This window comes from Podarcis vaucheri, assembly GCF_965113315.1.
Source record: "Podarcis vaucheri genome assembly, chromosome: 13".
In the NCBI taxonomy this organism is placed as follows: Eukaryota; Metazoa; Chordata; class Lepidosauria; order Squamata; family Lacertidae; genus Podarcis; species Podarcis vaucheri.
The window spans coordinates 13,766,736-13,838,824 of NC_138751.1; the positions used below are offsets into that span (position 1 = coordinate 13,766,736).

General features: G+C 43.6%; 6 protein-coding genes across 6 annotated transcripts; all 6 read right to left on the minus strand.

Moving 5' to 3' along the window:
- Positions 1-11,134: 11,134 nt before the first annotated feature.
- LOC309516485 (olfactory receptor 4Q3-like) lies at positions 11,135-14,677 on the minus strand (the record flags this gene model as incomplete). The annotated part of the gene is made up of 2 exons (XM_082195251.1): positions 11,135-12,090; positions 14,641-14,677. 2 exons carry the CDS (start codon positions 14,675-14,677, stop codon positions 11,135-11,137), a joined length of 993 nt encoding a protein of 330 aa, XP_082051377.1.
- A 3,455-nt stretch (positions 14,678-18,132) lies between these two features.
- LOC309516486 (olfactory receptor 4Q3-like) lies at positions 18,133-19,077 on the minus strand (the record flags this gene model as incomplete). Its single annotated transcript, XM_082195252.1, has 1 exon — positions 18,133-19,077. One exon carries the CDS (start codon positions 19,075-19,077, stop codon positions 18,133-18,135), a length of 945 nt encoding a protein of 314 aa, XP_082051378.1.
- Positions 19,078-23,377: 4,300 nt separating this feature from the next.
- Positions 23,378-24,301, minus strand: LOC309516895 (olfactory receptor 4Q3-like; the record flags this gene model as incomplete). Its single annotated transcript, XM_082195850.1, has 1 exon — positions 23,378-24,301. One exon carries the CDS (start codon positions 24,299-24,301, stop codon positions 23,378-23,380), a length of 924 nt encoding a protein of 307 aa, XP_082051976.1.
- Positions 24,302-28,417: 4,116 nt separating this feature from the next.
- LOC309516487 (olfactory receptor 11H6-like) lies at positions 28,418-29,362 on the minus strand (the record flags this gene model as incomplete). Its single annotated transcript, XM_082195253.1, has 1 exon — positions 28,418-29,362. Exon 1 carries the CDS (start codon positions 29,270-29,272, stop codon positions 28,418-28,420), a length of 855 nt encoding a protein of 284 aa, XP_082051379.1. The 5' UTR covers positions 29,273-29,362.
- Positions 29,363-33,402: 4,040 nt separating this feature from the next.
- Positions 33,403-34,362, minus strand: LOC309516881 (olfactory receptor 11G2-like; the record flags this gene model as incomplete). The annotated part of the gene is made up of 1 exon (XM_082195837.1): positions 33,403-34,362. The coding sequence occupies one exon, from the start codon at positions 34,360-34,362 to the stop codon at positions 33,403-33,405; it is 960 nt and encodes a 319-aa protein (XP_082051963.1).
- A 4,824-nt stretch (positions 34,363-39,186) lies between these two features.
- LOC309516880 (olfactory receptor 11G2-like) lies at positions 39,187-40,146 on the minus strand (the record flags this gene model as incomplete). Its single annotated transcript, XM_082195836.1, has 1 exon — positions 39,187-40,146. The coding sequence occupies one exon, from the start codon at positions 40,144-40,146 to the stop codon at positions 39,187-39,189; it is 960 nt and encodes a 319-aa protein (XP_082051962.1).
- Between the last annotated feature and the right edge of the window lie 31,943 nt (positions 40,147-72,089).

Here is a 72,089-nt window from a genome sequence, read left to right on the forward strand (position 1 = left end):
CTAATACCAAACCAGACCATTGTTCCATCCAGGCCAGCACAATCAATATTGACAGGCAGTGACTCTCCAGCATTGAATGTATGATTTTTTTCCCCTGTCCCCACCTTGAGATGCTGAGGAAAGAACCTTGGATCTTTCTTTTCTGTAATGCCTGATTAAAGCATAGAATCACAGAACTATTCCACTGTCAGACAGTTCTTACTGTCAGCAAGTTCTTCCTGATGTTTAGTTGGAATCTTCTTTCCTGCAACTTGAAGCCATTGGTCTGGGTCCTACCCTTTGAACCAGGAGAAAACAAGCTTGCTCCATCATCCATGTGACAGCCCTTTAGATATTTGAAGATGGCTATCATATCTCCTCTCAGTCATTTCCGTAAGGTTCTACACTTAAGCAGGAAGAACCAGATGTACAAATATAAGATGGGGGACAATTGGCTTGCCGGTAGTACACGGGGGAAGAATTTAGGGGTCTTGGTACACCACAGTCATCACATGAGTCAACAGTCTGATGCAGCACCAAAAAAAGCTAATGCTATTCTTGATTGCATCAAAACAAGTCTAGTGTCCACATAAAGGGAAATAATAGTACTGCTCTATTCTGCCTTGGTCAGACCACACCTGGTGTACTGTGTCCAGTTCTGAACACCACAATATAAGAAGGATAAAGATAAGCGGGAAGAGGTGCAGAAGAAGGCCACCAAGATGGGGAAGGCTATGGAAGTCGAGGCTTCATAAGCAATGGTTGAGGGAGTTGGGCATGTTTAGCCTTGATAAGAGGCGACTGAGAGGAGATATGATAGCCATTTTCAAATATCTAAAGGGCTGAGGCCACAGCAGGAGAGGGGTGGGATGCAGCTGGAGAAATATCTAAGTGGGAGTGGCACCTATAAGTTGGGGGTCAGATCCGCTGCCCGGTGGATTGGGCAAATCCTGACGTAGTCTCCTCACATGGCCTAATGGGCAGGCAAGCCCTGCTTTTAGTCAAACCCTGTTTTAGGGCAGGTAGCCATTCTTTGGGTGCTTCCAAAACATCAGAGACTTTGGATACAGATCTCTGCACCAACAGACAACAGAATTGTTTTGCAACCATGAAGGTCTGGTATATGTTCCTCTGCAGGTCAATGTGTTAATGACATACTTGATCTCTGCCCCATGGATGAATTTATTGGTCAACGGAGGGACATCCCCCAAACCGCAACATACATTTTTCAAAATGTTATAAATCTTAAGCATGAGCCACTCATAAAAAACTAGTTTTGCTACCTTCTGAAATTTTCCTGCTTTTCTTCCCTGCTTTCTTGCAACTGATTTTACAGCTTTTTGCTTTGTCTCTCATTTTCAGATCTGGTCTTTGGCTGGTTTTTCCCCTTTTATTATTGATTAAACCAGTGAAGAACATCAGAAGAGCCCTGTTGGATCAACCACAATAGGTCAGCTTCCTGTTCTCGGAGTGGCCAACAGATGCCTGTCAGTGAATACTGGTGCATAGAACCATAGCCAGGTGACTTGAGATTACTTGAGTTTACGAAAAAGTGAATTAATTATACAATGCATATCTATGTCCCATCCCTGAAGCCAGTGAGTTAAGTCACTAGATGACACAGGACATCTTCCAGCCCTATGTGAAGATCCTGGGTATTGAACCTGGGATGTTCTACATGTAGTGCAGGTTCCCTGCCATTGGGCCATCACCCTTCTGGAAGCAGGAGGCAAGAGAGAATGTATGCTCAACAAGCAGGTCATCTGCAAGGGACCACAGGCAACATTTCCAATGTGACTCGTGGGGAATGCAGAAATATCAAGGGGCAACCCCAGGGATGCTCTGTGGGAGGCTACTCTCAGCATTCCAACTTGGCCTTCAACAGAGGTATGCTTGCTGTGAGAGGGTCCTGTTTGTCTGCCCTCTTGCAATAAAATTCTGCATACCTTTGGATCTGGAAAGCAGCCAGGAAATGCTGCCCATCTGGATCCACAAGACCAGGTGTGTTATGTGTCCATGTGATTAGCCAGGATCTTTCAGGACCCACCTCTACAGCCCCTCACACCAGCTATTTAATAAATGGCTGCAGCGCTTCAGAGCACTAAGTAGAAGAAAGATGGGGCAAATCCTCTTGTTCCTCCTGGTCTGCATATGTCAGCAGGGGCTTTCAGCCCCAGCTCCAAATGGTGAGTATTGAACTGTTTGTGCTTAGTAATGGTTTCTTTTAAACAGAACATTAGTGTCTAGAGCAGGGGTGTGGGAAAGCCTTTAAATTTATATAGGTTTTTTTAATTAAAAAAATTCTAGACTGCTATTCCATAAAAAATATCAAAGCAGTTATGGTATCTCAGAGGTGAATGTCATAGATCCTGTAGCGAAATAGCACAATTTGTGCACAAATAATCAGAAAATATCAAGAGGCTGACAGAATGTCTAAGGATCTCGCAGTACAAATAACAGAAATGTGTGGGTTGGCGTAATTAATTGGGAGGGAAAACAACACAGTGAGACCTAAGCTTGCTGAATTGCCATAGAATTTTGACTGACTGTTGAGGGTGTGGGAAATGGAAAGCACACAGGAGATGGAATAGAATGGCGTGTCCTGCAGGAGGGCGTGTAGAGGATGGCACAGAAATATTATCTTTGCCTAATTTATACCAGGTGAGTCAATTTCTGACCAGCTTTTGCTGTAACTAGATGCAAAAACAGGTTTTTCCCTAAGAAATATGCATTGGGGTATGTTGGTGCAAGGATGCTGAACAACAATTAAGCAAGTGAGAGAACTAACTAGCCATTTCTTTCTTCCTTCTAAAGAGATCCATGGAATACTTCCCAAGAGCAAAACTAAAGGAATTGATTTCTGTGGTGTGGACAAGTATTACTACATTGTCCGTTCAGACCTGGGCTGCTACTTGAGATCTACTGATTTCCATGCAGGGAAAGACCTGGAGATATTTGGTCTGCACAACTCTGTCCGTGGTGGAGACCACTATCTGGCCGATGAGGATGACTTTTTTTACATCATCAAGGGGAACTCTTACCGCCGAGTAACCAACCTGAACACTGACGATGATAGTAAGACCTACACTCTCCATCGCAACTGCCAAAACGGAGACTATTACTTCTCCCATGATAAGTACTTTTACATTATATTCAAGAAGAGGGGGTGGTACCGCCGTGTCACCAATATGCAGACAGACCAAAATGCCATTGAATCTACTATTTATGCAACGCTCAAAGACGGTCTGTATTACTGGGGAATCAGGGACAAAATATACCTTGTGAAACCAAATAGCAATTGGGGAGTTGAGTTTTACCGAGTCGAAGACATGCTGGGTAAAAACCCTTCCACAATTTCCTTCCATGCTAGTGTGCTCAACTTCCTCCCTGGAGGCGTGTCTATAAATCATGGTAAAGCATTTGGTGTATGGCAGTCTGTCAAAACCGTCAGAAATGATGCCAAAATAAGTGTTGCTTGGGAACAGCAAATTACTAAGAAGGTTGGATATGCGAAGAAAGAGATGCACAGCATGGAACGCAACTGGCGTGTATCTTCGAGTGTTAAAGTTGGGGCAGAAGGTCTCACTAAATTACTGTTGACAGCACAATTCTCCCTGTCAGCTCAATATGGCGGGAAAAGTATTGACAGCACAGAAGAAACATGGAGCGATGCAGCTGATGTCTCTGAAAAAGTCAGCTTCACTCTGCCTCCGAATACCAACATTTATTTCTGGCAATACAAGCTGGGTTTGGGCAAGGATGACGTATTGTACTGCCGTGACCTGGCTTTTACCGATAATTCTAACCCACCTACCTATGTCCCATTGCCACCGGCAGCTGCTTAACCCCAAATAACATAGCAATAGGCTGCCAATTCTTTCCTCTGGTTAAGGGTACTTTAAAATTGTCTCTGTCCAGGCTCTTGTACTTCACCATCTGTGTTTCTCTTTACCTGCTTTCCTTACTTTAGGGAAGGACCTAAGCATAATGGTAACACATATAATTCACATTCAGAAGGTCTCAGGTGCAGAGTCTTTCTCTGAAACCCTTGAAAGCAGCTATCAGTCTGTATACGCCCAGTGTAGATTATACTGAGCTGGACGGATCAACAATTTGACTCTGTATAAGACAGTTCCCTATATTCCTAAATTCTGAAGCTCCAAGAATCAGAATGGACTGAACATCCATTACTTTTTAGGTGGGGTATGGCAGAATTGGTTGACAAATGAATGCAAAGAAACCTCTTTTGAGATCCTGGATTCCATGGAAAGATAGCTGCAGTGGTTTTTCTACCAGGGCAGCACTTCAGTTTTGGGGTATGCCAAAAACGAATCACTTCATTTTCCCTAGTATTTTGTGGGTAGTTGGCCTGAAACACAAAGGGGTGCACTTCTGGGACTGCCACTTCCTTAGCCAGTGGTGGGTTATCCTTTAACCCACAAGCCAAATTTGGCTTAAAAGAGGTCCTAATTCAGCCCACAAATCTATTTCCAAAATTTACCTGCCCTATAACTGATGACATATGTGGAAATTTTCAGAAGCCATAAAGCTCCTAGTGGTTGGCTTCTGATATTTTCAATTTACAGAATATTTAGCTGGCTACAGAAGAGTCCTCTTTGTCCTCTCCTGCTGGAAAACAAATGGCTACAAGGGACTGCGCCTTAGTGCAGGCCCAATAGTTACAATTTTTGATCTTACATAGAAATTATGCAGAGTATGATGCAACCCTTTCCTGGCTGTATGCTTATGGTTGCAGAAGTAAACATGTAAAACAGCACCAGTTTTGATTATCTGCTGTTAGGGCTCAACTAAATCTCTCAGCACCTCTCTCCAAGGGCTTTTCTTTTTCATTTTGAAAAATTGTTAAATGCATGCATTTGTTTCTGCATGCATATAATCAGGGAAATGATATGTTTAAGAAAAATGTCAATCATTGTCTTTCTCTTTCAGATTCTAATTCCTTCATTTGATATTTTTCTCTCAATATTTAGTAAAGTCTGGATCTGTTACTTTGTTTTTTGGAAATTCAAATTTGCAACTAGAGTCATCTCCTCTAGTCTGCTATTGGTTTCTTTTAAATTTTAAATCCAAATGGAGCAGAGTTGGCAGGCAGAAGATTCCTGCCTCTGAATACCAAGTCTGCTAGTTTTGAGGGAAATTGGATAGAGGGCTCTCATGACAGAGAAAAATGAATAAAGAAATGACATTGAATATACTTCATTGGTTGTGCAGAAAAGGGAGGAAATATGCTGCCAATCAGGAGAATGTTATCCAGTGTTTGTCAATGGTTGTTGGGCAGATTTTGCTTGGAAAAATCGTCTGGGAATCTTCTCAGCAATACTGACCGAGAATGGGTAATATTCATATGTCTGACAGTAAGAACCACTCAGCAGCTGAACCTCCTCCATTTAGGGTTCGATGGTCATTGGTCACAGATTTTTTTAGCTGTGATTCCTTCATTGCACAGGGTTCAACTAGATGAAGGCTGAAGTCCCTTCCAACTTCACAATTCTGTGATTCTTCTGCTTGGCAGATTACACTTCCTCACTGAGAAATCAAAGGAAATATACTGGAGGGCAGCTTCCTCTTTATTGCAGTGGTGAGGAAACTTTTTCAGCCTGAAGTCCATCTTCCCTTATGAGCACACTTCCATGACCACATGACAGCAATGTGCAAGGCCAGAGCCCAAAGTGGGGCTAGTCAGTGACAAAGGTTGCAAAGCAGCAAATGGGAATGTTACATTTGCATGACAGGATACCATCTAACACCTTCACCCATTCACCTTCACCCAGGGGTTGAATAACACCTGAGGTTTCAACCCATTTCATTATCTCTTAAATTGGGAAACATTACTGATGATGGCTTGATTGATTTCTCCTGGTGGAAGTTTTCCCAAAACTGATGTCATGTATCATGGGATGTATCATACCTCTGCTGTACTTGTTGCTGGGGAAAAATCAATAAAGCAAGGTTGGTGTTTCTGAAGTTCCTGTGTTAAACATCACAGTCTTTCAGCCCAGAGTTTGCTTGCCATTCACTGCAGAAAGGGATTCGAACTGAGGTTGTGTGGTTGTCTGGAACTGAGTAGCTTAAGACTCCCCCATGATGAACTCAATTGCAACAGGCAGTGTAGCCAGAAAATGTAAGAAATAATTGTTGCTGTTGGCATCCACCTGTCTTGAAAGACAATGAAGTGCACTTCCAGGGGTGAAGTAAAACCACTGCATTATCAGCACAGAACTGACCTCTCTGTGGCACAAACCTGGGCAATGTGTATGGAGGTCCTGGGCTGCCCATATGGGAAGACCCACACCCTCGGCCTTGCTGATGTCGTCCAAAGGGAAGCGTACAGAGCACCATCCAAATGTCTTAGGGACTTGACTCAGGATTTGTGCAGGCTTTACTCCTTAGCCTTTTCTTCTCCCAAAGATGTCCTGCAACTCAGCGGGTAAGTGTAAGTGTTGCCATACTAAAATATTGAGTTCTGCAGAAAGGGTCTTAATAGGCACCAGTAATAGCAGCAATAGAGCTGCATTCAGCCCATTCAGCGGAGAAAAAGGTTTGAACTACTTATAACATCCACAGATGTGATCCAAAGGACTCCAACTCCCATCATCCTCAACCACTGACCATCCTGGCCTGGGCTGATGAGAGTTGGAATCTATGAGAATCTCAAAGCACCAGGTTGGGTAAGTTCTTCCTAATGCTGATTATTATCCTGCCATTTGTGTGACTAAAATGTACCCCATCTGACAAAGGCAAGACTCCTGATCTTTGCTCCACCTGCTTTTGCCTGTGGCTATACCCATTACTCAAATATGGTCCCTGGAGGGCTGCTCATGGAGAGATGTGGTTCTCTGCCTGGAAAATGGACCCCATCCCTGTTCTAAGCACCACATTATAAACAAGCTCTCACGCCAGCTCAAATTAAAAGGGTAGCTGTGAGCGTTGCTCAGGTGGTGTTCTTTGGAGAGAGACAAAAACCCCATGACATTACGAGGCTCTTTTGCCAATGCGGGTTTCCAAGGCAAGTGATGGGCCCAGCAGCACCAGTAGAGAAAAACCCCTAGCACCCCTCAAACTGGGACAATCCTGCTAGGGAAGCCAGATACCCATTGGCTTTCTCACCAGCAAACTCTCAAGAGGACGTCTGTAGAAGACCTTTGCATGGCAAGCCATGCCTCCTTATGCGAAAGGAGACACTAAGGAAAAGCTTTCTGAGAGTAAGAGCTGTTTAACAGTGGAACAGAGACCTTGAGAAGTTATTGAACTCTCCTTCCTTGGAGGTTTCCAAGCAGAGGTTGGATGACCATCTGTCATGGATGCTTTAGCTGAGATCCCTGCATTGCAAGGGGCTGGAGCAGATGATCCCTTGATCCCTTCCAACTCTACAATTATGTGATTCTATACAATAACAATAATGAAGATTATAATAGGCACTAATGATGATAACAAATACATTCTCATTTTTATATATATATATATATATTTGCAACCAGCAGAATTAAAATGCAAAAGTTATTCTATGCTGTAACATGGCAAGTTGCCAGGGGATGGAGAAAGCTGCACGTCTGAATGGACAAACCACTGCGAAAAAAGGTACAGGTAAAGGTACCCCTGACCGTTAGGTCCAGTCATGGACGACTCTGGGGTTAGCGCTCATCTCACTCAATAGGCTGGCGACAAAACCTACCAACAAACAAAAGGCTGGACACAAAATAACAGCATAACAAGGAGAAGGGTTTAGTTTCTCAAGTTCCAATAAGCCCTCTTCACAAGCTTCTCCTGTGGAAAAGTTGCAAAGATCTGTCTGTTTACAATGGAATAAAGCATGCCAACAAACACAAACTCACACACACAAATGAATTTTTCACTAACCTATTGCAGCTCCTTAGTGAAGCAAATGCACTCATACATATATACATTTGTATCCCACCTTTCCCAGTTCAAACCATGATGTTTGGCTTACCACATGAAGAATTAGTTGTAATGACAACATAATAAAAATAATCATAAGCAATAAACAAAACACCCAAAAGTGAATAACCAAATTGTACGATTTCAATATAAATCGCAATAAGAGCTTTTTACAGAATTAATACATTGGTACCTTGGTTCTCAAACCTAATCCGTTCTGGAAGTCCATTTCAAAACCAAAGCCTTCCAAAACCAAGGCACACTTTCCCATAGAAAGTAATGCAAAACAGATGAATCTGTACCAGACTTTAAAAACAACCCCTAAAATAGCAGTTTAAAATGAATTTTACTATCTAACGAGACCACTGATCCATCAAATGAAAGCAACAATCAATGTAAGGTAAAGGTAAAGGAACCCCTGACCATTAGGTCCAATCGTAGCCGACTCTGGGGTTGCGGTGCTCATCTCACTTTACTGGCCGACGGAGCCGGCATACAGCTTCCGAGTCATGTGGCCAGCATGACTAAGCTGCTTCTGGCGAACCAGAGCAGTGCACGGAAACACCGTTTACCTTCCCGCTGGAGCGGTATCTACTTGCACTTTGATGTGCTTTTGAACTGCTAGGTTGGCAGGAGCTCACCCCGTTGCGGGGATCCGAACCGCCAACCTTCTGATTGGCAAGTCCTAGGCTCTGTGGTTTAACCCACAGCGCCACCCGCGTCCCTCAGTGGTAATTCCAGAAGTGCAGCTCTTCACACATTTCAGGCTAGCTGCCCACAAAACATTAGAGGAGATGAAGTGATTCATTTTTGACATACCCCAAATCTGGAAATGCGGCTTTTATAAAAATGTTACCCTGCAAAGGACGTATAGAGATACGCTGGTTCTTTTAGCCAAATAAACACTTACAAGCATTGTGGAAAGAGATGAGATTTATTGCAGTCTGCAGAAAGCATAAAATAGTCCCAAGGAATTATTTGCAGATTGTGGACCCAGGGCATAGGTTACAAAGACAATTTATAGCACTTTCCCATGCATGATTCCCTTGCGCCTGACCCTTTCCAAGGCTCTGATTTGACTAATGTCTGCTTTTACCCCAATAGATAGGGATCTTGGGCTACTATCATTCCCTCTAATTCTGAGGCTCTGGGTGTCATTCATTATGTAGCTGCATGTTTTATATATATATATATATATATATATATGCTTTCGTAGATTTTCACGGGTACAGGAATGCAGGTTTTGGTGTCTTCGGGTGTCTTCCCGTGTAAGAGTCGGGGTGTCTGTGCGACGTTTCGACGAGGTCTCACTCGTCATCTTCAGGCTGGTGCTTTCGGCTTCTTGTTACTGGAACAGAGCAGAATCTGGTGTTTGAGTTCCTATAAATACTGTTGTGTCTCTGGCTTGGCTTCGTGTATAGGGGCGAGCTGTGGTTTTGTGCCTTGTGCCAGCCAGATCTGTGTAGGGATTGCAGGGGGGTGCAGCATCTGGAGGTGCCACTATAGTTTGGCTACTGGATGGAGTCTGTAATATGTCTGTGGAGAGGGTCTGGGTTTGGGTCTGGTGTGGTTGATTGGTGACGGCGTTCTGTGTGCCTCTGGTTCTGGTGTCGGTTTTTGTGGGGAGGGCTAATTTCCAGATGTCTGGCAGGCGGGACGTGTCGTCACGCTTGTTCATGTTGTGAGGGTGTTTCTCTATCTCGATGGCTTCCATGATTATTCTCTTGTGGTGATGTTCCATGTTAAAGAGCAATTTGGAATCTGCAAAATTAATTTCGTGTCCTGTTTCTTTCATGTGTTGGAAAAGAGAGCACAACTAAATGCAGCACAGCCATCTTCTCAGAAAAACTCTTCACAAGCTCAAGAGGTCAAGACACGAAAGCTTTAGCAACTAATCTACACTTAATGACCCACCCAGTGGTATTCAGAATATCACTCATGAAATCACCCAAGATATCCCTCAAGTAATTAAGGAACAAAAGAAGAAAAGGCACACTAATCTAGGAACTTCCTCTCTGCCCAGAACGTTGGAGGCTATACACCACACCCCTCAACAGTATTTATAGGAACTCAAACACCAGATTCTGCTCTGTTCCAGTAACAAGAAGCCGAAAGCACCAGCCTGAAGATGACGAGTGAGACCTCGTCGAAACGTCGCACAGACACCCCGACTCTTACACGGGAAGACACCCGAAGACACCAAAACCTGCATATATATATATATATATATATATATATATATATATATATATCACTTGATTGTAAACAAAACAAAAACCTTCAGGGCTCAAGATGGATGTATAGCAGGAATGAGGGGGAAATTTGCAGGAGAAGAAGAAAAAATCCTAAAGGTGGAAATGTTCCAAAGTAAATTCTGGGTACTCGATGGCAATGCATGGAAACTTGAAAGGGGGGGAGGGAGATAAATAAAATTGTGTACCTAATCATCAGCATTCAATACTATTGTTTTGTTGTGGATTCTACTTGTTTAAATAATTTTTCAAAAACACAGGAGCCAACTCCCTTGGCCCCCCTCAGTAAAATATTTGCAGGGGCTGCCCCTCCCACAAAAAGGTTGATGGGCATTGCCATTCAAATGGTGTGCATGCACCACATCTTGTGATTGATCAATATTTTATTCCAGTTGGCACGCCTGCTCAATATGAAGTTCTGCTAAGAAATACATTGTACATTTTCTTCTTAATAAGCAATGAGTGCTTTAAGAATTGTTCTTTGAAGCAAAGATGGCAGGCGACCCTGGAAGGAGACAATCTACTGCATTTCACACACATCCAGTGTTTTGTACATGCCTGAGAAAATGCTGACACACACACACACAGCCACACACTTTTAAACTTCAATTACCTCAATGGTCACAACTCCATTCTCCACAAAATTCTTTTGAAAGTCCCTGCTGATTCAAACCTGGTTTGCCTTACAATACAGGGCTCCCCTTTGAGGACATGGAAGGGAGACAGACCTCATAGGTCCTTATACAATATTCAAACTGCTTTGACATATGCGTTCTCTTCCACTTGGCTCAAGAATGCATTCTTCCCTCCTTCTACTTTCTCTTTCAAATAGGAAATTCTAGGATGACATCTTTTAAAATTTCACCCCATAACATGGCTATGGAAAACTATTAGTAGACTCCAGTCACATGGCTATTCAGAAAGCAGGAAAAGTCTGAGGCACTCTTACAGCTGACTAAATACTCCTGGGGAAAACTACTTGTACATTACCTACTTTTACACAAGAATGGAAGAAAATGCAGTGTTTTTTTCCACCGCCCCATAGCCTCCTTCATTTCTCTGTTTCTTAGTGTATATATGATAGGATTCAGTGCAGGGGTGACAATGGTGAAGAATAAGGAAGCCATTTTGTCCACACTGGAGCTGGAGAAGGGTACAAGATATACAAAGAGGCAGGGCACAAAAATGAGGCTGACTACGGTCAAGTGAGAGCTACAGGTAGACAGAGCCTTCCATCCACTCTCCTTGAAGTGGCCTCGAAGGGTGGCCAGAATGACACCATATGAAAGTAGTAAAATAAGGAAGCAAACCAGGGAGAGGAGGCCACTATTAGCCGCCATGAGTATTTCTGTGATGTAGGTATTGGCACACGCCAGTCTCACCACCTGTGGAACATCACAGTAAAAATTGTCAAGTTCATTTGGTCCACAGAATGGGAGTTGGACAACCAGGATAAACTGAGTGGCAGAGTGGATGATGCCTCCAGCCAAACAGAGTAAGAGGAGCCTAGTGCAACGTGGGCGGTTCATTCTGGTGGTGTATGTCAGTGGGTGGCAGATGGCCACATAGCGATCATAGGCCATGAGGGTGAGGAGGAACATCTCACTGCCCCCAGAGAAGTGAAGGAAGAAGATCTGTGTCATACAGCCACCAAATGAGATCGTCTGGCCAGAACTGGCCAGGTCTGCTACCATCTTGGGGACAACCACGGAACCCACAGAAATATCAAGAATGGATAAACAAGCCAGGAAGAAGTACATGGGGGACTGGAGGAGGCGGGGCTCCGCATGTACAGTCACCACAATGAGGAGGTTGCCCAATAGGATTACAGTGTAACAGGCAAAAACCAGGACAAAGAGAAATATCTGGATGGAACGGGAATTGGAGAGACCCAGGAAGACAAACTCAGTGACACAGGAGATGTTCATGGAGATGGATGGACCTGAATAGGAGAGAGATACAATGGGTGTTACCATGAACAATTTTCATCAACCTATTCTACTATTCAAAGACAAAGAGAAAAACCAACTATTGTGATATTTTCATATGTCAGCTACTACTGCTGCTGCTGCTACTACTACTACTACAACACTAGTAATTGCAACCTTAGATAAGATTCAGTTAAGTTATATCATCTTTTAAACTTTTTAATATGATATTGACTTTATATTTTAGAAGCATACATTGTGATGTTCCAATTATAATCATTGTCAATTATTTGAATATTTTTCTGTTGCTTGATGTAGTTCTAAATCATTCTAAATATAAAATATTAGGAATGTAAGAAGATCCTGAGGACTTTAATTGTTTTTTAAAAATATTTTTTACCCATCAAGTGATAGAAAGAGAGAGAGTTGCATATATGCAAATGTACATCTTTATAATATCCATTCATTATTCATAATTCTCTTTTCTCACCAATAATAAAATATTCGTGAACTGTGGAGGAGGGATCTCCCTGTAATTAAAAAAAACAACAGAAATTGTATTGATGCATTTTTTTGCCAAATCATTTTTTTTGATCTTCCAAATTTTACCAACTCAGCCACAAAGACAAAATGAATACAATTTTTCAAAAAAAAATTGGTTTCCCACACTCCGTTCTTGATGAGTCCAAGTTTTCCTTTTGTTAATTAAAAAAAATGCTTTTTTAAAAAAGGAGATCTCTTAATCTTCATAAGAGATCATATATTTAATATATCCAAGCAATATTATTAGCAGGACATGTTATCACACTGTACAAAAGCAATATTAAATCAACTGCTTGTTTTTGTTTACATAATTATCTTTGTTTAATCTTTCCGCGATTCGTTAGAATAGAACCAAGAGTACCAACTTAACTATCCAGTGGATTCTCAAACTTTCACAAGATATGAATTGGATTATGGAACATAATTAAAGATTCAGTCAGAAATATTCATTCAAATCTTTTGTGCCAAACTAGTAATAAGGAAACTATTACCCCACCTCACCCCAAGAAACAGATGCATTCCTCAGTGCATTGCAGATATTCTGGAGAGAAAGAAAGATGCAGATATCTGTATGATTCAGTTCTTCCAGAGGCTGACTCTTCCATAGTCTATAAGCAGATCGGTTTGTATTTGCCACAATTTGCTTTAAATTTAAAAAGCAAAGGTGTAGACAATGTGTGACTGTCTTAACAGTGCTTAGCATCTGTCTGTCTCCAGAAAGAATGAAGTGTGCCTCTGGGGGTGAAGTCAAGCCACTGAGTTAGCAGCACTGATGTGACCTGGGCAGTGTGTATGGAGGTCCTGGGCAATCTTTGCCATCTCTATGCAAAAGTAAGTCTCATTGGGTAGATTCAGGTAGGTAGCCGTGTTGGTCTGATACAGTCGAAATATATATAAAAATTTTTAAAAAATTGTCCAGCAGCACCTTAGAGATCAACTAAGTTTGTTCTTCGTACAGTGGTACCTCGGGTTAAGTACTTAATTCGTTCCGGAGGTCTGTTCTTAACCTGAAACTGTTCTTAACCTGAAGCACCACTTTAGCTAATGGGGCCTCCCCCTGCCACCGTGCCGCCAGAGCACGATTTCTGTTCTCATCCTGAAGCAAAGTTCTTAACCTGAAGCACTATTTCTGGGTTAGCGGAGTCTGTAACCTGAAGCGTATGTAACCTGAAGCGTATGTAACCCAAGGTACCACTGTATAAGCTTTCGTGTGCATGCACACTTCTTCAGAATATTAGGTAGTACTCATTCGGACGACAAACATACTTAGTAGTATAGAAACCACTACATACCAAGCCAGACCATTGGCCCGTCCAGGCCAGCGTTATCAATACTAACAGGCAGTGACTCACCCAGGCTCCAGGTAGGATTTATTTTCCCCAGCCCCACTTTGAGATGCTGGGGGACGGCACCTTAAACCTTTTCTTATGCAAAGGATGTTTAAAGCATGGACCATAGCACAGTGTTAGAGGATCTGTTTTGTATGCAGAAGCTCCATATTCAATCCCTGGCATCTCGAAGTAGGGATAGCAAAGAAACCTGGTCTGAAACCCTGCAGAGACACAGCCTGTCCATGTAGACAATACTGAGCTGGATGGAACAAGAGACTGATTTGGTAAAAGGCAGCTTCCTATGTACCATTAAGTTACAGCCCTTCCCAACTATAAATCCATTTCAGTGTAACTAACAATGCAACTAGGAACACTTTCCCATATTATCAGATTGAGAGGAATAGGCTCCCACAACAACAACAACAACAACAACAACAACAACAACTAGAACCAGAGATGCAGTGACACTGTCAAAGCAATTCTGCATGCTTGGGACATGGAATATACTCAGATCCAAATGATTTCACCCCCTTTTTAGCATCTACACTGTCTTCACTCAATATCTTCTTCTCATTAAAAGCAAGACGTATATCAATGACTTAGTGTCTCTGAAATAATGAGCCCACCTCATATTTAGCAACTTGAGAAAAACCTGGATTTCCATGACACCTATCTCTGATGCCTACTTACCATTCGTGGATTCAACACTCTGCTCTGTTTCTCGCATACCTTATTTTCAACCAGCATTGATCTGTCTTAATATATTCCCCGGGGTCACTGTTCTCCCAAGATGGCACTGCAAGGATAAAGAAAGATTCAGGGGGGAAGTGTTAAGCACAAAAGGAAAGAGATGGAAAAGTGATAAAGAAATTTGGAAAGTCTTCTCAGATCTCTGTGTAACAAGAGCACCACCAGGGCTTAAGAGCAAGCATTGAAAAACTCACAACAGCATCAAGTAGGAAAGGTTTAGATAGAACTCAGAAATCCTGATGACCAGCTTTTCCTTTCACTCTTAAGTACAAACATAAGACCACTTACGCTTAGACCCAATGTGCATCTAGCCCACCAATAGGCTCAAAATCTCTCAAGCACAGCACCATGTGTTTCTCATCTTTCTCTACACCTACCATCACTTCAGGAAACCCTATTCTCTTTCAAGAGCTCAGGGTGAGAGATCAGCAGTGCTGTCCATGCTATTGGCTCAGTCTATTTCTCATCCAAGGTTAGAGGTTCTTTGGAAAAACATCAGTAGCCATAAATAAATTACTTTGCTCTGCTTCCAATTCCAGGAGATCCAGCAGGATCTGGCAAGGGAACGAGTCCTTCTCCTTCTCTCAATGGTGAGCCAAGAATATATCTAAAATATTTCAGCAACCCATGATTGCATCCTGGGGGGAAAGGGGTCACAAAGGCAAATCCCAGTACCCTGATTAATATACTTTTGCCAAAAGAGATAATTGTTGATTCATAGATGCTGCGCCAGGAGCCAGAACTCTCGTCCCTTTTGTCTCCTGCATGAGAAAGAAAATGTACATATGTGCTCAAAATCCAAAAAGTCCAGTTAGTATGATTGTAACAATGGTACAAACACAAAGTCACAGCCATCACACTGTTGCATACCACCCCAATCTCCAAGATACTAGGGGTTCCAGGTGTCTATCCAGGGATCAGTTTTCTTGGAATAAGGAACAGCAGAGACCACAGACTTTGTGTTATATATGATTTATTTACCCATATATACAACCTGAGCCTACAATGGAGGTGCTCACCACCTCAAAGGTCTTCCTTCTTCCCGCGTCACAACCTTGGATTCAAGCAGAAATCAAAAATAGTAGCTCATGATAATAATAATTATATTTATAATATTTATAACCTGCCCACTCCTGGTGGCTCCCAACAGAATATTAAACAGAATAAAACATCAAACATTGAACATTAAAACAGGGGTGCCTTCAGATGTCTTCTAAAAGTCAGATAGCTATTTATTTCCTTGACATCTAATTGGAGGGCATTCCACATGGTGGGCACCACCACCGAGAAGGCCCTTAGTCAGTAGAGCATGAGACTTAAACACAGGGTTGTGGATTGAAGCCCCATGTTGAGAAAAGATTCCTGCTTTGCAGGGGGTTAGACTAGATTACCTTTGTAGTCCTTTCAAACCCTACAATTCTATGGCTCTGTCTCTCCAGTTGCTGCCTGCTTCTAAGCCAACTGTCTCACAGCACTCTGGCATCTTGTTTCTCATTAGCAGTCAGGTGAGGGAGGGGGACCCACCCAGTTGCCCTCTAGCATGGAGCAGCTTCTTTTATTATACTAATGACCCGTACTTGGGGCCCTTGCCTGGCTAATTCAACAAGGAGATCCTTCATTAGATTTTAACACTGGATCCAGGGATTAGATCCAGGAATTAGAAGGCACTCGGGCATCATATAGCCTAACCTGCTTCCCCTTGCCCACAAAACTTACAACTGTATTTTACTTGGAATTATAGGAAGAATATCAGTGCTTTTCTGTTACACTGGGTGCCTTGGGGTCTGTTTTAGAATTATGAGTCCAACTCCAATCCCATCCCATCCCAAGGAGTGCACTAAGGTATACCCATCCAAGTTGTAAACGGAAAACTTTTCTGACCAGATTTCTCTGCCAGGCATGCCCCTCATTTACAATCATTACTGCCCTTTGTACAAGGGCACAAGGAGAAGGGGACGACAGAGGATGAGAGGGTTGGACAGTGTTCTTGAAGCTACCAACATGAGTTTGACCAAACTGCAGGAGGCAGTGGAAGACAGAAGTGTCTGGCATGCTCTGGTCCATGGGGTCACGAAGAGTCAGACATGACTAAATGACTAAACAACAACCACCACCATAACAACAACAAGGGTGTGAAACTGTGAGAAATGAGGTGAATGTTGGAAGATGGTCTCTCCATGGCAAGTTAGCCAATGGTCCCTTATCTCAATCCTAGCATTGACTAGTTGGGGTAATATGCAGATTTGGGGACCCAGATGTCAAGAGGCAGTCATGGAAGTTAACAAAGTGTGCATTAATAATAATTGGATGGGTATTCAATAATGCAGGTGTCCCCAAATCTGTAATCCAATCACATTGTGTCATTATCAATGTGAGACAGCATACCAATGGATGCCCATAGCCCCATCTCCATCCACATATTCAGCGCCAATGAGCTGTTGCTAAGAAATGCATGTCCTCAGCAGGATATGGAGGAAAGTCTTGCCATGGAGTGCAAGTGTGCAGCTCCCAAAAAGGGGATGTAGCCCTTGGGTTGAAAACTATTCCCCACTGCTTGTGTAAACAGCAGTGTAACCCTGATTGGTCGCAATGATGCAGAAAGGAAGCTTCCCCTCTCCCCACCATTGCACCCAGTGGGTGGGTGGATAACCTGATGTAAAGCCTGAAAAGGCCTAATGAACTCATGACTTGTATCACTTTATGATAGCACAAACACAGTCTCCCTAAATTCCAAGTAATATCCAAACGGGAGATCCTGAAAAGCAGGGATATTGACTGACAGACAACACATTTCCCTATATCTGTGCCAGAGAGGTGACTGAGATTTTGAGATGTGTTCATTTCTGACAATACAGCAGACTGGGTCCATGTGATTTTGTCTCATTCAAAGAAAGCCATTGCTTTAAAAATAAAATAAAATAGTTACTTAAATATTGTCAACCTATTTTGTATACCAACAGTTCAATGTTAATTTTATCTAAACATTTAGGCAGGGGTGGCTAACCTCCACCCTCCAAATCTTGTTGGTCTACAACTCCTTTCAATCCTGACCATTGGTCATGCTGGCCACAGTTGGTGGTAGTTAGCATCCAACAACATATGCAGAGCAACAAATTAACCATCAGTGGTTTAAGCGTTGCCTGTACTTTGTGGTAGGCAAGATAAAATTGTGGAAGGAACCAACATTTACATTCACTTCAAAATTCAGATCTAACCACTACAACCACATGGATTCAAGGAGAACATTTCTTTCTATCTGTGCATATGTGGGCTTTGCACAGCAGCTCCTGGGACACTAGCCATAGAATAGGCACCGCCAAAGACCTCTAATTATACAGAGAGCTAGTTTTCCATTTGCTTCAGTGACAAAGCCATTCATAAATCAGGAGACGAATGTGCGACTGTAGTAGGTATAATATTTTGGGGGAGAACTCATTTTTGTCCATGGACACAAGAACGGAAGAAGATGCAGTGATTCTTCAACCGAACCATAGCCTCCTTCATTTCCCTATTCCTTAGAGTATATATCATAGGGTTGAGTGCAGGGGTGACTACGGTATAGAATATGGAAGCCATTTTGTCCACACCAGAACTGGAGAAGGGTACAAGGTACACAAAGAGGCAGGGCACAAAAAAGAGGCTGACCACGGTCAAGTGAGAGCTGCAGGTGGACAAAGCCTTCCCTCCACTCTCCTTGAAGTGGCCTTGAAGGCTGACCAGGATGACACCATAGGAGACTAGCAAGATAAGGAAGCAAACCAAGGAGAGGAGGCCACTGTTGGCTGCCATGAGTATCTCAGTGCTGTAAGTATCAGCACAAGCCAATCTGACCACCTGTGGGACATCACAGAAGAAATTGTCCAGTTTATTTGGTCCACAGAATGGGAGTCGGAGAACCAGGACCAGCTGGGTTCCGGTGTGGATGAGGCCTCCAATCCAACAGGATGCCAGGAGCCTCCTGCAACGTGGGCGATTCATTCTGGTTGTGTATGTCAGTGGGTGGCAGATGGCCACATAGCGATCGTAGGCCATAACGGTGAGAAGGAGCATCTCGGTACCCCCAAAGAAGTGGAGGAAGAAGACCTGGGCCATACAACCACCGAATGAGATTGTCTGGCCATAATTTGCTCGGCCTGCCAACATCTTGGGGATAACCACAGAGCCCACAGAAGTATCAATGATGGATAAGTTAGCCAGGAAGAAGTACATGGGGGTCTGGAGGAGATGGGAATCTGCATGCACAGTCACCACAATGAGGAGATTGCCCAGTAGGATTGCTGTGTAGGAGACTGAGACCAGGACAAAGAGAAGGAGTTGGATGGAGTGGGAGCGGGAGAGACCTAGGAAGACAAACTCAGTGACACAGGAAGTATTCATAGAGGTGGCTGGATCTGAAGAGAGAAGAGACAAAGACATGTTAAGAGCCAGTAGTTCTTGTCCATCTTTTTCTCACTGTTCAAAGACATCACAGAATACCCTATTGTTGGGATTTACGTATATGTATGACAAGAAAGATTAACCTCAGGTAATGATATTCAGTAGACTTAATATATTTATCACATTACACAGTGATAAAGCATGTTTTTATTGCAATATCTTAGTTTAAATTATTAGCATAGAACGCAGAATACTAACTCAACTAGGCAGTGGATCCTCAAAGTTCCACAATGCATGACTTTATGGAACATATTGTTAGGAAGATTCATTGTAGTCTTTCCTGCCACACCAGCAATAAAGAATTTTTTTAAAAGGAAAGGAAAGAAATCACATGGACCCAACCCCTTTCTGTGTTCTGATAATCTTCCCTTCTCACCCTAAAGCAAGTAACACCTTCACCATGCTTTCAGCCACCCTTCTCTTTCCCTGACAAACCTAATCATGTCTTAGTTCATATTCAGTGTGTTTTCAGGCATAAGTTTAGAGAAATGGGTGTTTAAGTCTTTCTTCTGTTCAAACTATTTTATTAATTTTGCTCAACATCTCTAGTGAATGCACTCAAAGGAGTACCAGAACTGAGTATCAGAGCCATGTTAACATTGCCAGCTCTCATGCAAACCAAACACTGCATAACACTGACAAAGCATTTTTGCCTCTGTAGAGATCCCACAAATCCCACAAATTATATCTTACCCTGCAAAAAAATGCAATCATGGCTTGGACTATCAGCCTCCATAGTGCCTAGTCTTCTGTGCTTCACTTGACCCTGAAGCTATCATCAAAACCTGTTTGCCGCTCAAGGAGCTACTCTTGGCCATCAGACAAAGAGCAAATACAAGAACCAAGAGATTAATGCAATAAATTATTTGACCAAAGTGTCTTGCTGTGTGTATTCCTATCCATTTCTACTTAGAAGTCCTATTCAGTCCAGTACTCCCAGGAAGTTTGGATCAGATTGTAGGCTTAAAAACCTGCAGCCTATACTCAAACTCAAGACGAAAGGGAGAAACATGCTAAGGGAAGGCACGCTTGGAAAACCCTCACCATGATCAACTCCTGCCTGGAAACCTATGTCCACACTGTGGAAGGACGTGTGGATCCAGAATTGGCCTCCACAGTCACTTTCAGACTCACTTTTAAAACCGTGTTCATGAAAGACAATCTTACTCGGCTACCAGTGATCACCAAAGAAGAAGAGAAAGAAGACTGTCAGTATTGACACACATTACACAAAACCCTGTCTATTTATATTCTGCAACTGTTTGGATGGCCAGTGACTATTTTGCCAGTTTAAAAGTTGAGGGGGAGTCTCATTCAGATACTAATACAGTAGATTCATGCACACAGGCAATTGCTTCATGCCATGTCAGTCCATTTGCAATATCGCCAGCACTGACTGGTTTTCATATAGGTGCTTTCATACAGGAGTGTTTCCAAGTAATACCTTGAATAGAAACTGGAAACTTTCACATACAACATGTGCACTCTACACCTGAATTTCAACCCCTGCCTAGTATCAACCCATTTTAGTGTAACTAACAATGCAAGCAGTAGCAATTTATGGGAAGGGGTGATAACGCTTACCTGACTTTCCATCACTAAAATCACTCTAGCTTACTGGGAGGGAGAGGAGAGTGGAGAGGGGCCTGGCAGGTCAGTGTGGTGCAAACAAACCAGCAGAACTGCCAGGATGCATCAGCAGAACTACTGTGCATTGGTACCATGCAATGTACCTTGCTGTCTTTCCCTCTCACCTTCTGGTGAAGCTGATGGAAGCTCAAATAACCAATCAATCAGTTTATTACGGTCAGAGACCAGGAAGCTCCCTTCTTACCATCTCTGAATGCAACAAATAAGACATTTCAGAGTTAGAACTTCATTGGACTGTGTCCTTACAGCCACACATATTTTTCCGTGTATAAGACTAGGTTTTTTCCTAAAAAATAATGTCAAAAATTAGGGGGTGTCTTATACATGGATAGTGCTGAGGGTGTATTTTCTTAAATCTGAGTCCCCCAAAATAGGGGGCACCTCATACATGGGGGGCATCTTAATACGGTTACTTAGGCATGCAAGGACACCGCCAGAGCAATGGTGCATATCTGGGTTACTGAATACACTCAGATCCAAATCTCTTTTTTGCAATAAGCAGATATGTATTCTCACTAAGTTCATGTATCCAATACTTCAGTGATCTAGTGCTCCCACAATGAAGCCCTCACCTCATATCCAGCTGCTTGAGAAGATATTGGAACCCCAATACAACAACCTCTGGTGCCACCTTAATGGTATCTTTCTTTCATTCAACATTCTACTTTTCTCACATACCTTGCTCTCAGTCAGCATTGATCTGCTTTAGGGTGCCCTTCTGTGTTGTTGGTCTCCAGAGATTGCACTTCAAAGGTGAAGAAAGATTCAGAAGAAAAAAGTTAACGCTAAAGGGAAATAGGAGGGAAAAAGGAAAAAAATATTACTAGTTTTCTATGATTTCTTTATAACGTGACCAACATCAAGGCTTGAGGGCAAGGAATGAATTACCTTACACAAGCGTTAAGTGTGGACTATCAAAACAGAATTCAGGAATCCAGATTCCCAACCTTTGCCAAACACAAGCATAAGAATAAAGGTCAATCTACCATCCAATCTTCTTACAGCAATAGGCAGGCAGATGCCTTCAAAAGCTCAAGGACAGCATAATGGCTTCGTTCAAATCTACCGTTTCATTTTAAACCCTATTTTTCTTTCCCTCTATTCTAGAGATCAGCAAAGCCTGTTCATTGTAGCAGCTCAGAGTATTCCTCACCCAGGGCTACTGGAAAAACCTCCAGACTGTAATTTGGAGAACTAGATGTAACCATTCATTGCCTTTTTCTGCTTCCAGTACTGGACACCCAGCAGTCTCTCTAACTATGGAACAAAGTATCCTGCAGTTTCTCTCTATAGTGGGAGTAGAAACACATCTATAATATTTCAGGAGCTTGTGATTATACTCTGGGGGGCAAGGGGCAGATCCCTGGTCCCTTTTGGAGACTTTTGCCAAAAGAGTTTATTGCTGAATCAATCATAGAGGAAGCACTAGGAGCCAAAAATCTCAAGTCCCTTTTGTCTCATGTATTTCACAGAAAATTTAGGAAGGTGGCCAAAATCCAAAGAGACTGCCTAATGCAATGAATATAACTATGCAACAACAAACTCACAGTGGTGCTATGCTATCTGGAATATCAAAAAGTTGGCACAGAAGACTGAATCTCTATTGGCAGGATGTCCCACAGGACTGGGCTGATGACTGTAAAGGCTCAATTTCTCATTGTTGTAAAACAAGACTCATCAACTCTGGGAAAGACCAAAGATGCGCCTGCGTCTTGTTGGAATAAGATAGCTCTAAGGCAATTGGACCAATGATTCTTAGCCTAATACAACAATGCATTGTTGCCTAGTTGCAGCAATATGTGGATATCAGAGCATCACCAGATCAAGGGTTACCCAGGGTTCCACTCAGAGATTGGGACATTGTGCAACAATACATTTCAGGTCTGTTTGCTCCAGACCATTGCAGTTACACTGTTCCTAGCTCATCAGTGAGCCTGGTGCTCTAATGCAAACTGAATTCTACTTTTGAATGTTATATAATGAAGAATACAACTTTACCAATATAATTTTTCAAAGAAGACAAACAACTTTATTAAACAAATAAAATAATGTCATTTGTAATGTTTTTAAACCATGAATATATGCACAACATTTTTGTCATATCAACAATTCAAATACCATTTCATTCATACGATAAGGTAAGAATGGCTAAGCTGTGGTACTGGATATTGTTGGACTACAATTCCCATCACAGTGACCATAGGCTACACTGGTTGGGCACATATCCAACAACATCTGGAAAGCCACAGGTTAATAATAATAATAACAACAATAATAATAATAATAATAATAATAATAATAATAATAATAATAATAATTCTATATTTCATACCCCATCCATCTGGCTTGGTTTCCCCAGCCACTCTGGGTGGCTTACAGCACATAAAATATTCCTACCACTACCAGGAAGGCCCTCTGCCTGGTTCCCTGTAACCTCACTTCTCGCAGTAAGGGAACCACCAGAAGGCCCTTGGAGTTTTATGAAAAGCTTATCATCCAACCACACATCCATCAAGAAAGCAGGAGAGGTCTGGGAGTTATTAACAGATACAAGTTTTGGGGAGAGAGTTCAACTTTCTCCCATCACAGATCAATGGGAGAAAATACACTGGTTTTTCAACTGGCCCATAGCCTTCTTCATGTCCTGATTCCTGAGAGTATATATGATAGGGTTGAGTGCAGGGGTGACTACAGTGTAGAATGTGGAGGCCATTTTGTCCACATTGGTGCTGGAGAAGGGTACAAGGTACACAAAGAGGCAGGGCACAAAAAAGAGGCTGACTACGGTCAAGTGAGAACTGCAGGTCGACAGAGCCTTCCTTCTACTCTCCTTGAATCGGCCTTGAAGGCTGACCAGGATGACACCATAGGAGATTAGCAAGACAAGGAAGCAAACCAGGGAGAGGAGGCCACTGTTGGCTGCCATGAGTATCTCAGTGACATAGGTATTGACGCAAGCCAATTTGACCACCTGCGGAACATCACAGTAGAAATTGTCCAGTTCATTTGGTCCACAGAATGGGAGTCGGAGGACCAGGATGAGCTGGGTGGCAGAATGGATAAGACCTCCAATCCAGCAGGATGTGAGAAGTCTCATGCAACGTTGGCGGTTCATTGTAGTTGTATATCTCAGTGGGTGGCAGATAGCCACATAACGATCATAAGCCATGAGAGTGAGAAGCAGCATCTCGCTACCCCCAAAGAAGTGAAGGAAGAAGACTTGGGCCATGCAGCCTCCATAGGAAATGGTCTGGCCATAGCTAACCAGGTCTGCCAGCATTTTAGGCACAGCCACAGAAGCCAAGGAAGTATCAAGAATGGATAAATTAGACAAGAAGAAGTACATGGGGGACAGAAGGAGACGGGGCTCTGCATGTACAGTCACCACAATGAGGAGGTTGCCCACAAGGGTTGCTGTGTAGCAGGCAAAGACCAGGACAAAGAGAAGGAGCTGGATGGAGTGGGAATGGAAGAGACCCAGGAGCACAAACTCAGTGACACTGGAAGCATTCATGGAGATGGCTGGGCCTGGGCGGGAGAGAGACAAGAAGGTGTTAGTTACTATCGGCACCTCTAGACAATCTATTCCATACTGTTCAAAGACAGCACAGAACAACTCACTATTGTGATCTATAAGTATTATAATCAAAAATAACATCATATAATTATATTCAGTAAAGGTAATTCATTTTATTGCATTGCACAGGGACATATTATTACAACATATCTATTTAATGGATTATAACACAGAATAAAAACTCAATTAGACAGGGCAAAGTCTTGCAACATATTACCTTACTTGGATTATATGGATAATATTATTTACTAAGCAAATCAGGGTCAAGTCTTTTCTGCCAAACCAGCCATGAGGAGACTAATATTAGAAAAGGGCAGGTGGAATTATGATCCCCAATGCACTGTAGTCCTTTGGGGGAAAACAAATATGCAGAATTTCATTCATGCTTACAAACACAATTTCCAAGGAGTTGTGTGTTTTTTTTGTGTGTGAGTGTGTTTTCTTGCATAACTTCATAATGAGAAGTTCCTTTTGCAAGGGAGACCTGAATCAAAATGTTGCCATGTGCCGGTACTTAGAATTCTAGCTAAACCATTCCATTTCCCTCTCACCATTGTTTCCTTACATGACCATTGTACACCATCAATGCTCTTTGGGTTGTTTAGGGCATCCCTCCCACCACATTGTGGAGCTTCTTTCTTCTTCTACAATTTCATGCCTACATCTGCTCTCCCATCCCTCTTGTGCATGGCTGGTGTCATCTGACTATATGAATGACACTCAGCCTAAAGTTCAGGGAATGATAATAGCTAATTTCCCCTATCCACTAGCATCAAGTTATTCATTAGTGGAAGATTCAAAACTCAGAAGATTCAAAACTCAATCTTCAATTAATCTTCCCCCCCAGCCCCCCCATATCAGCCATATCAGCCCGCCAGTTTCACTAGCCCCTAAAGCTATCATCAAAATACATTTGCTACTGAACCAGCTAAAGAGTGAATATATGACTCAAGATTTACACACATCAAGAGACTGATGCAAGCAGGGCTTTTTCCAGTGGGAGCTCACCAGAACTCAGTTCTAGCACCTCTCAAGTGGGCGCCATTGTCATGATAAGAGAACAAGGGAGGCGTTCATGGTGAGTTTTGGCACCTCTTTTTCTAGAAAAATAGCACTGGACGCAAGTAATTATTTGATTCAAGTGTCTTGCACTGTTGCAAACCTTTCCATCTCTACACAGAAATATATCCTATTACATTCCATAGGACCTACTCCCAAGCAGTGTGGATAGGATAGAAGCTTGGATTATCTGATGGGTAAATAATTCATTGTCAGTTACTACCAGTAAACGTACATTAAATTAGAAGCTGTATATATTCCGTAATTGTTTGGTGGCCAATTGTTATTTTGTCAAAATGACAGCTGGGGAGAGTTCTAATTCGGATGCTCAATGCAGCAGGTTCAGGTACATGGGGACATAGGAAACTGTTCCATACCAAGTCAGGGCATTAGTTCACTCAGCATTGGTTCACCAGCAATTAAAATAGGACACACACACCCCCCCATCCTTACCTTGAGATGCCAAGGAAAGAACCTGGGAGCTTTTTCATGAAGAAAATATTCTTTACAAGCACATCCTAACAGCCCATGTCAGCCTTATCAGGTTCAGAGCAATATGCCACCCCAACCACAGCCAAGAGCTAAGAATGCAGTGACACTGCCCAAACAACCCCTGGGACACTGAACATACTCAGCTCCAAATATCTTATTATCTGTGAGCATTATCCCTCAATACCTTCTTCTCACTAACGTCAAGACATACATCAATGGCCTAGTGCCCCCCTCCCAAAATGAAGATCCCACCATCTCCAGCAGCTTGAGAAGATCCTGCAGCCCCAATACACAAACATCTGATGCCCACCTAAGAAAACCTTTTATGGCTTCAAGTCTCCCTCCCGTTTCCCATGTACTGTTTTTCATTAACCAGCACTGATCTGTCTTAGAATATTCTCCAGGGATGTCTCCTGAGATAGCACTGCTGGGAGGAATAAGGATTCAGGGCAAACGTGTTAAGCATTGAGGAAATGGGGAGGGGGGAAAAGGTCCTTTTGGAGAGAAGGACCATAGCTCAGTGGTAGAGCTATGGTCCCATATTCAATTCCTGGCAAAACCAAACATGGCTGGGAAAGACTCCTGGTCTTAAACCCTGGAGAGAAGCTGCCAGTCAGAGTGGACAATACTAAGAAAGACAGACCAATGGTTTGATTTAGTATAGGTCTGCTTCCTATGTTCCCTCTGCTCCTGGTCATCTTGGGCTTTTTTCCACAACAAGGCCACCATCAGAGCTTAAGAGCAGGCAATATATCACTCACAAGAGAATCAAGTCAGAAATGTTGAAATCCCGATCCTCAGCTTTCCTGTTCACTCTTAAGCAAAAGCATAGGAATTGGTCTGTCTTCCTGGATTCAACCAAAGGTCCATCTCGCTGAGCAGTCTGTTTACAATAATGGGCAGGCAGATGCCTTCAAAAGCTGTCAAACACAGCATTTTCTTTCTTTGTCCCTAATCATTCCTACTATCATTTCCAATGCCCTCTTTATTTCTAAAGCCATGAGTCAGAGATCAGAAATACTTCCTCATGGTAGTAGCTCAGATGATTCATTATCCAGGGGTGTAGGTAAAATACACAGACTATTCTTTGGAGAACCAAGAACACCCATAGCAGTTATCTTTGCTGTAGTCTCTCTACCAAGGAAACTGGTGACGTGCTCATTTTCTCTATGGTGAACCAAGATACACACCTGGAATATTTCAGTGGCCTATGATTATGCCCTGGGGGAAAGGGGTCACAGAGGTAGATCCCGGATCCCCATGCAGATGCCTTTGCCAACAGAGATAATTGCTGGATCATAGAGATAAGGCTAGGTGCCATAAATCTTGAGTCCCTTTTGTTTTGTGCGCTAGGAAGAAAATGTAGGTGTGAGATCAGAATCCAAAGAGACTACCTGATAAGATGACTACAGTGGTGCTATCCTACCTGGAATAACAATATAGTCCCATCACACTGGATTTTGTGAGTTGTGGTTAATGTTTCTCTGAGTCCCATCCCTTCCCAGGATGTACCAAGATGCCTTGGTGCCAGTACAGGTCATTTTAATGTTGAGCCAAAACGGAGGGCACATTTTGTCACCCAATTTCCCTGCCAATGCTCTTACTTTTCTGTTATATCTTTCATTCATTCATTTGTAAAAGCAGTAGCAGTGAGGACTGCTTTCTGGGGGGATGCAGATGGATATGTACCCCTAAACATTTGTGTTGCCCCGACGGACTAACCAACATGCCAGCTGTCTCTGCAGCAGCAGTGCGGACTGCAGCTCCATCATTCTCCCCCCCTGGTGCCTGGGAAGGGGAGTCTGGGTGGCCGCAGTGAAGGCAAAGGCACTCCTCCTCCTCTTGCTGGGCTAGAGCCAGCTGGCGAGCGCATCTGTTTGGAGTTTCCATTGAATTTTTTTTTTTGCTTTTTTTTGCATGTTTTTAATTGCATTTATAACATTTCTGAAACACAAATCACACCAGTGTGTTTATCACTTTAGGAGGAAAAAAACACGCCCACAGATAATCTTTTTAATGTACTATTTCCAGTCAGTGTGCAAAACAGATTATTTGTTTTATTTTGTTTTATGACATATTTTCAATGGATTCTGCCAAAATGAAATTATAATTTAACTGCATTCCAGAAGCATAGTTGGATATCTTTGGATTGCTGAGCGCCAAGCATTGAGGTCCTCCTTGATCCTGCATAGATACTGGTCATCCTGACTGGTCATTAAGGGTTATATCCAATGCTATCTGTGCAAAAACAGATCAGATTTCTGCTAGCACAATGGGACTTTACTTTCTTCTCCTCAAAGTCTGCTTTTGATGGTTCCTCTGGAGGAGATTATGGGGGTTATGCAAGGGGAAAGAGAGGCAGGTTAAGTCACACTATACAAATAGATGTCAATTCATGCAGTGTTGGATTCTACCCTATGGACTCCAACTGTAAATACATTCATTTTAATAAATTTGAATTCATGCTTGGGTGTTTTGTGACACTTGTTTCCTTCAGCTTTATTAAACTACCATCTTTCTCCTCAACCATCTTTCCTTTTTCCTCAGCAACCTGCCCACGGCTTCTTTCACCTGGTCATTCCTCAGGCAGTAGATCAAGGGGTTAAGAAAGGGTGTAATTGCCGTGTAGAAGAGTGTGACTGCCTTAGTGACTGCTGAATGAGTTTTTCCACTTGGAATCAAGTACATCGCTGCTACTGAGCCATAAAAAAGTGTGACCACAACTAGGTGAAAAGATATGGTAGCAAAAGCTTTCCTACAAGTGCCTTGGTTAGAGGTTTTCATCAGGGTGAGAATCACAATGCCATAGAATAGTAGAACAAATAAGACATTGATTAAAAACAGAGCATGCATGAATATCTGGCAGACAAGGGGAACATTTCCGAGTGGAGGGCAGGCCAGGGACAAAATGGGCCCAGGATCACACAAAAAATGGTCAATGATGTTAGGTCCACAGAAGGACAACTTGGAGATCAAAATCACTGGGATAGGGTACCACATGAAACCAACAACCCAACATGCACCTACCAGAGCAGAACAGGAATATTGGGACATAATTTGTGGGTAGCGAAGTGGGTGACAGATGGCCAAGTACCGGTCCAAAGCCATGGCTGAGAGAAAGAAGCATTCAGTGTTGCCAAGTGAGAAGAAAATGTAAAACTGGAGGAAGCAGGCGTGGAAAGAGATGAACCCAGGAGGAGACACCAGGTCAAAGAGCAGTCGGGGCATAGTGGTGGACACATAGCACATCTCCATCCAGGAGAAGTTGCTCAGCAAGATGTACATGGGGAGCTGAGCCAGGTGGTTATCTAGGAAGACCATTGCAATGATGGTGATGTTCTCAGCCATAGTGAGCATGTAGAGAATGGCAATGAAGACAAAAAGCAAGTATTGTTTCTGCTGTTCAACTTCAAATCCAAGCAAAATGAATTCCTGCACCGCAGTCCTGTTGGCCATCTCTACCTGGAGTCAAATAATATAATCACTATTGCACAGCATAAAGAGGTATACAGTTGTTTAAATACCATTAGCTTACATTGAAAAACAAAGGTTGTACAGACTTGCCATTTCAGAACGCTGTGGGACATTTCTTCTGCCCACCCTATGTTACAGTTCACAAATTATTATTCACCCAAAGCACCTGTTTCTCCTGGTTAAGTATAAAATATAACATAATGCACTTAAAATATAGTGCTTTGAAGCATTTAATTCTGATATCCTAGAGCTTTGCATATCCCCAGTTCTGCTAAAGTCTCTCTCCTCTCACACACCACTGAATCCAGAAATAACACCAAACTGATAGTGTGCCCAGCTTACTTTATTTTAAAATGATAAAGCAAGTGCAGCACAAAACCTTGATTTAAATAATATATTTGAGATTCATTATACAATTTACATGAGAAAGAGTTTGTTCTTTGAATTATATCTTAGAACCAATTGCTGCTGCTTTTTTACAGAAGTTAGATTTCATTCTATTGTTATGCATTCCCAAATGCCTTTCCCATCCTTTTGATGAGAGAACAGCAGGTATTTGAGTTGCAGCTTCTACATTTGCTTTATTTACAAGTATAACAGCACAATGGAAATAAATAGGGTCCTGTAAGAATGCAAAATAAGTGGAACTCCTGCTTCAGGTCCCCTGAAGAACACAACTAAACCACAATAATGCTTCTTAAATTCAAACTCCAACTCTACTCAATGCCCCTCTAACTACAAATAATATTACCTTCCGAAAGAGATATTTTCTAGCCATTAGAAGTGCACCTATTTCAGCTATTTACAAGTTATCAGTCACACAAAGGGGGGGTTTCCAGCCAATAATTTAAGCAATGCACATGCAAGTTGTGGAGGGGGTCTGCGTGAAGGGAAACGGTTCAAACCCTTTGACTTTATAAAATCTGGGATCTAAAATCCAGGATGTAGCTTAGAATCATTGGCATGTCCCATGATCCTTTCCTCTTACTCTAAATTCTCCCCACAATCATTTTGCAATGCTTTCTCAAAATTTCCTAGAGGAAGCCACCCCACGAGAAATGACATTCAAATCCACAGTTCCCACCCAAGTTTCTTTTTTGCTGGCAATGACTCCCATAAGAAGATCCTCACTGGGTCACATCAAAGGCCCACCTAGCCCACAAGCACAACACAACTACAAAAACACTCTCCATACCTCAGTAGGAGTCAAAATGCTGCTCTGTCATCAAGGGAAAAACTCACTAGAAGTTCATGACATGATTTGGGGGAAAGGTTGTCAATAGGAGTTAAAACATTGACCCATAAAGTAGAAGGCTCATCAGAAGTGAAGCAGCAGAATCTGGGGTGGAGGTTAGTCTTCTCTGTGCATTTAACTGGTAGTTGTCTTCCAGACAGATGGTGTGAAGGACATAAAGGACCATACTACAGTTCTGGAGGAAATGAAAAGTCACCAGATATATGTACATGCAGACTAGAGTTCAAATGCCCCGATCAGTGCCAACTACAGCTTTAATCAGAAACTGAAATGAATCTTGGGAATATCTCCTTCAGGAACAATTAAAAAATATATATCAAAATAGCCCCCTTTGGGAGTGGAATGCAATGTTATGCCACAGGCTGCGTCCCTCCACTTTGGTATGATGCATGCCTTCTGTTTTTCCAAAACACTACCACTTCCAAATGTTCTTAAAGAACAAATTGAATGGCCAAAGCTCGGAGCACATGAACCAGAGCTGGTGTGATGTATTCTTCTTAATATTATGATCATTAGTTTATAGAGTGCCAATAATTTTCTAAATTCTGCTTACTGATTGGAAATAATTTTGTCTCTGCCAACAGGCTTCCATTTGAGAAGATGTGACACAAAAGGGGGAAAGGAATGAGGAGGGGAAAGGGAAACAGGCCAACTCAGTTACCAGTTCTAAACAATTATGTACAGTGGTGCCTCGCAAGACGGAAAACTCGCTAGATGAAAGGGTTTTCCGTTTTTGCATTGCTTCGCTAGACGAATTTCCCTATGGGCTTGCTTCGCAAGACGAAAACATCTTGCGCTTTTTTTTTTAAGCCGCTTGAAGAGGCGCAGTTGTGACGGACCGTGCTTCGCAAGACGAAAAACATCGCAAGACGAAAAGACTCGCAGAACGAATTCTTTTCATCTTGCGAGGCACCACTGTAATTGGACTTGCTGTAGCAACTTCATGTTACAGTACCAGCGCCTTTTTTTCTAAAAGTAAAGCACTGCAATTAGCTAACTTTTTAATTCCCATGGAACAACCAGCTACCCTGGGCCATTACTCTAGGATGTCATATATTGCAAAGAAGATCTGGTATATATTGTTACAAAAGTTAGGTGTATCTCCTTCTCTTTGTGGAGAGTGGTGTAGCAGGGTCAGGTGGTACCCGGTGCGGAAATTTTTTGCCACCCCCCCCACATTGAAATTCCCCCTTCCTCCCTCTACCCCCCTGTGAAAGACAGCCATGCAAGCAGCTATCCGATTTAGATTCTGGCTTCTCCTCTTTCCTCCCCCCCCCAGTGAAAAACAGCTGCGCAGGCAGCTATCTAATGTAGATCCCAGCTTCTCCCCCTTCCTTCGGCCCAAGTCACGTGGCCTCCCTGAGAAGAGAAGGAGGAGGCAGAGCCAGGGCCAGGCTCAAGGGTTGGAGACGGTGTCTTGGAGGTTTGGGCTCACACTGACCTCTCCCCACCCTCAGCCTCCCCGCCCTGCCCCACCCGCTTCTCCTTTCCTACCAGGGCAACCTGTGGCAGCGGAAGGAGCATGACGGCATTATTTGTCTGAAGGCACTGCTTTCTTTCGGGGTCTGGGAGTGGGCGCGTTGAGCATTTTGTCACCCCCCTCATGATGACACCTGGGGCAGCCCGTCTCTACCACAACCACCTTCCTCCTCCGCTGTTTGTGGAGTGGTAGCAAGAGTCCATTGGGCTCCAGGCACTCACCCAGGATCTGTGTTGCTTTGGAGAATTGAGATATAGTGGGAGACTGCCGTAGCTTTAAGAAATATGGTTTATTTACCTATTTGCACCTTCTGTCTACATGGAGAGAGTCCAAGTCTTATATCAAGTTCATTTCAAGAGGAGCTTATCCCCCACAAAAGTGCAGCCAGCCTTCAACCAAGATATTTCCCTGTCTCTTTTCCCCCTTCTTCTTCTTCTTCTTCTTCTCAGCAACCCCTGCTCAAGACTCTCTTTTCTTGTTCCTTCAAAGGGCAAAGGGTTCCTCTCAGATGGCCCATCAACACCTTTTGTCATATTAACAGATTTGCTCTCCACTAGGCCAGCCAAGCTGGTTTGTTATGAGGAACGTTCTACAACTAAAAGTTTAAATTAAACTTATCGGCCTTGACAATGTTTTATTTCCAAAAAGGAGTCAGTTTTCATGCATCTATAATCGTGGTATGGTCCCCCTTTCCATAAGCAATTATTCATTCCAGAAACACCTTAACCAGAATCAGTTTTGTTCGGAGGAGAGGATATCAGACATTTGTGCTATTTTGGCAATATTTGTTTTATTTCCATATATGCAAGTGAAGAATAAGTTGAGGCAAGCAGGACACACATTCCTCCCAAGCAGCAGAAACCCTGAGAGAGACACCCTGCAACCCCAAGGCCCATTCAGCCTACACTTTCCTTCATGATGGACCTTTCTGCATCTCTCTCTGCCACTGCTATTTCTTCACACGCTCCTACACACCTACACTACATCCCTTCAGGGTGGGGATATTAACAGAGGGACTTCCTGTAACACCATCAAAACATTTAGAAGGTGTGGGGCTTAAGGGATTTGAAGAGGATATGTTCTACCTATACTACTATGTTGATTGACTTAACTTAAAAGAGGGATGTGTACCCCGCTTGTATGTCTTGGGATGAATTAACTTGATCTGAGGTTGGTAAAATTACTCTCAGGGTGCCGTCCAACTTCATGATTCTATGATCTCTTCAAATGGGCATGTTGCTTTGTTTTAACTTTATTTCCCCCTCCTGCCAGCAATTTTTATACCATGCCCTTTGTCATCAGCAGTCGTGACATTCTCCTAAGCAACTTGCCCAGAGCCTCCTTCACCTGATCATTCCTCAGACAGTAAATCAGCGGGTTCAGAAAAGGCGAAATAGCAGTGTAGAAAAGTGTGGCTGCCTTTGTGGCCTCTGGTTGGCTTTCTCCATGTGGAATTAAATACATAGCTCCCACTGTGCCATAAAAGAGGGTCACCACTAAGAGGTGCATAGATACGGTGGAGAAGGACTTCTGACGGCCACCTTTGTCAGAGGACTTTATCAGGGTAAAAATGACTATGCCATATGATAACACAACAAATAATACATTGACTAAAAACATGACATGCATGATGACCTGGCATATAAAGGGAACACTTCCAAGAGGAGCACAGGCCAAGGACAGAATTGGCACAGGATCACACACAAAATGGTCAATGATGTTAGGTCCGCAGAAGGTTAGCTTGGAGATCAAAGTAGCTGGGACAATGTAGGCCAGAAAGCCAAGGACCCAACAAGAGGCCACCAGGGAATAGCAGGAATTTGGGGACATAATTTGTGGGTAGCGTAGTGGGTGGCAGATGGCCAAATATCGGTCCAAAGCCATGGCTGAGAGGAAGAAGAATTCAGTGTTGCCAAGTGAGAATAAGAAGTAGAACTGGAGGATACAGGCATAGAAGGAGATGAGCCCAGGAGGAGACACCAGGTCAAAGAGCATATGGGGCACAGTGGTGGTCACGTAGCATATCTCCAGCCAGGAGAAGTTGCTCAGCAAGATGTACATGGGAAGCTGGGCTAAGTGAGCATCGAAGAAAACCACTGTGATGATGGTGATGTTCTCAACTAAAGTGACGATATAGAGGATGGTAAAAACAATGAGGAGCACTAACCGCTTCTCCTTCTCAACTCCAAATCCCAACAAGATGAATTCCTGCACTGTGGTACCATTGACTATCTCCATCTGGAATAATAATAAAAAAAAGCAGTATCATACACCTTCAGAGAAGTAGCGGTTTCTTCACATACCATGAGCCTGTCTGCCTGTTTCCACCAACAGATAAAGGGAACACTTCCAAACAGCTTGCACCGTGTGTAGCAGATCACAAGTGAACAGTGTTCAGAAGCAATATTTTTTCTGATTAGCTATAAATTTAAAATGGAATAAGAGCAAATGCACTTAAAAGCGGGCAACTATGGGGAAATATAATTCAGGACCTTGCTAGTTTTCCTATTTTGGCTAATAAAACACAATTGGGCTAACAAAAAAAAAATTCTGCCGCCTGAAATAGCCTTTGTCACTTTGCTCAACTGTAGGGCCAACCCTATGATAACAAAATAGCTCCTAAAATATACATTAATTCGATTTCATCAAATTTATTTAGATGTAAATGCATTTAATCTCAAATTCCTTTCCCTTGTAATTATCTGAGGGTTTCAGCATCTAACTTTTTACTTATGCTGTGTTAACTGAAAACAACAAGAATATTTAGAAAATTAAATTTCAGATAATGTTTTTAAATTAATTTTCATCAAAATAATGTGTGTCAAAATATTACACACACACACACAAAAATACACACACACAAACACACACACACACACACTATTAATTAAACTACAACAGGCTTCAGAACACCTCAGATATTTGGTGTATATTTGTTTGACCCTGCTGTTGTCCTGGGCACTTAATGTTGAATGATGGTCCTTGTTGAGCTGCAATTTGACATAGTGTGTTGGTTGCCCCATATAATCTATAGTATTAGGAACTACCTCCTTCTTGAGTTGGCATTCCACCTCTGATACAAGTTCCCACCCAGGTATCTTGTGCTTCCATCAGAAATCCAGTTTATCTCCCTTTATAGCTAGCGGTTTGTTTTCACCATTCATCAGAAATGCTCACCCCAAGTCCTCTCTCAGAATTTGGTAAGGGAGTATGCTCCTCTCCTTGTTTTATATTGTCACACACATTCGGAATTGCAGGAGTGAATGACATAAATGACCATAACGTGGGTTTGGAATCAGAAAGAGTCCAAATATCTCTGTGTCAACTCAGGCACACCTATGCTTCAATGCCACTCATTATTTCTGGCTGCAGTTTTAATCACTGACTGGCTCAACCCTTGGGAGCACCTCTCTCAGGAACTAAGCTATCTGCCAACACACAGCAGCATCTCTTGGGAGACACAATGCCACCCCATTTCTCCTCTCCTTACTATGTTGCATAGATTCTACTCTGTGTTCTTTCTTTGTTCTATATTAAGCTGTGCTGCTAATTCAAGTTGTGGTGTGGTCTCTCTTTCCATAAGCAAATGTTCATTCCATGACAGTTTTGTTTGCAAGTAAGGATATCAGACATCAGATATGTTGTTGTTTTTACTTGTTTTATTTCCATATATAGAAGTGGAGCATAAGTCGAGGCAAGCAGGACACTCATTTCTACCAAGCCACAAATTCACTACACACCCTTCCCTATCTTCCATCCAGGAAACATAGACAGATGATAAGAGTTCAAGGGGACAGCCAAGCTAGGCAGGGAGGGTATGAAGAAGGCCTGGTGAAGGGCATGTCCTTGGGAGAAGTGGTGTGACCTATCACAGAGTAGGGCGCATGGCATTCATATAGTACCAAGAATCAGATAGAACGACCCAGAGGACCACATTTTGTTCCTGGGCTTCAGATTCCTCCCTCTTGTTTTAGTCAGCACTGTCTGCCCTTCCTTATGGTTATAATGGAGTGTGATCTTTACAACCAGTAAATGATGTATTGATATAATACAATGAACATAGTTCCACCAAGTGTAGAAAACAAAACAAATACAAAGCATGGCCAGAGTACATTCCCCTAGTATCCTGCTTACCACGAGAATGGGTTTAAAGAAAATGTTCTCCCTTGAAGAAAATGTTGTGGCTCTGAAAGATCCAGACTTTGGGCTGACTAGTTGTCTTTCCCTTCTGCTACCTCACCTTGGGTTCTCAAATTTCAGTAGTGCCCTGCGCAACCCCAAAATTCAGCACCCCCACCTCTCATCCTCCCTCCCAGTGGGATAAACAGTCTTTTTGCAAGATCTGAGACCTACTGAGTATGCATCAACTTGGCCCTCCTATATCAGTTATCAAGCAATCTGCCTGACAAAAGACTGGCTAGACAGATTCTTAAGCAATACTGCATGATGTGTTTAGTTTTTCCACCAGTCCAGAGATTCTTGATCTATCTACCCCTGCAACTGTAGCTGACAGTTTACAAACAACCACAGGGTTACTGTTGTATAAATGTTCCCTACACCAAGACAAATTAGGGAACAGTCTTTGCTTCAGAGAGCCAGTGTGGTGTAGTGGTTAAGAGTGGTGGATTTGTAATCTGATGAACCGGGTTCGCATCTCCGCTCCTCCACATGCAGCTGTTGGGTGACCTTGGGCTAGTCACACTTTTCTGAAGTCTCTCAGCCCCACTCACCTCACAGAGTGTTTGTTGTGGGGGAGGAAGGGAAAGCCACTTTGAGACTCCTTTGGGTAGCGATAAAGCCGGATATCAAATCCAAACTCTTCCTCCTCCTCCTCCTCCTCCTCCTCCTCCTCCTCCTCCTCCTCCTCCTCTTCTTCTTCTACAGCCCTTTTCCCTGACGTGCTGCTGTCTAAAAGATTGACATTATGAATTATCCTACCCTTGGGAATTGAATTTGAAGCAAATAGAGGCTTTGTTCACATTCCCATTTACTGTGCACTCACCACCTTTCCACCACTTGATTTTTTTACATGTTCACACAACATTATACAAAATAGTACAGTATTCTGTAAAAAAGGTAAAGGGACCCCTGACCATTAGGTCCAGTCGAGGCCGACTCTGGGGTTGTGGCGCTCATCTTGCTTTATTGGCCGAGGGAGCCAGCGTACAGCTTCCGGGTCATGTGGCCAGCATGACTTCTGTACTTAGTTATAAAATACTGCAGATGGATGCATTGTTTCTCAAACCAGCTTCAAACCCTTAAGCTGTTCCCAATTCATCTTAAGCAAGATTTGAACTCCTTTGCGTAGGATAAAGACATCCCCACCCTATCAATGCCCCCTAGTGCATACACAAACAGAAACAAATGTGACACTAATGAAGCCATGCTGATGTGAATATTTAAGGGAGAAAGCGTTGTGCACAAACAGCCCAAGAAACTCAGTGCTGAACTATAATTTGGTAATGAATGCACTCATAGACCTTGGATTTTGTTTTCCTTTCTTACTGCAGTGATGAAACTGAATAATGGCTAGCTGTCGGAAAATCCTTCTCCTTTCAGTGGGCCGAACTTCCTGCATTTTGCTACTTTGGTGCTACCTTGAAAAATGTGTGTGATGACAAACACAATGTTACAGCCAGTCTCCATAGCCATGCAGTGAAAGGAAAGTTTACATCTTTAGAAACAAGCAAGGAACAAACAAAAATCCACAGTCAAGAGGCCCAAACCTTCCAAAGGAATAAAAAGATAATTAAGATAACGTTCTTGAAATTGCAGAATAGTAGAATATTGCAACAAAGGAAGGTGAAAGTTTGCACTAAGCAATTAAGAATTCTAATTCATCGTCAAATACACAGACACATAAACATATAAACATATTCAACATGTACATACGTAAGTTGAATATCATTGGAAATGTAAAAACAAATGGTATTTAAGGTTCAAATCTAATTATTTTTAGTGTGTATATATTTCATTTGATGGAGCACACAAAAACCTTTAGGAAATAATTTTAACTCTGATGGTTACTTCAAGTGTTTTAGGCCTAGCATTCCGGTTCCTAAATTGGAAATGGAGTTTCTTATGGTCTTGTTGACAAGACTATATAAATTAAAAATTAATTTTGATTTCTAGTCTCAGATAGATTGATTGTAGGCAACCCTGAGGTGTTTCCTGCATTGAATCTTGACTGGACAGTATAAAATATGAGGAAGGAGATGTGTCTGTCTTACTTAACTCGAAATATTTAAGTTTGGAGAGAGTTCTGAAAGACTTGTTTTGTCCTATTTTGTCTCAACACATATTATTACCTTTCTTTCGTGCAACCTGCCCATAGCCTCTTTCACATGATTGTTCCTCAGACAGTAGATTGGAGAGTTAAGGAAGGGTGTAATAGCTGTGTAGAAGACAGTCAAGGCCTTCACAACCTCTGACTGACTTCCTCCACCCGGAATACAATAAATCTACAATTGTGGTGTGGTCCCCCTTTCCATAAGCAATTATTCATTCCAGAAACACCTTAACCAGAATCAGTTTTGTTTGGAGGAGAGGAAATCAGACATTTGTGCTATTTTGGCAATATTTGTTTTATTTCCATATATGCAAGTGAAGAATAAGTTGAGGCAAGCAGGACACACATTCCTCCCAAGCAGCAGAAACCCTGAGAGAGACACCCTGCAACCCCAAGGCCCATTCAGCCTACACTTTCCTTCATGATGGACCTTTCTGCATCTCTCTCTGCCACTGCTATTTCTTCACACGCTCCTACACACCTACACTTCATCCTTTCAGAGTAGGAACATTTACAGAGGGACTTCCTGTAACACCATCAAAACCCTTAAAGGGCTTAAGCGATTTGAGAAGAGATGTTCTACTTACACTACTATGTTGATTGACTTAACTTAAAAGAGGGATGTGTGTCTTGGGATAAATTAACTTGATCTGAGGTTTCTGAGGTTGGTCAAAATGGCTCTCAGGGTCCCTTCCAACTCCATGATTCTATGATCTCTTCAAATGGGCATGTTGCTTTGTTTTAACTTTATTTCCCATTCCTACCAGCAATTTTTATACCATGCCCTTTGTCATCAGCAGTCGTGACATTCTCCTAAGCAACTTGCCCAGAGCCTCCCTCACCTGATCATTCCTCAGACAGTAAATCAGCGGGTTCAGAAAAGGCGAAATAGCAGTGTAGAAGAGTGTGGCTGCCTTTGTGGCCCCTGCTTGGCTTTCTCCATGTGGAATTAAATACATAGCTCCCACTGTGCCATAAAAGAGGGTCACCACTAAGAGGTGCATAGATATGGTGGAGAAGGACTTCTGACGGCTACCTTTGTCAGAGGACTTTATCAGGGTAAAAATGACTATGCCATATGATAAGACAACAAATAATACATTGACTGAAAACAAAACATGTATGATGACCTGGCATATAAAGGGTACATTTCCAAGAGGAGGACAGGCCAAGGACAGAATTGGCACAGGATCACACACAAAATGGTCAATGATGTTAGGTCCGCAGAAGGTTAGCTTGGAGATCAAAGTAGCTGGGACAATGTAGGCCAGAAAGCCAAGGACCCAACAAGAGGCCACCAGGGAATAGCAGGAATTTGGGGACATAATTTGTGGGTAGCGTAGTGGGTGGCAGATGGCCAAATATCGGTCCAAAGCCATGGCTGAGAGGAAAAAGAATTCAGTGCTGCCAAGTGAGAATAAGAAGTAGAACTGGAGGCAGCAGGCATGGAAGGAGATGAGCCCAGGAGGAGACACCAGGTCAAAGAGCATATGGGGCACAGTGGTGGTCACGTAGCATATCTCCAGCCAGGAGAAGTTGCTCAGCAAGATGTACATGGGAAGCTGGGATAAGTGAGCATCGAAGAAAACCACTGTGATAATGGTGATGTTCTCAACTAAAGTGACGATATAGAGGATGGTAAAAACAACGAGGAGCGCTAATCGTTTCTCCTTCTCAACTCCAAATCCCAGCAAGATGAATTCCTGTACTGTGGTACCATTGACTATCTCCATCTGGAATCACATAACAGAAGCAGTATCATACACCATCAGAGAGGTATCGGTTTCTTCACATACCATGAGCCTGTCTGCCTGTTTCTACCAACATACAAAGGGTAAAAAGCTATGAAATTTAGGGAGTGCAGTATGGCCTTTCCTTCCTTGCACCCCGTGTATCAGATCACAACTGAACAGTGTTCAGAAGCCATTATTTTTTCTGATTAGCTATAAATTTTAAATGGAATAGGAGCAAATGGACTCAAAGCAGAATTGCATAGGGTAATATAATTCAGAAGAGTTCTAGCAACTTTGCCATGAACAGCTTGTCCCCAGATGCTCTCCATTCTTTCAACTGCCCTGCCACAAACACACACTGAGAGAGAGAGAGAGAGAGAGAGAGAGAGAGAGAGAGAGAGAGAGAAAGAGAGGGAGAGAGAGGCAGGCAGGCTACTAAGCCCAGAAATGGCATTGAGCTAAATCACAAAATTCAATACAGTGGTACCTTGGTTTAGGAACTTAATTTGTTTCGGAGCTCCATTCTTCACCTGAAACTGTCCTTAACCTGAGGTACTACTTTAGCTAATGGGGCCTCCCATTGCCACTGCCACCATGCAATTTCTGTTCTCATCCTGAAGCAAAGTTCTTAACCCGAGGTACTATTTCTGGGTTAATGGAGTCCGTAACCTGCAGCGTCTGTAACCTGAGGTACCACTGTATATAGTATTTTTTAAATGTGTGTGTGTGTGGGTTTGTGTGGGTGGGTGTGAGAGGAACGAGACTGATAAATACTTTATCTAAATCTGGTTATGAGTGAAATATGTTAAGGGATGGGACATTGATGCTCTGAGACATTTTGCTGTTCGAAGAACAGCAAATCCCCCTCCCCACTATGCTAGGATCAACACTTTGATTTTGTATATAATTTTTTTATTAAGTTTTCTCTTCTACAATTTAAAGTACTCATTTTTACATCCTTAAGATATCAATGACTTCCCTTCTTCTTTTTCCATGGCTCATTTTACATATCGCATATCCCTGCATATTTTACAGAAACTATTCAGTATTCCATTATTACATGCATCATAACTTATTTACACTGTTGAATTTATCTTAATGCTGCCAGTGTTTTCAGCTGTACACAGTTATTTCCATATCTTCAATAAATGTTTTCCAGTCTTCTCTAAACATATATTCTTCTTGTTCTCTTATTCTATATCTGCAAGCTGTGCATATTTTGTCAATTTAAGTTGCCACTCTTCTTTGGTCGGGACCTCGCTAGTTTTCCATTTGGGGGCTAACAAAACACAATTGGGCTAACAAAAAAATATTCTGCCACCTGAAATAGCCTTTGTCACTTTGCTGAATTGTAGGGCCAGCCAATAACAAAGATAACAAAATAGCTCCTAAAATATACATTAATTTGAATTCATCATGTAAATGCATTTAATCTCCAATTCCTTTCCCTTATAATTATCTTAGGGTTTCAGCATCTAACTTTTTACTTGTGCTTGGGTAACTGAAAACAACAGGAATATTTAGAAAATTAAATTTCAGATTATGTTTTTAAATTGATTTTGATCAAAATAATGTATGTCAAAATATTATACACACACACACATACCATTAATTAAACTACAACAGGCTTCAGAACATCTCATATATTTGTTGTATATTTGTTTGACCCTGCTGTTGTCCTGGGCACGTAATGTTGAATGATGGTCCTTGAGGAGCCGAAATTTGGCATAGAGCGTTGGTTGCCCCATGTAATCTACAGGATTAGGAACTACAGTGGTACCTCGGGTTACATACGCTTCAGTTTACAGATGCTTCAGGTTACAGACTCTGCTAACCCAGAAATATTACCTCACGTTAAGAACTTTGCTTCAGGATGAGAACAGAAATCGTGCTCCAGTGCCAGCGCAGCAGCAGCAGGAGGCCCCATTAACTAAAGTGGTTAAGTACAGTTTCAGGTTAAGAACAGACCTCCGGAATGAATTAAGTACTTAACCCGAGGTACCACTGTACCTCCTTCTTGAGTTGGCTTTCCACCTCTGATACAAGTTCCCACCCAAGTATCTGGTGCTTCCATCAGAAATCCAGTTTATCTCCCTTAATAGCTAGCAGTTTGTTTTCACCATTTGTCAGAAATGCTCACCCCAAGTCCTCTCTCAGAATTTGGTAAGGGAGTATGCTCCTCTCCTTGTTTTATATTGTCACACACATTCGGAATTGCAGGAGTGAATGACATAAATAACCATAACGTGGGTTTGGAAAGAGTCCAAATATCTCTGTGTGAACTCAGGCACACCAATGCTTCAATGCCACTCATTATTTCTGGCTGCAGTTTTAATCACTGACTGGCTCAACCCTTGGGAGCACCTCTCTCAGGAACTAAGCTATCTGCCAACACACAGTAGCATCTCTTAGGAGACACAATGCCACCCCATTTCTCCTCTCCTTACAATGTTGCATAGATTCTACTCTGTGTTCTTTCTTTGTTCTATATTAAGCTGTGCTGCTAATTCAAGCTGTGGTGTGTTCTCTCTTTCCATAAGCAATGCTTTATTCCGCAACAGGTTTCTTTGCAAGTAAGGATATCAGACGATTCCCTTGGGAATTGAATTTGAAGCCAATAGAAGCTTTGTTTACACTCCCATTTAATGTGCACTCACCACCTTTCCACCGCTTGGTTTTTTTACATGTTCACACAACATTACAGTGGTACCTCGGGTTAAGAACTTAATTCATTCTGGAGGTCTGTTCTTAACCTGAAACTGTTCTTAACCTGAAGCACCACTTTAGCTAATTGGGCCTCCTGCTGCTGCGGCGGCACCAGAGCACGATTTCTGTTCTGTTCTTGAAGCAAAGTTCTTAACCCGAGGTACTAGTTCTGGGTTAGCGGAGTCTGTAACCTGAAGTGTCTGCAACCTGAAGCTTATGTAACCCTAGGTACCATTGTATACAAAATAGTATTCTGTATTTCGTTATAAAAAACAGCAGTTTGATGCCTTGTTTCTCAAACCAGCTTCAAACCTTAAGCTGTTCCCAATTCATATTTCCAAAGGTTTGAACTCCTTTGAATAGGATAAAGATATCCCCACCCTATCACAAGCAGCCCAAGAAACTCAGTGCTGAACTGTAATGTGTTAATGAATGCACTCATAGACCCTGGGCTTTGTTTTCCTCTCTTACTGCAGTGATGATACTGAATAACGGCTAGCTGTTGGAAAATCCTTGTCCTTTCAGTGGGCCGAACTTGCCCCTTTTTGCTACTTTGGTGCTACCTTGAAAAATGTGTGTGATGACAAACACAATGTTACAGCCAGTCTCCATAGCCATGCAGTGAAAGGAAAGTTTACATCTTTAGAAACAAGCAAGGAACAAACAAAAGTCAACAGTCAAGAGGCCCAAACCTTCCAAAGAAATAAAAAGATAATTAAGATAATGTTCTTGAAATTGCAGAATAGTAGAATATTGCAACAAAGGAAGGTGAAAGTTTGCACTAAGCAATTAAGAATTCTAATTCATGCTCAAATACACAGACACATAAACATATAAACATATTTGACATGTACACACGTAAGTTGAATATCATTGGAAATGTAAAAACAAATGGCATTTAAGGTTCAAATCCAATTCTTTTTAGTGCATGTATATTTCATTTGTCGGAGCACACAAAAATCACACAGCTAAGACTCTCATATTTAATGATATTAGAACATCCATTTTTATTACACGTAGAAAATTATTTTAGCTTGAGTGTTAGGCCTTGTATTTTAGTCCTCAAAGAGAGGTCAAGTGAACTTCTTTGTCATGCAGGGACAGTCTTTGAAATTTTTTTGTAATATAGTGCCCCATCCATGGCCAAAACTTGGAGCTCCCAGGGGAGGAATTTGCTGAATTTAAATTTGAATTGGAATACAGAAAAGGCAGGCGTGAGGAGGTCCGGGAAATAAGCAAATGAAAATATGTGATGGAAAGACTGAATTGTTTTTAACTATTTATATTTTGTATTTTTTCTTTTTTTTCTTTTTTTTTGGTAACTTTTTTGAAAATCTCAATAAATATCTTTTTTAAAAAAACAAAAACTTGGAGCTCCCAAATGAATCTTCTAAATTACGAATCTTCTCAATTTTGTGCCCCCTCAACTCAGTGCCCTTTGGGGAGGGGGGACGGCTCACACCTTCCTAAGTCTGGCACTGTATCGTGCCATGTGGTTGCCAAGCTGTCGGAGACCAGAAGTCAGATTCCTATTCACCCAGGAATGAAGGAAAGAAGCAGAGCAACTGCAGAAGCATTGCTATCGGAGGAGCCTTATGGACAGGAAGGATTTAGCACTGCATTCCTCTGACTCAAATATCTCTTTTGCAGAGAAACCAAAAAGTGATGTTACAGTAGGAGATTACTGGAGGAGATTGAGCACCTTTAAGTGAATCAGCAACTTGCAGCACAGCTAGAGTCAAGGGTCAGGCTGTACCTGCTACTGCTGCTACATAACAGATCAGTTTAAGCTTAACTGTGATCTTTCTCCTCAGAAGTCTCACCTCAACAACCTTACCAGTGCCTCTTTCACCTCAGAAAGGAAGATCAGTGGGTTAAGAAGAGGTGTGCTGACAGCATGGATAAATGTTGCTGCTTTGCTGACATTTGACAAGGACAGAATTGGCTCACAACCATACCATAGATTGTCATTTATGTCAGGTATATAAAAGGATAATTTGGAGATCAGTTCATACCGGCATCAATCTTAGATCTATTTTACTTTTAGGAAATAATTTTAACTCTGATGGTTACTTCAAGTGTTTTAGGCTTAGCACTCTGGTTCCTAAAGGGGAAATAGAGTTTCTTGTGCTCTTGTTGACAAGTCTTTGTAAAATAAAAATTAATTTTGATTTCTAGTCTCAGATGGATTGATTGTAGGCAACCCTGAGGTGTTTCCTGGATTGAATTTTGACTGGACAATATAAAATATGGGGGAGGAGATGTGTCTGTCTTACTCAACTCTAAATACTTAAGTTTGGAGAGACAGTTTTGAAAGACTTGTTTTGTCCTACTTTTGTCTCAACTCGTCACCTTATTAGCTTTCTCCTCCACAACCTGCCCATAGCCTCTTTCACCTGATTGTTCCTCAGACAGTTGGAAGGTGCCTAAGGAAGCCAGGGTGCCTATCTAAAGAACTTTTAACTGAGTTAAGATTAAAAAAGGATGTGTACAAAAAATGTTAAAGGGGGGAAACCACCAAAGAGGAATTCAAACAAATAGCCAGCATGTGTAGACACAAAGTCAGAAAAGCTAAAGCACAGAATGAACTCAGGCTTGTTAGAGAGGTTAAAAGCAACAAAAAAGGCTTTTATGGGTATGTCCGTAACAAAAAGAAGAACAAAGAAACAGTGGGGTCACTCAGAGGAGAAGATGGTGAAATGCAAACTGGGGACACAGAAAGGGCTGAGCTCCTCAATGCCTTCTTTGCCTCAGTCTTCTCCAATAAAGAAAACAATGCCCGACCTGAAGAATTTGGAGCAAATGATTCAGCAGAGGAAACACAGCTTTGAGCTTTTGAATGATCAAGCAGTGTATGAATTTTATGAACTAACTAAAATAAAAATGCTCATCCCTCTTTACCATGGGTTTTTGGCACTTGAGATGTATTTTTTTTAGGACCCACTTTATTTTTGTAATTTTAAGTTGTTTTAAAACTATTTTTAATACTGTGTTCTAATATTAATGTTGTGTTGTAATAGCTGTAACCCACTCTGGGATCTTAGGGTGAAGGGCGCATAATAAATTGTAATAATAGTAGGTGGAAAAGAAGGAGCATTTACAGGTGTATAAAGTTATACATGATGTGTAGTACAGTGTACTAGAACTCATGGGACGTGGGTGGTGCTGTGGGGTAAACCACTGAGTCTCTTGGGCTTGCCAATCAGAAGGTTGGCAGTTCGAATCCCCACGACGGGGTGAGCTCCTGTTGCTCTGTCTCAGCTTCTGCCAACCTACCAGTTCAAAAGCATACCAGTGCAAGTAGATAAATAGGTACTGATGCGGCAGGAAGGTAGACGGCATTTCCATGCGCTCTGGTTTCTGTCATGGTGTCCCGTTGTGCCAGAAGCGGTTTAGTCATGCTGGCCACATGGCCTGGAAAGCTGTCTGTGGACAAATGCTGGCTCCTTCAACCTGAAAACGAGATGAGCACTGCAACCCTATAGTCACCTTTGACTGGACTTAACCATCTAGGGGTCTTTTACCTTTTACTCAGGGACATTCAAGGAAGCCATACAGATGGACAAAGTAGTAAATCTCTGAATGTCAGTTGCTGGGAACCACAAGTAAAAGAGCACTGATGCGCCCAAGTCCTGCTTTTAGACTTCCCGGAGGTATCTCATTGCCAATGTGAAAACAGGATGTGGGACTAGTAGGGCCTTTGGCCTGATCCTGCAGTCTGTTCTTGTGTTTTTAACAAAACGATGTACCTCTTCACACAGTAAGTACACAGTTAAACTGTTTGCTCCCACAAATCTATCCATTTGGATGTCTTTAAGAGAGGATTCAACAAAGTCACTGTTGATATGGCTATCAATGGCTACTAACCAAACGGGGCATCCCATTTTTTCTCACGAGATCTCGCAGCCATTTGGGGGGTCCACAATCTCACACATGCACTGCGCTCTTGCCCCGAAAAAGTGCTTGGGAGGGCTGTGATCTTGCATGGCACCCAAAAAATGTGCTTTTTTTTTGGCACTGCACGAGACCTCGCTTACACACAAAAATGCATTTTCCCAGGGAGAGAGGAAGGTGTGGGTCACGTGAGTCTCGCAGGAGCACGTCCCAGAAGATGCAGGTCCCAGTTTTACATCAGAAAAAGTAGTTAAGCTATGTTCTACTTCCACGGTTGCTGAGGAGAATGTTGTTGCACTGAAGTCCAGCTTGTGAGCTTCCCAGAGCCTTCTGGTTGGCCACTGTGGGAACAGAATGCTGGGTGGATGGGCCTTTGACCTAATCTAACAAGGTTCTCCATATGTTTTTATGTATATGCAGCAGACAAAATTGCCAATAATATTGACCTCCACTTGTCCACAATAGCCACCTAAGTTCTACTCAGAGTAGACCTATTGACAATAATGGGCTCCAAGCTTCAATTGGTGCTCCTCTCACACTTCTTATAGCATCACGGGCCGACTAGGGAGGAGGCACTGCTTGGCTTCTGCAGCAGCTCACACCAGTGACTAGATTCCTCTGGGCCTGGCTGCCCAAAGCAGCTGAGGATTGGTCTCCTAGCCACTTTGAGCCAGAGTGGAGAGGCACGATTTCTGTGCCCCCCTGGGCCTGGGCCCTTGATGGGTGCCAACCTGACAACACCTAGGTATGCTCCTGCTTTTAGTTTCATTTCCGAGCAAGAGCTGCTGAAGATTTTCTGGTTTGCAGTCAACGTCCAGAGGTGAGCTGGAAACTCTTCAGAAGAAAATTTTCAGTCGCAGGCTTGGTTTCAGCTCATCTGTCACCAGTGGTTGGGCTGAATGATGACAGGATTTCTCACCTACTCATAGGTGGTTAAGTCTCTGTTTGCACAATGAATTCTGCTTCTAAAAAACTGGTTTGCTTAATCAGTATGACAATTTGTATGGTGGAAAGTCCAAGCAAAGACCGTTGAAGGAACAAGTACCTGGCAAGAAACTCCCATTGCAAATAGCAACAAATCTTCTTCGCTGCCTCTTGAGATAATTTCTGCTTACCTTTTAAACAATATTGGGTGAGGAGGCAAGGAAGAAAATCGGTCTGTTGTGATTCTATATTAAATACAACAAGTGCAACAAGTACTAGTTTCTGTAAAAATACAGAAGGTAGCAATAAATCTCTAGCAAGCCCACTAACCAGCCCTGCTATAGCTGCCTGGCAAAATGCTAGCTCAGGAAGAGATACAGGTCGTTTTCGAAGCCACAGCTTGCTTGGTTTATGCCTCTTTCTATGGAGGGACGGAGGAGAAGTTAAGCACAGCAATTGTTGTCTCTCCTGTCCTGCTCAGCCCTCTGATGTCTTCACCAGCTGCTCTCTTGCCTTCAAGCCACAGGGACTAGAAACTTTTGTTTTAAATGTTTTAAAAGGTGGAGTTCTCAGGGCAGTGAATGGTGCACCAGGTGGATATCATGGTCTTTGCATCTGTGCAATATTCTTTTTTAAAAGAATTTTTTTTATAGAAAAACTATGTTTTATTCATTATTCATGCAAACTACAGAAGCAATATTTTAAAAAATTAAGTAAGCAAAAGCCTCTAATATGAAATTATTAGATCATGGAATTATACAAGGGATCCCAAGGGTCATCTAATCCAACCCCTTGCAAGACAGGCATCTCAACACACTGTTCCCCATCCAATTTGAAACCATACCAGCCTCTGCTTAGCTTTGCAAATGTGCCAGTAGTTTTATGGCTGCGCTGCTTGTAATACATAATTCCATTACTTTGCTAAAATAAATATTATAAATAAATAATGATGAATGCAATACATGATAACAATAAGAAATGCTTTGCCTGGTGTCTGGCTTATTCTTCATGTAATTTAAACCTTTTCCTGTTTTGTTTTGCTTTTTTCATTTTTTCACAAATTCATATAATCAATATGTCTGCAATATTCATAGGCCTGCTACTAGCCTGGTGTTATTTTAATTAGTTTTCTCCGATTTTTCTTCATATAACACCGGTCCTGAAAACCTACATTGCCTCACGGTACATTTCTGAACACAATTCAAAGTGTTGGTGCTGACCTTTAAAGCCCTAAATGGCCTCGGCCCAGTATACCTGAAGGAGCATCTCCACCCCCATCGTTCAGCCTGGACACTGAGGTCCAGTGCCAAGGGCCTTCTGGTGGTTTCTTCCCTGCAAGAAGTGAGGTTGCAATGAACCAGGCAGAGGGCCTTCTCAGCAGTGGTGCCCGCCCTGTGGAATGCCCTCCCATCAGATGTCAAAAAAACCCCTCAACTATCTGACTTTTAGAAGACATTTGAAGGCAGCCCTGTATCAGGAAATTTTTATGTCTGATGGCGTATTGTGTTTTAATTTGTTGCAAGCCGCCCAGAGTGGCTGGGGTAACTCAGTTAGATGGGTAGGGTATAAATAATAAAATTATTATTATTATTTATTTACTTTAGTACATTTATATACCACCTGTTCCCTATAGCACTCAAGGCAGTACGGTATATATCAGTCTTTGTCACTCATTGAATGGCTCTGAGTTCTAAAGTTCCCCAAGTATAACTTTACACACCTCTATCATGCCCCCTTCTTATCTTGCCCTTTCTCTAAACTGACAAGCCCCCAAATGTTGTAAGCTTTCCTTGGTCACAGGGCAGTTGCTCCCCTCGATCATTCTGGTTACTCTTTCCTGAATGTTTTCTAGCTCTACAATATCCTTTGTGAGGCGAGGCAAACTTCTCCATCGCACTGCCCTTCAGCTGAACTGAATGGGGTACTGTGACTCACAAGATGCAAAGGCTCCACTCTGAACCCATTAAATAGATCACTACAAACATGGCCAGGATTAGCATGTCAGTGTCAAGCTTGCCATTGGGTTTCCAAAAGGATAGTCATGGGGTTGGGGTATGGGGACAAATGGCAAATAATGACTAAGAGCCCAAGTATCAGGGTAAAATAAGCCACAACTTTATTTGTTACAGAAGAATAGGCATGCACCCATTGGTCAACCAGCTGAAGTGACAGTTGATACGCTGTCACCTGACAGAAGAGGTTGGCCGATGCTGGGGCCCACCATGGCATGAACCACTTCTGGTGGACTCCCTTGGGCTACTGGTAGGGGGTGCTGGGAAAATGTTGCCTTCCAAGATCCCTTAGGGATCTTTTGAGCACCTTTAATCAGTCTTCTCTCTGGTCTGCTCCCAGGCCCTGCTTCCGGGGCTGAGCACTTCCCTGAATGCAGGCCCTACCTCAAATTCCCACACCAGAGCTCACAAAAATTCCTCTCAGCCACACAAGAAAACAAGGATACTGTTTCCCCCCACCGCCCCACTGCCTTGGTAGGGCCACAAGCTGGGTTCCACAGTAAGTTGAGGAACTGGGTTTAAAAAAAGGATCCTTTAACATGCCTGCAAGCCATGTAATTAATAGAGCATGTAGTTAGGCACTAAGACAATCAAGTCACTCCACCTTGTGTCAGGGTCAGACTTATGCCATCAAACTTTTGCTCACCATAGCTTATTTCATCTGGTACCTTGTATTTGTTTAAAAAACATATGGCATCCTTCATCATATCAATATTTCAGCATGGTGTAAAGCATGGTTTCTCAAACTTTGGTCTCCAGCTGTTATTGGACTACAACTCCCATCCTGCCTAGCTAGCAGCACCAATGGTCAGAGATGATAGGAATCGTAGTCCCAAAATAGCTGGAGACCCAAGTTTGGGAAAACCCTAGGGTAGAGGATGGCCTACAAAGTGAAGACCCTCGATGTAAATATGCACAAAGCCAGGGCTTCTGGGTTTTCCATAGCTCACTGAACGGTAGGAGACTTATTCTAAGGGCTGCCTTAACCCTCCTGCTTTTGGACTCAGGCAGGGATATTATTACGCCTCTTCTCTCATTGGAATTTTATGGCTAGAAGAATCCATTGTATCAAATGACACACAATGAAAACTTCCTTCTAGTGGAAAGCATCGTCACTTTTCTTTTCCACTGACAAAGCACAGTGACCTTTTTTAATTGGCAGAGACTTTCCCTTATAATTAGCGGGGTTTGTCGTAAAATTACGAAGCACGCAACTTGCCTTCTTGAGGTTTGTTTCTAGACCCTTCTGCATCGTTTGGAAAGAATTGCTGTGCATTCCCTAGAATGCCGAGCAGAAAGAGTGATGCTGGCTGGGGGGCGTGGCTTGCCCTATTTAGGGCCGGAGCCACTTTATTTGCATATTCATGAGCTTATTTATTATTCATGAGCTTTCCCGGGCCCCCCCAATATTTTTTCTAAGTCCGCGTCCCTGTCCGTGCGGGAGGCATGTTCACAACCCACAGTGTTCGCAACCTGCAGCGGCACGTCTGCGCACAGGCGGGTTGCGATTCAGTGCTTCTGTGCATGCGCAAAGTGCCATTTAGCGTTTCTGTGCATGCGCAACAGCTGAAACCCAGAAGAAACCCATTCAGGTACTTTCAGGTTTCGGCAGTCCGTAACCCAAAAAAACGCAACCTGAAGCGTCTGTAACCCGAGCTATAACTGTAATGAAAAACTGACATGAACTGAAACAGACAGATTAGTCCAGAAATTAACAAACCAGAGTCAAGGGAGTTGGGAGGAAAAGCAAGGAGGGAAGGCAGCTAAAAATGGAGGAAAAGAGAAGTCTGCTTCTGCCACGTTTAACGAGGTTAGAGCATCTTAAACAGAGAAATAGCCTTCTGGATGTGTGTCCCCCAAAATTTGAACAACTTGGGGGTGCAAAAGGGAATTAGGTACAGGGAAGGGGCTTGTATCAATTGGTGTTATCCTAAATTTGCAGAGTAATCTTGTTAACTTCTGGGAGGAGAATGAGTGACACTAAATAACAAAGGACACAGGCAGTGAGCTGTCATGGGCCATCATGTAAAAGATAAAGGGACCCCTGACCATTAGGTCCAGTCGTGGCCAACTCTGGGGTGGCGGCGCCCATCTCACTTTATTGGCCGAGGGAGCCAGCATACAGCTTCCGGGTCAGGTGGCCAGCATGACTAAGCCATCTTCCTGTGAACATGTGTGTATAGCCACAGGAGTGGATTGTGCCTCTGATACAAGGGTTGGCAATCTTATGGGGCCAGTGTGCACATTTGCAGTTTTTAAGATAGTGCCATGAGCAACAGTCAGGAATGGACCTCATAAGATTGATGCATAACACAAAATGGCTGCCATGGGGATCTGTCAGGCTTAGCCAGTGCAAACAGGAACTGAGAAGGAAGAGTAAACAGTCTCTCATGCAATGTGGATTTTTGAGGGGATGTGTACCTTTTTTCAGGGGCCAGGGGCCATCTTCAGCTGTGTTTGTGGCCCCTGCTCTAATATTTAAACCAATGTATTTCAAAATAGCTAAAAAATATGTTTGCGTGCCATCCCAATCTCCAGGCAGTGCAAGATTCCAGGGGTACCAGGAGTTTATCAGGGGTTCATGCTTCCTTTTGGGAATGAGGAACAGTGAGACTGTGGTGTCTTTATGATATATGGTTTATTTGCCCATATTTACAACCTGAGCCCATGATGGAGGGGTTCACAGCATCAACACCCCAAGAAGGTCCTACTTCTCCAATAGTTGCAACCTTGGATTCAGGCAGAAAGCCGGCGTGGCTCTTTTTCCTCTCTGCTTTTCCATCCTGTTGCTTTTTCCTCTAGGTCACAGCACACACCTTTCAACTCTAAACTCCAGCTTCGGTCATTCTCACTATCTAAGAGCTGGAGGAGCTGTGCTACCTGGCACAGACCCCCTTTTCCATTGCTCCCGCCCATCGCTTTTCTTTTGTTCTCTTAATGGCCAATCACCCAGGTGATCACCTGAACCTGGGGTACTAGCCGGGCTTATTTAGCTTTTAACACCTGCTGGATCCAGAGATTAAAGGGGCCTGGCACCCACGAACTCATAACAATATTCTGCAGAATCCTGTTGGGATTTCCGCAAGAAACCTCCCCTCCTGGCTAATGCCCTGGGAAGGCCAGGCCAGCCTTGGCCCGCAAATTAAAGCAAGACACATTCAGAATGCTAAGGAAGAGGAGACCGAGTGCCTTCCTGCAAAGGGTTGCCAAAGAGACGGCTGTTGCTTCTGCTATATCTAATCAAATTTTGCCTGCACAATATCTTTAAGAAAAGTGGGGCATCCTGTTTCCAGTTCCTATCCCGGAACTCTCTGTATCTTTCTCTGTTCGACTCTTTCGGGCCCCTTTCCTCTAGGCTGTGCTGTAGATGGAATCTCGGTGCGATTACATGATTTTTGAGAACAAACTTTCTGGGAGCTGAAAGGCATATGCCTGTGCAAACCCACCCACAGATAAATGATAGTCTTGTAGATTGACCCTGATCTAACTTTAACTATTTTTCGCCCTGTAAGACGCACATTTTCCCCTCCAAAAATTAAGGGGAAATGTGTGTGCGTCTTATGGAGTGAATGCAGGCTCCTTGGCTTCAGCAATATCAACACGAAGCCTCCGAAGCGCAGTAAAAGTGCTCCCGCCACTCTCCGGAGGCTTCGGGTCGCCTTCACTGAAGCCTGGAGAGCGGGAGGGGTCAGTGCACTCTCCAGGCTTCAAGGATAACCTCCTGAAGCCTCCGGAGCGCAGCGGGAGCTCCTGCTGTGCTCCGGAGGCTTCGGGTTCCTTTTTCTGAAGGGTAGGTGCCCCTTCAGCTGAGGCACAGCGCCCCTTCAGCCAAGTGGAAGGGGAAATGGAAGGGGCCCCGTTTCTCCTGCCGCTTCGCTGAAGGGGCACTGAGCAGAGAGGGGGGATTTTTTTTTTCTTGTTCTCCCCCTCTAAAACAAGGTGCATCCTATGGTCGGGTGCGTCCTATAGAGCGAAAAATACAGTAAATAAGCAGAAGCCCAAATTGGATGTTTTGAGCATGGCTGCCTATGGTAGCAAATGGAGCAGTTTAAGCTACCAACTCGAGCTGGGGATAAATTTGTTCAGTTCGCCATTTTATATGATCTTTCCAAATCCACAGATTCTGATGCACAAACTCAAGTACATCACTTATTTGAAATTTGCTCTTCTACCGCTTCCAGCAACTCCAATTTGTCAGGATTGATTTTCAGTTTACAGTGGTGCCTCGCAAGACGAAAAGAATCCATTCTGTGATTCTCTTCGTCTAGCGGTTTTTTCGTCTTGCGAAGCAAGCCCATTGACGGATTAGCGGATTAGCACTATTAGCACTATTAGCGGCTTTTAGCGGCTTATCGGCTTATCGGAAAAACCCGCAGGAACTCGCAAGACATTTTCGTCTTGCGAAGCAAGCCCATAGGAGATTCGTTTTGTGAAGCACCTCCAAAACAGAAAATTCTTTCATCTAGCGAGTTTTCCGTCTTGCGAGGCATTCGTCTTGCGGGGCACCACTGTATTGGCCCTCCATTACACTTTAGCACTTCCACTGCCTCCCCTGAATCAGATGAAAAGGAGAAAGAGATCCAGGTATCATTAGCATACTGATGAGGGCACCTCATCATGACCTCATTCAGCAGTTTCATCATGTAGGTGTTTAGAAGCATGGGAGAAAAGATTAATCCCTCTGGGACCCATGTCATAAATAGCTGGAGACTGAGAAGCAGTCCTCTAGCACCACCTGCTGAAAATGGCATTCAGGTAGGAAGAGAAGCACTGAAACACACCGCCCTCACTCCCTAGCTCACGGTCAAACAAGGCATGGTGCAGAATGTGCCAGTGTCAGCAGCTTTTCAATTTAATGCTAAGCACAGAAGGTCCTTACAGTAAGTACACTGCCCTTTATCCAGAGATCACAGGGCAGTTCACAATATTAAAATCAAAGTGTTGATGCTGACCTTTAAAGCTCTAAATGGTCTCAGCCCAGTATACTTGGAGGAGCATCTCCACCCCCATCATTCAGCCCAGACACTAAGGTCCAGCTCTGAGGGCCTTCTGGTGGTTCCCTCACTGCGAGAAGTGAGGTTACAGGGAACCAGGCAGAGGGTCTTTTCGGTAGTGGCGCCAGCCCTGTGGAATTCCCTCCCTTCAGATGTCAAGGAGATGAGTAACTATATAACCTTCGGAAGACATCTGAAGGCAGTTCTGTATAGGGAAGCTTTTTAATGTTGAATGTTTTACTATGTTTTTATATATGTTGGAAGCTGCCCAGAGTGGCTGTGGCAACACATTCAGATGGTTGTTATTATTATGATGATGACTGACAAAAAAGAGAGCACAAATATGTAATAAAACAAAAATAAACCAATAGGCCTATATGCATCTGCTCAGAAGCAAATCCTGTTCGGTTCTGTGCAGCTTACATCAAGGTTGGGACAGATGAATCCAGCAGTTTCTCTCTCTCTAAGTTTCTGGAGTTTCCAAGCTTCATTTCAGTTCAGCACACTTCCACATCAATTTGTTACAGGGAACCAGGCAGAGGGTCTTTTCGGTAGTGGCGCCCGCCCTGTGGAAACCCTCCCATCAAATGTCAAGGAAATAAACAACACTGTGACTTCTAAAAGACATCTGAAGGCAGCCCTGTCTAGGGAAGTTTTTAATGTTTCATGTTTTATTGTGTTTTTAATATTCTTTTGGAAGCCGCCCAGAGTGCCTGGGGAAACCCAGCCAGATGGGTGGGGTATAAATAAATTATTATTATTATTATTATTATTAATTATTATTATTATTATTATTATTATTAGCTGAGGCTCCATTGTCAAGTTTGGGAAAGGAAATGTAATGCCAAGAATACTTTTGGGTTTTGATTTATGATCCATTTACACATGCCTTGCCCATTAAGGAGGGATGGATGGATCTATCAATTTTGTTTTCTCATTCTTTCCAATCTTAAGTTCAGTTCACCACACTTCCACATCAGTTTGTGTGTTTTTTTAAAAAAGAAAACTTCCTCATGAAAATTCACCAACATTTTAGTTTGAGTTTATCCTAAAACAAGCTTGTATGCAATTTTGACACATTTTGGCAGAGTTACTTTGCTTAAAATAATGCACTTTTGTGTGCTATTTTCCAATAATATATTAATATTTATGCACACTATCCCTTAATCCATGCATTTTTTTGTAAACTTGGGTTGGAGAACTGCATTGCAAAATTCGGATAAGTGTGAAATTCAAAGGCTGTCTCTGTTTTGGTTCATGTCTTAATATGGAAAGAGGGAAGAGGGGATAACCTTTAAATGCAAACAGCCATATTTCTCTTCCATACCTACTATGAACGCATTACTTCTCACATGAATGAGCTGCGGGCTTGGGAACTATTCTTGAAAGCACCAGTGGGATGATGGCAAAACATACTCTGTGATGGGAAGAACATGCTACACACATGGGGACCTTGGTGCCCCTTCTGAACTTTCTTCTCCTCTTTCCACTTAAACAAGCATGGGAGAAATAGCATCTTTTTTTAAAAAAAAAGCACCTATTGCAGATGCATAGAATAGAAATGCCACATCCTGCTGAGTAGGTGTGTGTGTGTGTGTCTATGATTTCTTCATTATGACATTTGTGAAGTTATTAGGTCAACGCCACCGAGTGATTCCTCGTGTACGTTTTCCGACCAAGTTTATTTGTTTGAACATGGGATGGGATTGCTCCATAACACTCACACAACACAACTCCCCTTTGCTCTTCTTTCCCTGCACCCCAACTCCTCAAATCTGTTTGGGGGGGGAATCTCCCAACTCTCCAGAGCAGAGATTTGGGGTACACAGGGGGGTTGAGGGTAAAGGGTAACCCAATCCGTTCCCTTCTTGCCAGGGAACTCTGGGAATTGTAGCTCTAGTTAAGGCTTAAGGGCTAGCGTTAGGGTTAGAGTTAGCGTCGGGTAGGGGTGGGGGTAGGGGTAGGGGTAGGGGTAGAGGTAGGGTTCCCTTCTTGGCAGGGAACGGGGCCCCCTAACAACTCTTGGCACCCTTTTCCAACTATAGCTCCCAGAGTCTTTGGGGGTTGTTTAAGCCATGAGTGTTTAAAGCGGCTTCATAGCGCATTAAATGGTGTGGATGTGGCCTTGACCTCCCTCACCCCACTGCCTCTTATTAATGAAGAATCGAAAGGATTTCCCAATTCAAATCTCTCGGAAACAGGAAACAGAAAGAAGGCTTTGTATCTCAAGCCATTTTGGAAGGTCTTAACTTGAAATGTCAATAAATGTATTTTTGTTGTATTGTGTTGTATAGTGTTGTGATTAACATGGGAAGTAGGGTGGTAAAATCTGCATGCGTTTATGGTAGGCATTTTGCACTCACCTGAACCCTTGCAGGGAAAGGGACAGGGCACAATGGGAAAGGGTGGGGCAACCGGGCTGCTTAAACCACACCCCTTTTCCAATGGAAGCACCATGGGGAGTGGGCCGTCCGAGAGAGAACAACAGAACACAGAACAAAGAAGACGGAAGTGGCGCACAGTTCCTTCTGTTCCCTCTCTTCCAAAGAATGGAACGTCAACACACAGAGTATGTGATCCAGTAGTCACACACACTCTGCAGCACGGGAGAGAATGAAACTCCGGACATCCAGCACCCGCTTCTCTGCTTCTCAGAACTCTTTGACTGTAACCCTGTCCAATCTTTTTCCAAAGAGGGCCAGATTTGATGAAGTGAAGGGCTGTGGGGGCCGCCGAAACAGCCAACTCAAGTTGTTAACCTTTTTTAGGGTTGAATTTGTTGAGGGTTTGTTTTTTTAGGATTTTACCCCAGGAAATAAACTGCCACAGGGGCCGGATTAAACTGACTGGTGGGCTGGATTAGGCCCCCAAAATGGACCTTGGACATGCCTGATAAGCACACGAACAAGATGTAGCGTGTGCACCATTTCATGTTTTACTGGAAAACTTAAGGTCACTGTTAGCTGGTAGGCTTGGCCTTGGGGGGAAATCCCCCCTTGAATCTGACTTAGGACTTCAGCACTGCCACTACAGAGTAATAGTGTCATCATAATTTCACCATGGCAACCAGCTGCTTCATTTTTTTTTAGTAATATTTTATTAGGTTTTATCCATAAAAAAGTTTAGAAAAATACAAAAAACGAAAAAGATACAAAATTACAAAATACAGAAATACAGACATTAAACACAAAAAAGAAAAGAAAAAAGCACATTAAAAAAAACAAAAATTCCTTCTTGTGCCCATTTTATCATTGCAGATTTTACCGTTTCTTCCTCAGTGTTCCATTTCAACAGCAGATTATACATTCTTGAAAGTATCTTAGAAAGTATCTGCTGTGTTTTTTTCCTGTAATTTAAAAAAATATCAATAAATATCATTTTAAAAAAAAGAGAGAGAACTTGGAATGTTTTTGTTCCTTCCTCAGAAAGGGAGAAATGGCTACCAAATAAAAATAAATTGGAAAAACCATACTCAAAGAAACTGCAAGTACATAGTTCAGGTAAGAGATGCAGGGGGAAAGTAAAATGACACAGTGCTGAAATGCACTTTCAAAATTTCTGATTTTGGAGTGCATTCTTTGACTTTCTGAAACTTGCAGCATTTCTTGGAGTGCTACATTAAAAGTATTCTCTTGGAAGTCTTCCTTTGTAACCTAAGAAAGCTGCCTGGATCAGGCCAGTGGCCCAAGTTCAGCATCCCATTCTCACAGATGCCTGTGCAAAAACTGCAAGCAGAATCTGACCCCAACAGCCCTCGTGATTCTCAGGAACTGATATGCAGAAATATGCCGCCTCTGAACCTGGAGGTACTACATAGCCATCACTTGACACATCGCTCATTTCACATGGCATCCACCTGGCTCCCCGCCCCCCAAGAATCTGGGAGCCATAGTTTGGGTCATTGGGTTTGGTGCTTTTGTAACTGGATTTGTAATGGCTTTTTAGTCAAATACAATAAATGATTGATTAACTGATTGATGAAAAAGTGCTTTTTTCCTGAGATGCTAACTTTCTCTCTGCATGCCATTCCTTGAACAGCTTCCTGTGCAAAGATAAGGCTTGCTTTCATTGCTCTGTTCATCTGTGCATTTGACTAGTGTTGTGGGGAGGGAAATGGAACCACTGGGCCTAAAAATGTCCCCCTCCGGCCCACTTGGGTTTCCGGTGTGGCCTTCACAGATATTGGCACAACTTGTGTGTGTGTGAGTGTGTTTTGGCTGCTGAGCTGTGCTCACCATTGTGAGGGCTGAGGGAGTTGTGGTGATGCCTCCCCAGCTGCTGCCATTGTCCGTGGGTTGATTGTGATGTGACAAAAGCATTTGGTTGCTGAGTGGGTATAAATGTGGGCCAAGGCGCAAGCCTCAGCAGTTGCCCCCCCCCAGAGAGAAATGGGCAGCTCGGTGGCACTCAGCCCAGGTGGTCTCCTGTCCCGTGGCAGCAAGCTGGCAAGCGGAAGGAGGCAATTGCCCGGTGCTGGGATGCTGTGGCCCTGGTGGTCTCCTGCCCCGTGGTGGCAAGCTGGCAAGCGGAAGGAGGCAATCACCCGGTGCTGGGATGCTGTGGAGCAAGGAGAAGGCAAGTACAAAGATTACTTGCTGGTGGGATCGCTACTTGAAGGTGACTGACACTCAGCTCTGAAGCTGGTTGAATGTCTGGCAATGGACCTGATGAGGTTGCAGCTGGTGGATGGTTGTCGGAAGAATTTGCATTCAGGCTAGTGGATGTTGCGCGGCTACGCTGGCTGAGATGGGTGCAAACTGGTTTGGAAGCCTTGTTTGTTAACAGGCAGCCAAACAGAGGAGGAATCTGGGGGGACGCTGTCGGGTGTTGGCCATCCCACTCACCTGTTTGCCTTTGCCTTACAGGGATGTCTGGAGCCGGTGAGGTTTTCCCCAAGTCCAGCATTAAAAGTCATCAAGAGAACCACAGAAAAGTCATCAAGAGAACCACAGGACATCCCTATTTACATCGGAGAAGTGAACGTGAAATACTGGCAGTGAGGAATGGACAAGGCTGTGGCCATACTTGAGAGAAGGAGAAGGGAGACTGCAGGCGGACATCTGCTGCATTGCAAGTGATGGGGCAGTGGGGAGAGAGAAGAAAATGAGGGAGGGAACATTAGGCCACATTAGGTGCACCACTGAACTGCTATGAAGTCACTTTAAACAGGCATGGCTTCCCCTCAGGGATTCTGGGAACTGTAGATGGTTAAGGGGACGGAGACTTGTTACGGTGGTTAAGTATTAGGATTAGGATTAGGGGTAGGGTAGGGGTGGGGGTAGGGGTAGGGTTCCCTTCATGCCAGGGAACTCTGGGAATTGTAGCTGTAGTTAGGGGGCAGGGTAGGGTTCCCTTTTTGCCAGGGAACTCTGGGAATTGTAGCTGTAGTTAGGGGGCAGGGTTAGGGTTAGGGTTCCCTTTTTGCCAGGGAACTCTGGGAATTGTAGCTCTAGTTAAGCCTTAAGGGTTAGCATTAGGGTTAGAGTTAGCGTCCGGGGTAGGGGTGGGGGTAGGGGTAGAGGTAGGGTTCCCTTCTTGGCAGGGAACGGGGCCCCCTAACAACTCTTGGCACCCTTTTCCAACTATAGCTCCCAGAGTCTTTGGGGGTTGTTTAAGCCATGAGTGTTTAAAGCGGCTTCATAGCGCATTCAATGGTGTGGATGTGGCCATGGCCTCCCTCACCCCACTGCCTCTTATTAATGAAGAATTGAAAGGATTTCCCAATTCAAATCTCTCGGAAACAGGAAACAAAAATGGAATGGACAAGGCTGTGGCCATACTTGAGAGAAACTTTGAAGGGAGACTGCAGGCGGACATCTGCTGCATTGCAAGTGATGGGGCAGTGGGGAGAGAGAAGAAAATGAGGGAGGCAACATTAGGCCACATTAGGTGCACCACTGAACTGCTATGAAGTCACTTTAAACAGGCATGGCTTCCCCTCAGGGATTCTGGGAACTGTAGATGGCTAAGGGGACGGAGACTTGTTACGGTGGTTAAGTATTAGGATTAGGATTAGGGGTAGGGTAGGGGTGGGGGTAGGGGTAGGGGTAGGGTTCCCTTCATGCCAGGGAACTCTGGGAATTGTAGCTCTAGTTAAGGGTTAGAGTTAGGGTTAGCGTCAAGGGCAGGGGTAGGGTTGGGGTTCCCTTGGCAGGGAACTCTGGGAATTGTAGCTGTAGTTAGGGGTTAGAGTTACGGTTCCCTTTTTGCCAGGGAACTCTGGGAATTGTAGCTGTAGTTAGGGGGCAGGGTTAGGGTTCCCTTCTTGCCAGGGAACTCTGGGAATTGTAGCTCTAGTTAAGGCTTAAGGGCTAGCGTTAGGGTTAGAGTTAGCGTCGGGTAGGGGTGGGGGTAGGGGTAGGGGTAGGGGTAGAGGTAGGGTTCCCTTCTTGGCAGGGAACGGGGCCCCCTAACAACTCTTGGCACCCTTTTCCAACTATAGCTCCCAGAGTCTTTGGGGGTTGTTTAAGCCATGAGTGTTTAAAGCGGCTTCATAGCGCATTAAATGGTGTGGATGTGGCCTTGACCTCCCTCACCCCACTGCCTCTTATTAATGAAGAATCGAAAGGATTTCCCAATTCAAATCTCTCGGAAACAGGAAACAGAAAGAAGGCTTTGTATCTCAAGCCATTTTGGAAGGTCTTAACTTGAAATGTCAATAAATGTATTTTTGTTGTATTGTGTTGTATAGTGTTGTGATTAACATGGGAAGTAGGGTGGTAAAATCTGCATGCGTTTATGGTAGGCATTTTGCACTCACCTGAACCCTTGCAGGGAAAGGGACAGGGCACAATGGGAAAGGGTGGGGCAACCGGGCTGCTTAAACCACACCCCTTTTCCAATGGAAGCACCATGGGGAGTGGGCCGTCCGAGAGAGAACAACAGAACACAGAACAAAGAAGATGGAAGTGGCGCACAGTTCCTTCTGTTCCCTCTCTTCCAAAGAATGGAACGTCAACACACAGAGTATGTGATCCAGTAGTCACACACACTCTGCAGCACGGGAGAGAATGAAACTCCGGACATCCAGCACCCGCTTCTCTGCTTCTCAGAACTCTTTGACTGTAACCCTGTCCAATCTTTTTCCAAAGAGGGCCAGATTTGATGAAGTGAAGGGCTGTGGGGGCCGCCGAAACAGCCAACTCAAGTTGTTAACCTTTTTTAGGGTCGAATTTGTTGAAGGTTTGTTTTTTTAGGATTTTACCCCAGGAAATAAACTGCCACAGGGGCCGGATTAAACTGACCGGTGGGCTGGATTAGGCCCCCAAAATGGACCTTGGACATGCCTGATAAGCACACGAACAAGATGTAGCGTGTGCACCATTTCATGTTTTACTGGAAAACTTAAGGTCACTGTTAGCTGGTAGGCTTGGCCTTGGGGGGAAATCCCCCCTTGAATCTGACTTAGGACTTCAGCACTGCCACTACAGAGTAATAGTGTCATCATAATTTCACCATGGCAACCAGCTGCTTCATTTTTTTTTAGTAATATTTTATTAGGTTTTATCCATAAAAAAGTTTAGAAAAATACAAAAAACGAAAAAGATACAAAATTACAAAATACAGAAATACAGACATTAAACACAAAAAAGAAAAGAAAAAAGCACATTAAAAAAAACAAAAATTCCTTCTTGTGCCCATTTTATCATTGCAGATTTTACCGTTTCTTCCTCAGTGTTCCATTTCAACAGCAGATTATACATTCTTGAAAGTATCTTAGAAAGTATCTGCTGTGTTTTTTTCCTGTAATTTAAAAAAAATATCAATAAATATCATTTTAAAAAAAAGAGAGAGAACTTGGAATGTTTTTGTTCCTTCCTCAGAAAGGGAGAAATGGCTACCAAATAAAAATAAATTGGAAAAACCATACTCAAAGAAACTGCAAGTACATAGTTCAGGTAAGAGATGCAGGGGGAAAGTAAAATGACACAGTGCTGAAATGCACTTTCAAAATTTCTGATTTTGGAGTGCATTCTTTGACTTTCTGAAACTTGCAGCATTTCTTGGAGTGCTACATTAAAAGTATTCTCTTGGAAGTCTTCCTTTGTAACCTAAGAAAGCTGCCTGGATCAGGCCAGTGGCCCAAGTTCAGCATCCCATTCTCACAGATGCCTGTGCAAAAACTGCAAGCAGAATCTGACCCCAACAGCCCTCGTGATTCTCAGGAACTGATATGCAGAAATATGCCGCCTCTGAACCTGGAGGTACTACATAGCCATCACTTGACACATCGCTCATTTCACATGGCATCCACCTGGCTCCCCGCCCCCCAAGAATCTGGGAGCCATAGTTTGGGTCATTGGGTTTGGTGCTTTTGTAACTGGATTTGTAATGGCTTTTTAGTCAAATACAATAAATGATTGATTAACTGATTGATGAAAAAGTGCTTTTTTCCTGAGATGCTAACTTTCTCTCTGCATGCCATTCCTTGAACAGCTTCCTGTGCAAAGATAAGGCTTGCTTTCATTGCTCTGTTCATCTGTGCATTTGACTAGTGTTGTGGGGAGGGAAATGCAACCACTGGGCCTAAAAATGTCCCCCTCCGGCCCACTTGGGTTTCCGGTGTGGCCTTCACACATATTGGCACAACTTGTGTGTGTGTGTGTGTGTGTGTGTGTGTGTGTGAGAGTGTGTTTTGGCTGCTGAGCTGTGCTCACCATTGTGAGGGCTGAGGGAGTGGTGGTGATGCCTCCCCAGCTGCTGCCATTGTCTGTGGGTTGATTGTGATGTGACAAAAGCATTTGGTTGCTGAGTGGGTATAAATGTGGGCCAAGGCGCAAGCCTCAGCAGTTGCCCTCCCCAGAGAGAAATGGGCAGCTCGGTGGCACTCAGCCCAGGTGGTCTCCTGTCCCGTGGCAGCAAGCTGGCAAGCGGAAGGAGGCAATTGCCCGGTGCTGGGATGCTGTGGCCCTGGTGGTCTCCTGCCCCGTGGTGGCAAGCTGGCAAGCGGAAGGAGGCAATCACCCGGTGCTGGGATGCTGTGGAGCAAGGAGAAGGCAAGTACAAAGATTACTTGCTGGTGGGATCGCTACTTGAAGGTGACTGACACTCAGCTCTGAAGCTGGTTGAATGTCTGGCAATGGACCTGATGAGGTTGCAGCTGGTGGATGGTTGTCGGAAGAATTTGCATTCAGGCTAGTGGATGTTGCGCGGCTACGCTGGCTGAGATGGGTGCAAATTGGTTTGGAAGCCTTGTTTGTTAACAGGCAGCCAAACAGAGGAGGAATCTGGGGGGACGCTGTCGGGTGTTGGCCATCCCACTCACCTGTTTGCCTTTGCCTTACAGGGATGTCTGGAGCCGGTGAGGTTTTTCCCAAGTCCAGCCTTAAAAGTCATCAAGAGAACCACAGAAAAGTCATCAAGAGAACCACAGGACATCCCTATTTACATCGGAGAAGTGAACGTGAAATACTGGCAGTGAGGAATGGACAAGGCTGTGGCCATACTTGAGAGAAGGAGAAGGGAGACTGCAGGCGGACATCTGCTGCATTGCAAGTGATGGGGCAGTGGGGAGAGAGAAGAAAATGAGGGAGGGAACATTAGGCCACATTAGGTGCACCACTGAACTGCTATGAAGTCACTTTAAACAGGCATGGCTTCCCCTCAGGGATTCTGGGAACTGTAGATGGTTAAGGGGACAGAGACTTGTTACGGTGGTTAAGTATTAGGATTAGGATTAGGGGTAGGGTAGGGGTGGGGGTAGGGGTAGGGTTCCCTTCATGCCAGGGAACTCTGGGAATTGTAGCTGTAGTTAGGGGGCAGGGTAGGGTTCCCTTTTTGCCAGGGAACTCTGGGAATTGTAGCTGTAGTTAGGGGGCAGGGTTAGGGTTAGGGTTCCCTTTTTGCCAGGGAACTCTGGGAATTGTAGCTCTAGTTAAGCCTTAAGGGTTAGCATTAGGGTTAGAGTTAGCGTCAGGGGTAGGGGTGGGGGTAGGGGTAGAGGTAGGGTTCCCTTCTTGCAGGGAACGGGGACCCCTAACAACTCTTGGCACCCTTTTCCAACTATAGCTCCCAGAGTCTTTGGGGGTTGTTTAAGCCATGAGTGTTTAAAGCGGCTTCATAGCGCATTTAATGGTGTGGATGTGGCCATGGCCTCCCTCACCCCACTGCCTCTTATTAATGAAGAATTGAAAGGATTTCCCAATTCAAATCTCTCGGAAACAGGAAACAAAAATGGAATGGACAAGGCTGTGGCCATACTTGAGAGAAACTTTGAAGGGAGACTGCAGGCGGACATCTGCTGCATTGCAAGTGTTGGGGCAGTGGGGAGAGAGAAGAAAATGAGTGAGGCAACATTAGGCCACATTAGGTGCACCACTGAACTGCTATGAAGTCACTTTAAACAGGCATGGCTTCCCCTCAGGGATTCTGGGAACTGTAGATGGCTAAGGGGACGGAGACTTGTTACGGTGGTTAAGTATTAGGATTAGGATTAGGGGTAGGGTAGGGGTGGGGGTAGGGGTAGGGGTAGGGTTCCCTTCATGCCAGGGAACTCTGGGAATTGTAGCTCTAGTGAAGGGTTAGAGTTAGGGTTAGCGTCAAGGGCAGGGGTAGGGTTGGGGTTCCCTTGGCAGGGAACTCTGGGAATTGTAGCTGTAGTTAGGGGTTAGGGTTAGGGTTCCCTTTTTGCCAGGGAACTCTGGGAATTGTAGCTCTAGTTAGGGGGCAGGGTTAGGGTTCCCTTCTTGCCAGGGAATTCTGGGAATTGTAGCTCTATTTAAGGCTTAAGGGCTAGCGTTAGGGCTAGAGTTAGCGTCGGGTAGGGGTGGGGGTAGGGGTAGGGGTAGGGGTAGAGGTAGGGTTCCCTTCTTGGCAGGGAACGGGGCCCCCTAACAACTCTTGGCACCCTTTTCCAACTATAGCTCCCAGAGTCTTTGGGGGTTGTTTAAGCCATGAGTGTTTAAAGCGGCTTCATAGCGCATTAAATGGTGTGGATGTGGCCTTGACCTCCCTCACCCCACTGCCTCTTATTAATGAAGAATCGAAAGGATTTCCCAATTCAAATCTCTCGGAAACAGGAAACAGAAAGAAGGCTTTGTATCTCAAGCCATTTTGGAAGGTCTTAACTTGAAATGTCAATAAATGTATTTTTGTTGTATTGTGTTGTATAGTGTTGTGATTAACATGGGAAGTAGGGTGGTAAAATCTGCATGCGTTTATGGTAGGCATTTTGCACTCACCTGAACCCTTGCAGGGAAAGGGACAGGGCACAATGGGAAAGGGTGGGGCAACCGGGCTGCTTAAACCACACCCCTTTTCCAATGGAAGCACCATGGGGAGTGGGCCGTCCGAGAGAGAACAACAGAACACAGAACAAAGAAGACGGAAGTGGCGCACAGTTCCTTCTGTTCCCTCTCTTCCAAAGAATGGAACGTCAACACACAGAGTATGTGATCCAGTAGTCACACACACTCTGCAGCACGGGCGAGAATGAAACTCCGGACATCCAGCACCCGCTTCTCTGCTTCTCAGAACTCTTTGACTGTAACCCTGTCCAATCTTTTTCCAAAGAGGGCCAGATTTGATGAAGTGAAGGGCTGTGGGGGCCGCCGAAACAGCCAACTCAAGTTGTTAACCTTTTTTAGGGTTGAATTTGTTGAGGGTTTGTTTTTTTAGGATTTTACCCCAGGAAATAAACTGCCACAGGGGCCGGATTAAACTGACCGGTGGGCTGGATTAGGCCCCCAAAATGGACCTTGGACATGCCTGATAAGCACACGAACAAGATGTAGCGTGTGCACCATTTCATGTTTTACTGGAAAACTTAAGGTCACTTTTAGCTGGTAGGCTTGGCCTTGGGGGGAAATCCCCCCTTGAATCTGACTTAGGACTTCAGCACTGCCACTACAGAGTAATAGTGTCATCATAATTTCACCATGGCAACCAGCTGCTTCATTTTTTTTTAGTAATATTTTATTAGGTTTTATTCATAAAAAAGTTTAGAAAAATACAAAAAACGAAAAAGATACAAAATTACAAAATACAGAAATACAGACATTAAACACAAAAAAGAAAAGAAAAAAGCACATTAAAAAAAACAAAAATTCCTTCTTGTGCCCATTTTATCATTGCAGATTTTACCGTTTCTTCCTCAGTGTTCCATTTCAACAGCAGATTATACATTCTTGAAAGTATCTTAGAAAGTATCTGCTGTGTTTTTTTCCTGTAATTTAAAAAAAATATCAATAAATATCATTTAAAAAAAGAGAGAGAGAACTTGGAATGTTTTTGTTCCTTCCTCAGAAAGGGAGAAATGGCTACCAAATAAAAATAAATTGGAAAAACCATACTCAAAGAAACTGCAAGTACATAGTTCAGATAAGAGATGCAGGGGGAAAGTAAAATGACACAGTGCTGAAATGCACTTTCAAAATTTCTGATTTTGGAGTGCATTCTTTGACTTTCTGAAACTTGCAGCATTTCTTGGAGTGCTACATTAAAAGTATTCTCTTGGAAGTCTTCCTTTGTAACCTAAGAAAGCTGCCTGGATCAGGCCAGTGGCCCAAGTTCAGCATCCCATTCTCACAGATGCCTGTGCAAAAACTGCAAGCAGAATCTGACCCCAACAGCCCTCGTGATTCTCAGGAACTGATATGCAGAAATATGCCGCCTCTGAACCTGGAGGTACTACATAGCCATCACTTGACACATCGCTCATTTCACATGGCATCCACCTGGCTCCCCGCCCCCCAAGAATCTGGGAGCCATAGTTTGGGTCACTGGGTTTGGTGCTTTTGTAACTGGATTTGTAATGGCTTTTTAGTCAAATACAATAAATGATTGATTAACTGATTGATGAAAAAGTGCTTTTTTCCTGAGATGCTAACTTTCTCTCTGCATGCCATTCCTTGAACAGCTTCCTGTGCAAAGATAAGGCTTGCTTTCATTGCTCTGTTCATCTGTGCATTTGACTAGTGTTGTGGGGAGGGAAATGCAACCACTGGGCCTAAAAATGTCCCCCTCCGGCCCACTTGGGTTTCCGGTGTGGCCTTCACAGAGATTGGCACAACTTGTGTGTGTGTGTGTGTGTGTGTGTGTGTGTGTGAGTGTGTTTTGGCTGCTGAGCTGTGCTCACCATTGTGAGGGCTGAGGGAGTGGTGGTGATGCCTCCCCAGCTGCTGCCATTGTCCGTGGGTTGATTGTGATGTGACAAAAGCATTTGGTTGCTGAGTGGGTATAAATGTGGGCCAAGGCGCAAGCCTCAGCAGTTGCCCTCCCCAGAGAGAAATGGGCAGCTCGGTGGCACTCAGCCCAGGTGGTCTCCTGTCCCGTGGCAGCAAGCTGGCAAGCGGAAGGAGGCAATTGCCCGGTGCTGGGATGCTGTGGCCCTGGTGGTCTCCTGCCCCGTGGTGGCAAGCTGGCAAGCGGAAGGAGGCAATCACCCGGTGCTGGGATGCTGTGGAGCAAGGAGAAGGCAAGTACAAAGATTACTTGCTGGTGGGATCGCTACTTGAAGGTGACTGACACTCAGCTCTGAAGCTGGTTGGATGTCTGGCAATGGACCTGATGAGGTTGCAGCTGGTGGATGGTTGTCGGAAGAATTTGCATTCAGGCTAGTGGATGTTGCGCGGCTACGCTGGCTGAGATGGGTGCAAACTGGTTTGGAAGCCTTGTTTGTTAACAGGCAGCCAAACAGAGGAGGAATCTGGGGGGACGCTGTCGGGTGTTGGCCATCCCACTCACCTGCTTGCCTTTGCCTTACAGGGATGTCTGGAGCCGGTGAGGTTTTCCCCAAGTCCAGCCTTAAAAGTCATCAAGAGAACCACAGAAAAGTCATCAAGAGAACCACAGGACATCCCTATTTACATCGGAAGAAGTGAACGTGAAATACTGGCAGTGAGGAATAGACAAGGCTGTGGCCATACCTGAGAGGAGCTTTGAAGGGAGACTGCAGGCGGACATCTGCTGCATTGCAAGTGATGGGGCAGTGGGGAGAGAGAAGAAAATGAGGGAGGGAACATTAGGCCACATTAGGTGCACCACTGAACTGCTATGAAGTCACTTTAAACAGGCATGGCTTCCCCTCAGGGATTCTGGGAACTGTAGATGGTTAAGGGGACGGAGACTTGTTACGGTGGTTAAGTATTAGGATTAGGATTAGGGGTAGGGTAGGGGTGGGGGTAGGGGTAGGGTTCCCTTCATGCCAGGGAACTCTGGGAATTGTAGCTGTAGTTAGGGGGCAGGGTAGGGTTCCCTTTTTGCCAGGGAACTCTGGGAATTGTAGCTGTAGTTAGGGGGCAGGGTTAGGGTTAGGGTTCCCTTTTTGCCAGGGAACTCTGGGAATTGTAGCTCTAGTTAAGCCTTAAGGGTTAGCATTAGGGTTAGAGTTAGCGTCAGGGGTAGGGGTGGGGGTAGGGGTAGAGGTAGGGTTCCCTTCTTGCAGGGAACGGGGACCCCTAACAACTCTTGGCACCCTTTTCCAACTATAGCTCCCAGAGTCTTTGGGGGTTGTTTAAGCCATGAGTGTTTAAAGCGGCTTCATAGCGCATTCAATGGTGTGGATGTGGCCATGGCCTCCCTCACCCCACTGCCTCTTATTAATGAAGAATTGAAAGGATTTCCCAATTCAAATCTCTCGGAAACAGGAAACAAAAATGGAATGGACAAGGCTGTGGCCATACTTGAGAGAAACTTTGAAGGGAGACTGCAGGCGGACATCTGCTGCATTGCAAGTGATGGGGCAGTGGGGAGAGAGAAGAAAATGAGGGAGGCAACATTAGGCCACATTAGGTGCACCACTGAACTGCTATGAAGTCACTTTAAACAGGCATGGCTTCCCCTCAGGAATTCTGGGAACTGTAGATGGCTAAGGGGACGGAGACTTGTTACGGTGGTTAAGTATTAGGATTAGGATTAGGGGTAGGGTAGGGGTGGGGGTAGGGGTAGGGGTAGGGTTCCCTTCATGCCAGGGAACTCTGGGAATTGTAGCTCTAGTGAAGGGTTAGAGTTAGAGTTAGCGTCAAGGGCAGGGGTAGGGTTGGGGTTCCCTTGGCAGGGAACTCTGGGAATTGTAGCTGTAGTTAGGGGTTAGGGTTAGGGTTCCCTTTTTGCCAGGGAACTCTGAGAATTGTAGCTCTAGTTAGGGGGCAGGGTTAGGGTTCCCTTCTTGCCAGGGAACTCTGGGAATTGTAGCTCTAGTTAAGGCTTAAGGGCTAGTGTTAGGGTTAGAGTTAGCGTCGGGTAGGGGTGGGGGTAGGGGTAGGGGTAGGGGTAGAGGTAGGGTTCCCTTCTTGGCAAGGAACGGGGCCCCCTAACAACTCTTGGCACCCTTTTCCAACTATAGCTCCCAGAGTCTTTGGGGGTTGTTTAAGCCATGAGTGTTTAAAGCGGCTTCATAGCGCATTAAATGGTGTGGATGTGGCCTTGACCTCCCTCACCCCACTGCCTCTTATTAATGAAGAATCGAAAGGATTTCCCAATTCAAATCTCTCGGAAACAGGAAACAGAAAGAAGGCTTTGTATCTCAAGCCATTTTGGAAGGTCTTAACTTGAAATGTCAATAAATGTATTTTTGTTGTATTGTGTTGTATAGTGTTGTGATTAACATGGGAAGTAGGGTGGTAAAATCTGCATGCGTTTATGGTAGGCATTTTGCACTCACCTGAACCCTTGCAGGGAAAGGGACAGGGCACAATGGGAAAGGGTGGGGCAACCGGGCTGCTTAAACCACACCCCTTTTCCAATGGAAGCACCATGGGGAGTGGGCCGTCCGAGAGAGAACAACAGAACACAGAACAAAGAAGACGGAAGTGGCGCACAGTTCCTTCTGTTCCCTCTCTTCCAAAGAATGGAACGTCAACACACAGAGTATGTGATCCAGTAGTCACACACACTCTGCAGCACGGGAGAGAATGAAACTCCGGACATCCAGCACCCGCTTCTCTGCTTCTCAGAACTCTTTGACTGTAACCCTGTCCAATCTTTTTCCAAAGAGGGCCAGATTTGATGAAGTGAAGGGCTGTGGGGGCCGCCGAAACAGCCAACTCAAGTTGTTAACCTTTTTTAGGGTCGAATTTGTTGAGGGTTTGTTTTTTTAGGATTTTACCCCAGGAAATAAACTGCCACAGGGGCCGGATTAAACTGACCGGTGGGCTGGATTAGGCCCCCAAAATGGACCTTGGACATGCCTGATAAGCACACGAACAAGATGTAGCGTGTGCACCATTTCATGTTTTACTGGAAAACTTAAGGTCACTGTTAGCTGGTAGGCTTGGCCTTGGGGGGAAATCCCCCCTTGAATCTGACTTAGGACTTCAGCACTGCCACTACAGAGTAATAGTGTCAAGATAATTTCACCATGGCAACCAGCTGCTTCATTTTTTTTTAGTAATATTTTATTAGGTTTTATCCATAAAAAAAGTTTAGAAAAATACAAAAAACGAAAAAGATACAAAATTACAAAATACAGAAATACAGACATTAAACACAAAAAAGAAAAGAAAAAGGCACATTAAAAAAAACAAAAATTCCTTCTTGTGCCCATTTTATCATTGCAGATTTTACCGTTTCTTCCTCAGTGTTCCATTTCAACAGCAGATTATACATTCTTGAAAGTATCTTAGAAAGTATCTGCTGTGTTTTTTTCCTGTAATTTAAAAAAATATCAATAAATATCATTTTAAAAAAGAGAGAGAGAACTTGGAATGTTTTTGTTCCTTCCTCAGAAAGGGAGAAATGGCTACCAAATAAAAATAAATTGGAAAAACCATACTCAAAGAAACTGCAAGTACATAGTTCAGGTAAGAGATGCAGGGGGAAAGTAAAATGACACAGTGCTGAAATGCACTTTCAAAATTTCTGATTTTGTTGTGCATTCTTTGACTTTCTGAAACTTGCAGCATTTCTTGGAGTGCTACATTAAAAGTATTCTCTTGGAAGTCTTCCTTTGTAACCTAAGAAAGCTGCCTGGATCAGGCCAGTGGCCCAAGTTCAGCATCCCATTCTCACAGATGCCTGTGCAAAAACTGCAAGCAGAATCTGGCCCCAACAGCCCTCGTGATTCTCAGGAACTGATATGCAGAAATATGCCGCCTCTGAACCTGGAGGTACTACATAGCCATCACTTGACACATCGCTCATTTCACATGGCATCCACCTGGCTCCCCGCCCCCCAAGAATCTGGGAGCCATAGTTTGGGTCATTGGGTTTGGTGCTTTTGTAACTGGATTTGTAATGGCTTTTAGTCAAATACAATAAATGATTGATTAACTGATTGATGAAAAAGTGCTTTTTTCCTGAGATGCTAACTTTCTCTCTGCATGCCATTCCTTGAACAGCTTCCTGTGCAAAGATAAGGCTTGCTTTCATTGCTCTGTTCATCTGTGCATTTGACTAGTGTTGTGGGGAGGGAAATGCAACCACTGGGCCTAAAAATGTCCCCCTCCGGCCCACTTGGGTTTCCGGTGTGGCCTTC